The 72,089-nt window shown below is 41.4% G+C and overlaps 1 protein-coding gene across 1 annotated transcript; it reads right to left on the reverse strand.

The window, feature by feature from the left end:
- Positions 1 to 15,245: 15,245 nt before the first annotated feature.
- On the reverse strand, positions 15,246 to 51,995 carry LOC132210485 (erythropoietin-like). The gene is made up of 7 exons (XM_059650822.1): positions 51,984 to 51,995; positions 51,568 to 51,628; positions 43,803 to 43,844; positions 43,184 to 43,293; positions 33,456 to 33,536; positions 29,695 to 29,859; positions 15,246 to 15,631 (listed from the first exon to the last, which is right to left on the reverse strand). Exons 1-7 carry the CDS (start codon positions 51,993 to 51,995, stop codon positions 15,479 to 15,481), a joined length of 624 nt encoding a protein of 207 aa, XP_059506805.1. The 3' UTR covers positions 15,246 to 15,478.
- Positions 51,996 to 72,089: the final 20,094 nt, after the last annotated feature.

Genomic DNA, 72,089 nt, shown 5'->3' on the forward strand with positions numbered 1-72,089 from the left:
GTTCAGCACCATTTGTGACTCTTCAGATACCAAAGCAATCCAAGTCCAAATGCATTAAGATCTGGACAATACTGAGATGTGTGCTGAAAAGTAGCAAGGAAGATTTCTCTCACTCAACTGTAAGGACTGTCTCTTTTTATTGTGTTTTTTAAAAACTGTGAACTAACATTAAATATGTGGTTGAAGAATGTTTGAAAAGTGATTGAAAAAAGGTTTTTTAAAGCAAGTAACCTGATAGCCATGACAGACATGACTTGAGCCAAGGGTACGTATTGATGCAGCTCTAAATGACAGAAAAATATTTCTTATCAACAGCTGTGTGATTCTGGGGTGGCTGAGCAGCTTAGAGTTGGAAACAAATTAGAGCCACAGAGGGAAGAAGAGGAAAAGAAAGGAGCAGGTCTTCTTCTAGCCCCAAAGTTGCCTGTTCCCTGCAATCAAAAGACTTAGTTTAAAGGAAACCAGTTACCTTTACTGCAGTTGTAGCGAATAGTGAAAATTGTAAGGATGTATGGTGGTGCCTTTATTATAAATTAGAAAGTTTATTGCCTTTATTTGAACCTCAACAATCATTCCCATAAACAATCAGCCCCATAAACAAGCTCACCGTTCTTAAATATGGAATCATTCAATGCTATTGATTGATCTTTATTAGTAGGACATTTTGAACTTCTGTGTAATCGTGGAGTTGCAGATCATTGTAGTTTTGTCTTTAAAAAAAACTATTCTTAGAGGATATTAAGGATGATTCCCTCCACTTATTATCCATGCTTAGCATTAGTAGGCTCTTAGTTCAGGAAAATTGTTCTGACTATTTTCCAATATCAAAGCACTCCATTCAAAAGATACTGCCTGTGCAATATTGAATACCAGGCATTTCAGTAAGTGATGCATTACACATTCACTGATTTCAGGTTTTTGCACGTTTTTGATCCAATGTATGCATTTTTTTAAACTGAGACTGATGCATTGTGTGCATAACTTGAGTAATCAACACAGCTGGTAAGAAAACCTGTTTCTTTCAAATATTTGACTATACATAATGGCTATATATGTATGTTTTTTTGTATATTATCAGTTTTTTTAATGCATCTTCACCTATGTCTCTATGTAAACAAAGCTTTGATTTCTAATTCACTGTCCTTTCCGTTAGAATAGTATACCTTTTATGAGAATAGTATGCAGCCTTTCAAGCTTGACATAACACATGGTCTCACCAGGTTATAACTTAGCTCGAATTCCAAGACATTCTGTTAACTGGATGATCTCTCCTTGGGCTGCATATGGTGCGTTAAGACTAATGTGAACAGCTTTAAAGATGCCAGAACATTTAAACTGGATGGGGGAAGGGGGACAAAGCAGACAGGAAGAAGTGATGGGATGTGGGAGGGAATGTAGAGAGAGAAGGGGGCAGGGAAAAGTAGTGAAAGTGAGTTTGAAGGGTTGTCAGGATGGTGAATAAGAGAGAAAAGAGCTGAGGAGGAGGATGGAGACGGAAAAGAGAAGTGCAGTAAAGTTAAGCAAAATAGCAGAAAAACAGTGAACAAAGAAAAAGTGTAGACCCTGAAATGGTGTCCAAGATGGGGAGACAATTCAGGTGGGAGGGGGCAAGTAGAATGGAATCAGGTGAAGAACGAAAGGCGAGGAGAGGAGAGGAAGCTTATGGGTGTGGGAAAAATGGGAAAAGAACCAAAATGAGGAGGTAGGAAGAAGCTGAGGATTGGGATAAGATATGGATGTGACAAAATTGCCTTGGTAGGTGTGGTGTAGGTTATGCTTTTGATTTTTGTCTTCTGCATATTGCTTTTTTCTTGACTTAATTTAGCACCACACATAACTGTAACACAAATTAGAGCAGAAATCATGAAGCATGATGGGCTAATTTTATAGACCGTAGCTCAGATTCTGTGGTCAGTGGCAAAGCAATGGTGCTTGCCACTGAACTCAAAGAAAGCTGCCCACAAAGACTCAGTGATCATGGTGGTGTGGATTGCACTTTATCCAATGATAATTTGATTCTGATGCCAACTCCAAGGGATATCCTAGCATCACACAATAACAATGTTCGTCAATCAAAGAAAATATTCAACTACACTTAAGTATTCTCACAGACTGCAAACCAGGAAATTAACTGGATTTGTTGTGAATTTTTACGGTGAGCCCAGTAAATGATTGGGATGCATGATATAAATATAAATAGAAGCTGAAACTACTTAAAAGTTTCTACATTAAAAATACCCAAATCCTTTATCAGTAAGGGGATAGTTGTCATTGCATAAAACTAAAACTTTTTCTCCAAGGCCAGAGATGTTCTCCAGCCGGAAGTATAGCTTCCCACACGAGAGAAAAAAAAGTTACATCTAATTAATCATGCATAAACTTTTTGAAGATGGGTTTTAACATTGAGCATACAATATAAAAGGGCAAGTTCTAATCAGTTCAGTGATTTCAAATTCATTGAAGACAGTTGGGACTGAAACAGCATGCTGTGTAAAAAGATCTGCAAGAATCACTGAGAGCAGCCCAGGTCAATAGGAATCTTTTCAAAAATTCTTCTTAAACATACATAAGCACCAGAAATACCACCAGGTGGTGCTCTCTTCTAACTGAACTGCAACATTTTTTTCAAATTGTAATAATGATCGCTGAAACTTGAGATAATTTGGTTTGTTATTGTTCAATGGAATGTCCAATGCAATGGTGAAGGAAAATTTGGAAAAATCCAATCATTTCTTAATGTTCTGGCAGGGTTACCTTTTGGGAGTAAGATATATTATTCATGTTGAGTTATTATGGTCAGATAAATATACAATTTCCATGGCGAGTTCATTTAACAAAAAACCCCTAACAAACTGTGAATGCTGGAAGTCAGAAAGCTGCTAACTGGGACCAGTAAGTGGCTGACAATGGGTTGATGTAGCCAACATCTCTGTCTCAGGCTTGCTACACTGCTTCAGTGAAGCTCAGGTCAAGTTGGAAGAAAAACATCTCGTTTACTGCTTGGGAACTCTGTAAATTTCTGGATTCAATATCGAGTCCAATGCTTTTAGGGCCTGAGCACCTTTCCCCATCTCCTTACCCCAACCCAACACATCATGCCCTTTTATCACATACTTTTCTACTGCAAACAACCTATTGTCAGCGACTTCACAAGCTTCAAAATCACCCCTCACCCTATGGCATCCCAAAACCAGGCCAGCTTGTCCCACCTCCCTAATCTGTCCTTCCTCCCACCTATCACCTCCTCCCACATCAAGCCCCATCCTCATCTCCTACCTACTTACCTCATCCCACACCCCCCCCCCCGACCTGTCCGTCCTCTGGACTGACCTAACTCCCCAACTACACTCACCTTTACTGGCTCCATCCCCGCCTCTTTGACCGGTCTGTCTCCTCTCCACCTATCTTCTCCTATATTCATCTTCTATCTGCACCCCCCCTCCCTATTTATTTCAGAGCCCGCTTCCCCTCCCCCTTTTCTAAAGAAGGGTCTAGGCCCAAAACGTCAGCTTTCCTGCTCCATGATGCTGCTTGGCCTGCTGTGTTCATCCAGCTCCATACCTTGTAATGTGTCATTGTCAGCCACTGATCGTCTCCATTAGCAGTTGATCTTTATCCATTCCTTTGTGTGCCTAACTACTTTTCTCTCTGTATGGACTCCATTTTCACCTATCATTTCGTCCTTCCCTATCCCCCACCACCCCATTCAACAAATGTACCAACCTTTTCCTAGCTACAATGAATACTGAAGAAGGGTCACTGGTCCAGAAACATCGATTCTGCTTTGTCTCCACTGATGCTGCCTGACCTGCTGAGTTTTTCCAGTAATTTCTAATTCTGTGTTTGGCTAATTCTTTCCTTGTTTAGAATGATGAAAAACTCATAATTTCTCTAGTCTGTCTTGAATAAGCAGAGCTCACCAGCAATAAAACAAAATGAATATTTAAGTAAATTAATGTTGCACCACTTAAGACCTTAGTGTTCCTAATGCATTTTATAGTCAATTAAACACTTTTGTTATGTAAAATGAGCACTACAATTTTTGCACACTGCAAGCTTTCACAAATAGCAACATGATAATGATCAGATACTCCATTTTCATTAGTGTTGGTCAGACCATAAGAGAATAAAATGTAAGAGCAGAAGTAAGCCATTTCGCCCATACAGCTCACTCTGCTATTTCATGAGACTGTGACTAATCTGATAACTCTCAACTCCACTTTCCTGCCTTTTCCCCATAACGCTTGATTCCCTGTATTGATTAAAAATCTATTTCTCAGCTTTGAAGATTTTTAACGACCCAGTCTCTCCAGCTCCCTGTGGTAAAGAATTCCACAGATTTACCACCATCCCAGAGAAATGTTCCTTCTCATCTCAGTCTTAAATCGTCAGCTCCTTACCTTGAGGTAATGTGAAGGGTAGGTCATGCCTCACAAACCTTACTGAGTTCTTTGAGAAGGTGACTAAACAGGTGGCTGAAGGTAAACCGGTTGATGTGGTGTATATGGATTTCAGCAAAGCATTTGAAAAGGTTCCCCACAGTAGGCTATTGCATAAAATATGGAGTCATGGGATTGAGGGTGATTTAGCGGTTTGGATCAAAAATTGGCGAGTTGAAGGAAGACAGAGGGTGACGGAAAAGTGTGAGGTGATTCACTTTGGAAGGAGTAACAGGAATACAGAGTACTGGGCTAATGGTAAGATTCTTGGTAGTGTGGATTACCAGAGAGATCTCGGCATCCATGTACATAGATCCCTGAAAGATGCTGCTCAAGTTAATAGGGTTGTTAGGAAGGTGTACGGTGTGTTAGGTTTTATTGGTAGAGGGATTGAGTTTTGGAATCATAAGGTCATGTGGCAGCTGTACAAAACTCTGGTAATGCCACACTTGGAGTATTGCATATAAATCTGGACCCCGAAGTATAGGAAGGATGTGGAAGCATTGGAAAGGGTGCAGAAGAGATTTACCAGGATGTTACCTGGTATGGAGGGAAGGTCTTATGAGGAAAGGCTGAGGGACGTGAGGCTGTTTTCAGCAGAGAGAAGAAGGTTAAGAGGTGACCTAATAGAGATATACAAGATGATCAGAGGATTAGATAGGGTGGAGATGGCTAGCACGAGGGGACATCGCTTTAAACTGAGGGATGATAGATATAGGACAGATGTCAGAGGTAGTTCTTTACTCAGAGAGTAGTAAGGGTGTGGAATGCTCTGCCTGCAACAGTAGTAGACTCGCCAAGTTTAAGGGCATTTAAATGGTCATTGGATAAACATTTGGATAATAATGGACTGGTGTAGATGAGATGGGCTACACATTGGTTTCACAGGTCGGTGCAACATCAACAGCTGAAGGGCCTGTACTGTTCTGTAGTGTTCTATGTTCTATGTTCTACCCTGGACTAACCAGCCTCTCTGAATCTACACATTCAAGCAGCTCCTAAATATCTGAGAAAATGGGAACTGCAGATGCTGGAGAATCGAAGATAAGAAAGTGTGGAGCTGGATGAACACAGCAGGCCCAGCAGCATCTCAGGAGCACAAAAGCTGACGTTTCGGGCCTAGACCCTTCATCAGAGAGGGGGATGGGGAGAGAGTTCTGGAATAAATAGGGAGAGAGGGGGAGGCGGACCGAAGATGTAGAGAAAAGAAGATAGGTGGAGAGGAGAGTATAGGTGGGGAGGTAGGGAGGGGATAGGTCAGTCCAGGGAAGACGGACAGGTCAAGGAGGTGGGATGAGGTCAGTGGGGAAATGGAGGTGCGGCTTGAGATGGGAGGAAGGGATAGGTGAGAGGAAGAACAGGTTAGGGAGGCAGAGACAGACTGGGCTGGTTGTGTGATGCAGTGGGAGGAGGGGACGAACTGGGCTGGTTGTGGGATGTGGTGGGGGAAGGGGAGATTGTGAAGCTGGTGAAGTCCACATTGATATCATTGGGCTGCAGGGTTCCCAAGTGGAATATGAGTTGCTGTTCCTGCAACCTTCGGGTGGCATCCTTGTGGCACTGCAGGAGGCCCATGATGGACATGTCATCTGAAGAATGGGAGGGGGAATTAAAATGGTTCGCGACTGGGAGGTGCAGTTGTTTATTGCGAACAGAGTGGAGGCGTTCTGCAAAGCGGTCCCCAAGCCTCCGCTTGGTTCCCCCAATGTAGAAGAAGCCACATCGGATACAATGGATATAGTATACCACATTGGCGGATGTGCAGGTGAACCTCAACTTAATATGGAAAGTCATCTTGGGGCCTGGGATGAGGGTGAGGGAGGAGGTGTGGGGGCAAGTGTAGCACTTCCTGCGATTGCAGGGGAAGGTGCCGGGTGTGGTGGGGTTGGAGGGTAGTGTGGAGTGAACAAGGGAGTCACGGAGAGAATGGTCTCTCTGGAAAGCAGACAAGGGTGGGGATGGAAAAATGTCTTGGGTGGTGGGGTCGGATTGCAGATGGCAGAAGTGTCGGAGGATGATGCGTTGTATCCGGAGGTTGGTGGGGTGGTGTGTGAGAACAAGGGAGATCCTCTTTGGGCGGTTGTGGTGGGGGCAGGGTGTGAGGGATGTGTTGCAGGAAATGCAGGAGACGCGGTCAAGGGCGTTCTCGACCACTTCGGGGGGAAAGTTGCGGTCGTTGAAGAACTTGGACATCTGGTATGTGCGGGAGTGGAATGTCTCACCCTGGGAGCAGATGCGGCGGAGGTGGAGGAATTGGGAATAGGGGATGGAATTTTTGCAGGAGGGTGGGTGGGAGGAGGCGTATTGCTACCTAGAAAGCCATGGGCACCCGCATGGGCCCCAGCTATGCCTGCTTCTTTGTAGGTTATGTGGAACCGTCCCTCTTCCGCACCTACACAGGCCCCAAACCCCACCTTTTCCTCCGTTACATTGATGACTGTATCAGTGCCGCCTCTTGCTCCCCAGAGGAGTTCGAACAGTTCATCCGCTTCACCAGCACCGTCTGCCCCAACCTCAAGTTCACCTGAGCCATCTCCAACACATCCCTCACCTTCCTGGAGCTCTCAGTCTCCATCTCAGGCAACCAGCTAGTTACTGATGTCCATTTCAAGCCCACCGAATCCCACACCTACCTAAATTACACCTCCTCCCACCCACCCTCCTGCAAAAATTCTATCCCCTATTACCAATTCCTCCGCCTCCGCCGCATCTGCTCCTAGGATGAGGCATTCCACTCCCGCACATACCAGATGTCCAAGTTCTTCAACGACCGCAACTTTCCCCCCGCAGCGGTCGAGAACGCCCTTGACCGCGTCTCCTGCATTTTCCGCAACACATCCCACACACCCTGCCCCCGCCACAACCGCCCAAAGAGGATCCCCCTCATTCTCACACACCACCCCACCAACCTCCGGATACAACGCATCATCCTCCGATACTTCCGCCATCTACAATCTGACCCTGCCACCCAAGACATTTTTCCATCCCCACCCTTGTCTGCTTTCCAGAGAGACCATTCTCTCCGTGACTCCCTTGTTCACTCCACACTGCCCTCCAACCCCACCATACCCGGCACCTTCCCCTGCAACCGCAGGAAGTGCTACACTTGCCCCCACACCTCCTCCCTCACCCTCATCCCAGGCCCCAAGATGACTTTCCATATTAAGCAGAGGTTCACCTGCACATCCGCCAATGTGGTGTACTGTATCCATTGTACCCGATGTGGCTTCCTCTACATTGGGGAAACCAAGCAGAGGCTTGGGGACCGCTTTGCAGAACACCTCCACTTGGTTTGCAATAAACAACTGCACCTCCCAGTTGCAAACCATTTTAACTCCCCCACCCATTCTTCAGATGACATGTCCATCATGGGCCTCCTGCAGTGCCACAAGGATGCCACCCGAAGGTTGCAGGAACAGCAACTCATATTCCACTTGGGAACCCTGCAGCCCAATGATATCGATGTGGACTTCACTAGCTTCAAAATCTCCCCTTCCCCCACCGCATCCCACAACCAGCCCAGTTCGTCCCCTCCTCCCACTGCGTCACACCACCAGCCCAGCTCATCCCCTCCCCCCACTGCATCCCAAAACCAGTCCAGCCTGTCTCTGCCTCCCTAACCTGTTCTTCCTCTCACCCATCCCTTCCTCCCATCTCAAGCCGCACCTCCATTTCCTACCTACTATCCTCATCCCACCTTCTTGACCTGTCCGCTTTCCCTGAACTGACCTATCCCCTCCCTACCTCCCACCTATACTCTCCTCTCCACCTATCTTCTTTTCTCTCCATCTTCGGTCCGCCTCCCCCCTCTCCCTATTTATTCCAGAACCCTCTCCCCATCCCCCTCTCTGATGAAGGGTCGAGGCCCGAAACGCCAGCTTTTGTGCTCCTGAGATGCTGCTTGGCCTGCTGTGTTCATCCAGCTCCACACTTTGTTAGCTCCTAAATATCTTATGTGTTTCAATAGGATCTCTCCTCATTCTCTTAATCTGTAATGAATGTAAGCCTAACTTACTCAATCACTTCTCATAAGAAAATCCCTCAAATCCTGGGATCATCTCTGTGAACCTTCTCTGGATTGCTCCAATGCCAAGATCGTGTTCCTAAGGTAAGGGGCTCAAAGCCGTTCACAGAATTGCAGCTATGGCATGTCTAGTACCTTGTATAGTTCTAGTAAAACCTCCCTGTTTTATATTCCATAACTTCAGATCTTCTTTTCTTCCTGCCAAAGTATACAAACTCACACTTTCCCACATTATATTCAATCTGCTAAGTTTTTACCCACTCATTTAAAATATCTTTTTCCCTCCCTAGGCATATTGTGCCTTCCTAGCTATTTTTGTCTTCAGCAAACTTGGGGATAGTTCATTCACTTCTATCATCCGGGTCATTAAAATATATTGTAAATAATTATCTCCAGCATTGATTTCTGTGGCACTGTATTAGTTATAGGTTGCCATCCTGTAAATGCCCCCTTTATCCCAATTCTCTGTTTTCTCTTTTTGTTTTCTGTTGCCTCTATCTTCCTTTTTTCATGGACTCACACAGTCATATAGCACAGTAACAGACCTTTTAGTCCAACTTTATTTAAGGAGGCTCTTACTATCTGTTTTTATGTTACTTGCTTGTTTACCCTCATTGGTTGTTTTCTCCATCTTTGTTTATCATCTTTTGTTAGCTGTTAAAACATACCCAATCCTCTGATTTACCACTAACTTTTGCCAGATTTTTTTCTCTTTAAATTTGATACTGTCATTAACTTCCCTAGTTAAATGTGACCACTTTGTCCCTTCCTAAAATCCTTCTTCCTCACTGGGATACATTTTTGTTGAGTCATGAGCTTTGTTTGAGGTGAACAAACATTAATCAGGACACTGAGAATGACAAAACTGTTCCATCCATCTTACAAAAAGGGAGGCATAAGTCGGGCCGCTGTGAGTAAACATAGCCAAGTTTTTACTTGGATTAAGTGAGTGGAGTTGCAGGAAAAATTTTGAAATATGCAAACATGTTCAGACAAGCAGGGGTTGATGTTGTTGGATAGGCAATGGTTACATCTCCATTCAAGGGAAAAGTGGACCATCCCTATATTGTCCTGGTGGGGATGGAGGTGTAGATCGGTTGATTTTGAAATCCTTAGAATAACTGAAATTATAACGTAAATAGCTATATTTCAATAAAAAAGCTAAGCATATTTCCAGATGTGCCTAAATAGAATTCAAAATTGGGATACAGGTGAACAAGGCATTGAGAAACTTGATGCAGAACCCCCTGCATAGGGTTTAATCATGACAGAGGAACCAAATGCAAGAGATTCTAATGTTGTACATTGACAGAAAGTCATGGAAACCGTAAGTAAGTTTGACAAACAGATAGGAACATTCATAAAATGACTTGTCAAGCCTCCCTCCAAACACATAGTCTCTACCTCCTAGGAGGACAAAGGCAGCATAGAAACGTTAGGACCTACAAGCTCCTCTCCAAGTCATTCACTGCCTTGAGCTGCAGCTACATCACCTTTCTTTCACTGTCATGGGGTCAAACTCCTGGAATTTTCTCTTTCTACGAGTAATGGCTGTATCTACACAACATCAGTGCAAGGAGGGAGATCATCACTGCTTTATCAAGAGCAATTAGGAATGCCCATAATTGTACATCCCATGAACAAATAATTAAAACATAGGTACACATTTTAATAATGACTATAGCTAGTGGCTTTTTTATGATTTGATTCGGCAAATTGCAAAATTTTATGTGCTGCCTGTTTCTGAACTTGCCTAATGCTTTGGTCAGTCAACCTTACACTTTGTTTCATTCCAGTCTCTACGAAAAGTTTCTTGTTTTATTTTCTTGGCTGACTAGTGTAAAAACATAGAAAATTTGATAGTCTTCATAAGCAAATAATATGCTGTCCCTGATAGTCCAAAATCTCACATGAAGGATAAAGCAAAGAAAAGGTAGCTGTTCAGGCAAATGCATGTGCAGCCATGTTGATGTTCACAGGAGAGGAAAATTTGACAAATTGTTTTTATAACACATAATGATCCCTAATATTTTGATGATTTTATATAGTAAGTGCCAACCTATGATAATTGACAAATTTTTCCGGGTGAAATTTTAATTAATTTAAATAACATGCCACAATGTACAAATATTGCCAGGTTGTATATACTGTTTATATTAGGTATATAATATGTCTCAAAATGCACCAAAGAGCAACGGAAGTAAAAAAAAACTATAAATAAGGAAATAATAGTTAAAATATTATGGCAACTCTGATGTATTGTTTGAGCTTATTTTTAGATTCATTAGAGCATTGTATAAGGAAGCAGATGCAGAGAACAGAGTGAAACTTAGATGTAAGATGAATTATGCTGAACAATAGTTTGATTAATTATTCAAGCAACAGAAAAATAATTACAGCAGGATTACAATTCTTTTCTTATGCAGCTGTAGATCACAGAAATTGCTGGAAAAGCTCAGCAGGTTTGTCAGCATCTGTAGAGAGAAATCAGAGTTAATGTTTCAGGTTGAGTGACCCTTCCTCAGAACTGAGTTTAACAATTTTTAACAATGCACTACAAGAAAAATCTTTTCACTTAATTAAGAGCTCACTTTTCATTGCTGTGAGCTTGAAGTATTTTTATTGGTCAAGTCTCAGTTTTTACCCTTGAAGTATTTATAGTGCAAAAGGAACATTTGTGCCAAAAAGGCACCAAATCAAATAAAAATTACAAATTACAGTGAGCATATTTGAACTGAAATATAATTTTGCTGTAAGTATAATGCACGTTCTAGAAGGACAGGCAGGAACTGAATTTCAACAGTAATTTTCTTTTCTTTGGAGATTTTAATCTACAGAAAGATGGTCAGTTCAATGTAAGATTCTTTTCTAATCAGAGCCCAGCCAATGAACAGTAAGTTCACAGGACTAACTCCTGTGGCACGTGTAACAACACTTAATTAGTATTATCAATGGCTAAAAAGCTTTTTGTTTCTTCCAAAGTAGTGATGCCTATAGTATAACAAATTTGGTTTATTCTGAAACACTGAGGTCCTATCTTTGAAAGAACAGTTTAATTGGTTAAATTGAACCTTTTAGAAAATGATTAAAAAATTCTTGAAGAGTAGTGCATAATATATTTGATTGTAGAGACTTCTGTTTCTGCCTGTGAGTCACCTTATGTCTTTTCAGCAGGAGACTGGGAAAATCACGATAGCCTCAATTTTAAATTGGCACAGGAGTCAGGGGGAGGTGTAATCCAATCTGAGTTTAACAACATGAGCCTCAACTTCTGAGATTTATTTACATGCTGCCTGCCCAAAGCTAGCAGGAGGCTGAAATAGGCTAATGGGCTCATGGAAACATACAAGAGAGGAGGAGCAGGAGGCCGTTTGGCCCTTCAAGCCTGCTCCACCATTCTTCATGATCATGGCTGATTGTCCAACTCAATAGCCTAATCCTGCTTTCTCTCCATAACCTTTGATTCCATTCGCCCCGGTGCTATATCTAGTCGCCTCTTGAAAACATTCAATATTTTTGCATCAATTACTTCCTGTGGTAATGAATTCCACAGGCTCACCGTGTGGGTGAAGAAATGTCTCCTCATCTCTGTCCTAAATTGTCTACCCAGAATCCTCACACTGTGACCCTTGGTTCTGGACACATACACCAAAAGGAAAATCCTCCCTGTATCTACCCTGGCCAGTCCTGTTAGAACTTTATGTCTCTGTGAGACCCCCTTCATTCATCTGAACTCGAACGAAAACAATCCCAACCTAGTCAATCTCTCCTCATATGTCAGACCTCCATCCCCAGAGTCAGTCTGATAAACCCTCGCTGCACTCCCTCAAGAGCAAGAGCATCCTTCCTCAGAAAAGGAGAGCAAAATTGCACACAATACTCCAGGTGTGGTCTCACCAAACCCCTGTACAACTGCAACAACGCATTCCTGCTCCTGTACTCAAAAGAAGGGCACCATCTGTGTAATCCTTCACGTATGCCGGGACTCTCTGCGCCACCAAACGCTGCCCTTGAAGTGGCTGTGTGTGCGTACGTGTGTGTGTGCATGTGCAGGGTTGGGAGGGGGGAGGGGGATGCGAGGTGGTGGTAGAGACTGTCACACACTTCCTGCTGGAATGTGCCTTTGCAAAGTAAGTCTGGCGAGTGATGCAGAGGTTCATACCCAGTAGTTCTGTGGAGTAGGACTCTGTGTTCTACAGTCTTTTCCCTGGACAGACACCAAGGCAAACATCAATTGCACTGGAGGATCATCAAATTGGTGAAAGAAACTCTTTAGTCTGCCCGAAACATGTTGGTCTTCCAGAGCAAAGAGTTGACCTTGACCGACAGTTGCAGACTGACACATTCCAAGGTCCAGGAAGACATGCTGAGGAACACACTAAAGCTTGGGGCAGCTGCCATCAAGGCACAGTGGAGAAAAACCACTGTCTAACGTCTTTCAGCCAAAGTACAGTTAAGAGTTCAGTTAAGAGACCTTCCCAGAGCCTCAAATATATGTAAATAGTATCTTGTATGTAAGGAAGAAATGCTTTGGGTTTGTTGAACTGTTGGAAAAGTCAAACTCCAATGTTTGTTTGTTCTTCATAGACTAAGGCTGTATGGAACCGAACTTCTTAGTGACTGTGTATGTATATAAAATTGATTTTATGAATACAGTATCTTTTTGAAATAAAAAAACACGTTGGAAGCAAGAAAGACACTCTTAATTGCCTCTTCTGGGAACTATCCCCATAGGAAGTTCTTGCAGATGGCTTGTTTATGGTGCATGTAAATTGCAAGTGTTCTTGTAGTAGGTGGCACACCTCTGCATCTGCATCTCCTGATCAGAAATGCTTTTAGCCAGTCATAAATTGTGATTGCCTGATAGGTGGGCCTCTACCTATAAAGATCATTTGAAGTTTCCAGCAGGTCAATGCAGTCTGTTTAGATTCTTGATGCACCCAGGCCCACTTGTTCTTTCTCCATAATGGTAAGTACAACCCACTATTGTGTCTGCACCCCAGAACCACATAGCACAAAGCTTCTTTACTGATTTTGGTTGAAAAATAAAAGAGACAAGTCAAAAAAACCCCAAATATCCTCAAAATACTGTCAGATGTTTTATGCTGAAACAGTTTAAATGCAGTTCAGCTCAGGAATCCTGGTCAGCTCTTTAATATGAGGTGGTAACTGATTCAGCAAAACAACTGGAAATTATTCAGACCTTTAAATGACATTTTTGAGCCTCAAACTTTTTTAAAAATTAACTGGAAACTAGCAGCCGCATCCAGTGGCAGCACAAAACCTGCTTGAAAAATTGACATAAAAAGGTGTAGAGCTGGATGAACACAACAGGCCAAGCAGCATCAGAGGAGCAAGAAAGCTGCCGTTTCAGGCTTAGAGAGGGTCTAGGGCTGAAACATCAGCTTTCCTGCTCCTCTGATGCTGCTTGGCCTGCTGTGTTCATCCTGCTCTACACCTTGTTATTTCAGATTCTCCAGCATCTGCAGTTCCTACTATTTCTGCTTGAAAAATTGGTTTGGTGCTGAATATATACAAATCAAAACTTATGGATATCCATCCATTTTGGAACCAGTTCTACCCACTTTATGCTTATTGGTTGAGCATTTGTCAGTTTGTCAGTATGTATTTTTCATTCTGGTTGTAAGAAACATTGGGATCTTGATCAGATGGAGTTTAATTTAGATAAATGTGAGATGCCGAATTTCGGAAAGGCAATTCAGGGCAGTACTAATACACTTAAGGGTAAGGTTCTGGGGAATGTTGCTGAACAAAAACAACTTGGAGGTTGATAGTTCATAGTTCCTTGAAAGTGGAGTCACAGGTAGATAGGATAGTGAAGAAGGTATTTGGTATGCTTGCCTTTATTGGTCAGTGCCTTGAGTATAGAATTTGGGAAGTGTTCTTGCATGTGTACAGAATATTGGTTCAACTACTTTTTGGATTACTGCGTGCAAATCTTGTCTCCCAGCTATAGGAAGGATGTTGTGAAACTAGAAAGGGTTCAGAAAAGATTTATAAGTATGTTGCCAGAGTTAGAGGGTTTGAGCTGTAGAGAGAGGCTGAATAGGCTGGGGCTATTTTCCCTGGAACATTGGAGGCAGAGAGGTGACCATATAGAGGTTTATAAAATCATGAGAGGCATGGAGAGGGTAAATAGGCAAGGTCTTTTCCCTGGAGTGGGGGAGGCTGAAATTAGAGGCCATAGGTTTAAAGTGAGAGGGGAAAGCTTTAAAAGGGACCTTAGGTACAACATTTTTCACGCAGAGGGGTGCGCATGTATGGAATGAGCTGCCAGAGGGAGTGGTGGAGGCTGGTACACTTACAACATTTGAAGGGCATCTGGATGGAGATATGAATAGGAAGTGTTTAGAGGGATATGGGCCCAATGCTGGCAAATGGGACTAGAGTTATTCAGGATATCTGGTCAGCATGAACGAGTTGGACTGAAAGGCGTGTTTTCGTGCTGTATATCACTGTAACTGTATGTGCAAATGATTCCTCTTACATTACTTGGCAAACACCATAATGCTAATAAATTGTACCTTTATCATTACTAATAGTTCTGCCCAGCAACCATTAATAGTATGTTAGATATAGTATTGATAGAGCTGACTCAGCAACATTAAAGATTATTCCGAATGATAAATTGCAATAGTCTTATTTTCATCAAGGTTGAAGAAAGTTCATTTCTGTTGTTCAGGTTATACAAAGCATTAAACTATAACAAGATCACTGGGGCTAAAAAACTGTTAAAATAAATGGAAAGCTGCCAAGGTAAGTTGATTTGTAGCCAGTCATGTAGCTAGTATATTCTCCACTACTTGAAGTCATATCCTCTTGCACCCGAGTGATATCTTGGAATTTGTTGGCACAGTACCAAACAGCAACTGTATTTGGTATCTTGTTCTAAACATCACACTTGCATTTTCTTTTTCTTGCATTGCACATGATAGTTCAAAATTTCAGTGCTGAACTCCACAAAGTGCACGCACATGCAGGAATCCGGTTATTGTCACCTCTTTCTTTGCTTACAATATTCTTCAGCCATTTCCCGGTAAAAGATATTGATTTTCCCGTGCATCAAGCGAGTGTATGTGTATAATACGTTTTGGACAGTCCTCCCCATAAATGGCTTTGTACGTCCATACAGCTGGTTTGATGTGTCCTGCAAGGTACCACAGAGGTTTATGACATGTAAGAGGTTTGATGAAATTTCACCAGCATTCCCCATCAGGCCTTCTGGAACTTAGCAACATTCTACAAAACTGACAATGGTTCCCATGGAATGTGTTGAATTCTATTCTGCCTTTGCAGACTTAAATCACTGGCCTGAAATTGAATTGTTTCCATAGAAAATAGAAGAGAACAATTCCAACTCAAACAACAAAAGTACCAACAATTTAGCCACTTTTCTAGAATAAACAGAGTCAACCAGGACAAGGCTACTCGCAATTTAATATGATTTTAATCTATAACATCTGTTTCTATTCATTTTCCACCCTATATCTGAAACAAGATGTATAAGGAAATATTTTGACCTCATTTCATGAAGCAGGCCCAGAAAGCATAATTGATGTTGGATTGCCAATAATGCTTTATTTTGTTATGTTAAGACTAGATAAATGACATACAGAATAAACATAAGCAAGCTTCATAGATTTGATATTAATAGTAAAGCGAGATCTAGTGAATTTAATTAAGAATACTTCTGTTAATGCTAAAACTGTTGTTCCTTTTTCACTAGTCCAAAAATTCACATGCTAAAAACCAAGAACTGCTCGCCGAGCTAGCTGTTGTAGTTCATTTGCTCGGCGAGCAAATCAACAACATCACCCATAACCCAAGCTACAAATCTTTGCAAGAACCTTAAAAACCAAGAACATATTTCCCAGCATAGAAAACACTTTGATCACTGAAAGATCATTTGACTTTCAAGAATAAGCAAAATCTATTCTTTCACATCATACATCTGTTAAAATGTTTGTACATTTCCTTTATTACCCTTCTTCCTTTCCAGAAAGTAATGATTCACAGTGAAACACAACTGTATGAATGCCAACCGCATTATTTTTCCTGAACCAAATCGATGTTCCACAGTGAGCTTCGACAGGAATACCTTGGACCAAGTGTCTGATCCTATCCTTACTAAATGTTCACTCAAAATAAGGAGCCAGGGCACTGAGTGTGGATCCACAATGGAAACCTTAGTGAGGTTAGCTAACTCAAATCAAATGTGGGATCTGTATGATTCAATACACAACCAGCAACGCATTCATCAATGAAAAAAATACTGTGGAAATCTGATAATAAAATCAGCAAATATAGTAGACAGCAATACTCAGCAGGTCTAGCAGTATCTGTGGAGAGAGAAAAACAATGTTAACACTATTCTGTGACAACTCATCAAACTGGAAAAAGTTAGAAACATCATAAGATTTTGAACAAGCAACAGGGAGAATGGTTGTGAAGAAGAACAGCTCTGTGACAGGATGAAGGTCATGAGAGATGAAGGGCAGAACCTTATAGGGGCTTGAGTAACATGGGATGTGGTGAAACATGTATGATAATCACATGACAAGATAGTGAGATCTTTCTTGTCATTGGGAGGAAATGTTGCATTTTCAAACAGAATTCTGAGTGTTGACATGAGATTTTCACAAGAGGATGATGTGCCTAATAAAAAGGAGATTATTGCTGGTTAACAGCCTCATTAACAATGAGAAAATAAGAACTGCCAATGCTGGTGTCAGAGATAACACAGTGTGGAGCTGGAGCAACATAGCAGGCCAGGCAGCATCAGAGGAGCAGAAAAGTTGACGTTTTGGGTCAGGATCTATCATCAGAAATTTCTGAAGAAGCGTCCTGACCGGAAACGTTAACTTTCCTGCTCCTCAGATGCTGCCTGGCCTGCTGTGTCCCTCCAGCTCCACACTGTGTTATCTCACTAACAATGAATCTTCTCTCATTAACATGCAGATTCCTGTTGTATCATCCATCACGAGGAAACTAGAAGTTAATAATTCCTGACATGAAAGTCAGAATGGAGACCTGGCTGCTTTCAATAGATCTTGCTTTACTATTAATTTTAATTCTATGCAGTTTGCTTATGTTTATTCTGTACGTCATTTATCTGGTCTTAGGATAACGAAAAAAAGATTTTTGGCAATCCATCTAAGCCATCTGGCAACAACATTCCAGGGCACATTCCAGGCCACTCGCGTACTCACCTCATGCCCATGGACCTTGGTTTCTGACAACTGCCTCCTCTCAGAACCAACATTACACCTCTCCAATCTACTTGCACAATACTTCTGCATATTAAAGCTGCACTTCTGGGGGCCGGCGGCATCTATCATACTCCAAAGACACTGCGCACAGGGACATGCACCCAGCTCGGGCCCCAGACCAGATTGCATTTGAAAGCTGCTCATTCGCTTTCACTCATTTAGCACCTACCTGTATGCTCACGGCATCCTAACCTTGCCTCCTAGCACAGTCACAGAGACAGGCTGCGTGTCTTACTGGAGTGGACACCTTGCCGTCCAGTGCGTTGCTATGTCAATTTCTCGGGTGCACCATGGGCCAGCAGTTTAGATGATAAACACACTGCATGTGCTGCAAGCAAACAGTCATGTCCCAAAGTGTCAGTGGTACTCACCAAGGTCCATTCAGGTACCTGCCATTCAGATGCCCTGGCAAGTAAGTCTGGGGCAGTTGCTCAGATCAATTCCAGGGGCTTGGCCACATTCACACATCCGGTCAGAGTCCTCTCCATCCAGGAATTGTGCCTCTGCAGTCTGGAGATTGGATCATGATCAGCCCTGAGGCTTGGTAGTGGCACTAACACATTCAGGGAGAAGTAGATGCAGCAGTCAGGGTTATGGGCACTTTTTATGTGCGGCTGTCCCATTACAGGATGAGCTGTGGTTAGTCTCTAAGGTCTATCCAATGAAGGCAAGATGTAAATGGCTTGGGAGAGAAAAGGGGCTACTGCTGTGTGAATTTTGAGGAACATATTCTCAGAGGTTGGGAGCTGCAAGTTGGGAGGCAGGGGATGACAAGTGTTATGGCGGGGTAATAGTTTCTGTGAGGGGGTGGTGTCACGCAAAATCATGGATATGGAAATGGGGTCTGGTGGGGAACAGTTTAACACACACTTAGCCTCGTCACCTGAAATGTCAGGGGCTGGGGGTATGCAGGTGGAGGCTGAGGTACTGCAAAGCTAATGGGGTACACAGGAAGGACTATCAGGAAGGGGATTTGGATGTTCGGGGTCTCACCAACACATAAAAGCAGAAGCTAGAAATAGCTGTCTGAGGATTACTTACCATCGCCTTCCATCATTCTGAAGTTGTAACTACACAATGTGCGGGAAGTGCTATAAAATCCAGTAATGTGAGCTCTTCAGGGGGCAACAATATTACATATAGATCCATTTACTGCAGAGGGCACACATCTGTGGAGATCCTTATGTATTGACTCACTGTGTACTATAACCTAACAGGACAAAGCAACAGACTCAGGCCTTGTTAGGACTTGGGTCTCCTGTGGTGTCCCTATTTCTGAGCTGAAGATACAGATTCAAGTCTCACTTGCCTGAAATGTTTCAACAGTTTGATAGAAAATATCTGCTTTGTGGGAGCCAGAATGGCTTGCAAATAACAGCAAAATTGTGGTGTAAAGGAAAATAACAATCTAATAAAAATGATGTCCAATCATATTAATGTGCAGCACAAAAATATCCGAGGGTCAGACACCGTTGACCATTTCATGGAAGATCAGCACATTTGGCCACTGAAGCCAGTGATGCCATACCAACAGCTGTGCACCTGAGCACATGGTGCCTAGTTTCTGGATAGCCTTTTTTATGCAATGGTCACGTTATCTAAGCAGCAAGCAGCTACTTCTCAGGTCAGACATTTCTTCATGGATCATTATGCATGTGACCTGATATCCGATCTCACAGTGCGTTAGTTACACTAGAGGTTATGCAGAAACACAAGCAAACAGACATAGTGGCATTTTGAGATGTTTTATGTGATCGAGCCAGAGTGGAATGCCACTCTGAATGCACCCTGAAGAGGTTTTACTGTTTAATTTTCCTCCCACTACATCTAAGGGCAGTTCCACATTCTACATTTGGAGTGGAAGGAACCTGCCCTTCAATGGAGCACGTTGGCCTTGCAGTTTTGGTCTGGCAACCCAGTAGTATTTGTACCTACTGAGCCCAGCCATGCTGACTCTGCTCTTCCCAGAGGCAAGTGCATCCTCCTCAACTTGAAATCTCACAGTTGTGACAGTCGCAGGCAGGACTAGGCCCGGTGACCTCTGGTGTATCCTGAAAGGAGACATCAGAGAGGCTTGTGGTGGTTCCTGCTCTGTTTGGGCACCTACTGGCATTGCCCTGTTATCTTGGGAAAAGGGCTTAGTGTGAGATGAAGGTGGCCTATCTCTCTGTTGCTGTTGCTGCTGAGGACCAATGGCTAAAGTGATAGACAGCAGCTCTATGCACATATCCAGCAGACCCTGACACTGCTGGACCTAGCTCGCCATGGCAGCCGCCAACCTGTCCAGGGAGGCAGCTGGACAATCATATGCTGGAGGCACTTGGGTCCCCAGAATGTGACTGCCTGGTTCTCCTCTGACATTGTCCATAACCACAATGTTCTTAATTTCCAGCACCACAAGGTCTTCTCCTGCCTGGAGCTGAGCAGATGTCTGGTAGTCCTCCAATTGCCCACAACCTGGGGTATTTCTTCCTCATCCAGCTGCAGAAATGTGGCAGTGATGTACTCACCAGCTGGTGCTCCCAAATCTAATCTAGTTATATATGCCATCAAGGTGTCTGAGGGGTGCAGGAGGCAGCCTTGTTGAGAAACTCTTCTCCTCAGAAATGTTAATGGCCCATTCTTATAGGATGACTTGTTTGACCCCTGAAACAGTGGACAAACCATTTAAACCTGCAAGACACAAAAGAGATGCAGCAAGATTTACATGTAATGGGCAATGAATGACACTGGCAATGGGGTTAACATAAGAACTGTATTGCAATGAAGAATGGTACTTATTGGGTTGATGGGATGAGTTTGTTTCAGCATTCCCACTGAATGTTTTCTCTGTGAGATCCAAAATCCTTTCTTCCTGGGGGCCGGGTTGTTGACAATCTTAATGCCAGGCACCCTTCGGGGACTCCCTGCCCTACTGTGGGATGGTTTCTCCTGGAATGAGAGACAATATGTTACTGAATGAGATGAAAGTCAATAGCACATCTCTTAGCACTGGTGCAGTATGGGGCCAAGGTAATGAGGGCAACCGAGTGAGTGAATAGGCACCACTGGGGACAGGTAGGGTTAAAAGTGTGAGGTGTTGTCTGGAAAGAATGAGTGAGGGAAGATGTTGCATGCATCAATGAGAGGGCTAGAGCGTCAGCCTTTTTGGGAGGTGGTTACAGAGATAGAGTAAGTATTAAGTAGCAGAGAGAAGATGGTGGCACTTACCCTCATGGAAGGACGGTCATTGACCTTCTTCCAACATCGTGTACATTTGTCTGGACTGTGGATTTCTTACTGAATTTCCTCCGGGTGCTCTGGTTTCCTCCCACAGTCCAAAGATATGCAGGTTAGGTGGATTGGCCATGCTAAATTGCCCCAAAGTGTCTGGAGGCATGTAAATTAGGTGATTTAGACATGGGAAATGCAAGGTTACAGGGAAAGGTAGGAATCTGAGTGGGATGCTCTTTGGAGGAGCGGTGTGGACTTGTTGGGCTGAATGGCCTGTTTCCACTCTGTAGAATTCTATGATTCTATGATGCTGATGCTCATAGGCACCTTGGGCCAGGCTGCAGGGTCTAATGGGATGGTCTCCCCTGCCAGTCCTGAAGAAGAAGAAACACCTCCTACGCATCGCCCAGACAACAAAAACACCCAGGTCCTTGTCCACAAAATTGTATCAGTGATAATGGGAACTGCAGATGCTGGAGAATCCAAGATAATAAAGTGTGAGGCTGGATGAACACAGCAGGCCAAGCAGCATCTCAGGAGCACAAAAGCTGACGTTTTGGGCCTGGACCCTTCATCTCTGATCAGAAATGAGGGGTCCAGGCCCTTGTGCTCCTGAGATGCTGCTTGTTCATCCAGCTTCACACTTTGGCTCCCACTTTATAGACAAGGATAACAATGTTCCCTTGTCTGCCCTGTCTGGGTTAAAGGTGACAAACCATGCAGTGCAACTATGGGTGGCTAACGATCTGTCTTGAGTAACTACATTTTAAGGATGGTGCCAGGATGCCAGTTTATTCCAGAACATCCAGAGAGTGACATGTTCTTCCAGCTACTGCAAGTGGTAGAATTGGGCGAGCATTTGATAAGATGGACACCATAAGGGCTTGGTAGATACGTATTTGGGATGATGTAGCAAGAATAATCGCTAGGTCTCACGGAGAGAAACTCCTTGTGAAACACAATTAAATTGTCATGAAGTTATCAAAGATTCAGCTCAAAATTACAGGAAGTTCCACGCTGCAAAACCAAAGCCGTTAGTTATGGGCTTGTTTTATTTATTCGTGCTTAATCCACTGCCACTTTCTCTTCCTGGGAGGTCCCGTTTGAAGAAGCGCAGTTTTTGTCACTTCTGCCTTGTCCACCCTCACTGTATTCTGTTTCCCTTCTATTGCTCAATCACATAGCTACCAATTCAGACACTCAGAACTCCCCAAGATGCTGTTCTCATTACAGCCTGAGATTCACATTTCTTTGACTCCCCCTGTCAATTGAAGGCAAGATACTCAAGATACTGCCCCTCACCCCCTTGACTTGTCAAATCTGGCCTCAGTAAGATCCAGACTTACCCTGGAGTTCAGCTTCAGAGTGACACATTGCCCTCCGGGACGCACAACAGTCCTAGCAGTGCTCACTGCTTCTGGTGGTGTTGCTGGGACCAGAGAACCCAGCAGCTCTGAGAGGTGACACCGCCTCCTGAAAAGCCATTAAATGGCTACATGGCAAACCTGCGGAATGAGGAGTGGGCCCGCCTGACTTACCCCAGATGGGGTCCTCTCTCTGAGCAGAAAAGGTAGCCTAATGTTTCTCTCTGCAGCAATACTGCCTGACTTGCTGAGTATTTCCAGCAATTCTTTGTTTTATGTGCAAATCTAGGAAAAGTGACTTTTGATTCAAAGTGTATTTAAAGCATTGAGTGAAAAGTGACACTGCTACCAGGCCTATGACACAGATTTGTTGCTCAAAACTGGCCTGAGTATTCTTGTTGTACGGTGCTGAAGTGCTAGATTACGGGTGACTCAACTTTTCACGTGAGCAGCTATTCGTCTTCTTTTCTCACTTCTGGGGCTCGTGAGGAAATTATAAGAAAGATAAAGCATTAGGAACTCATTGGTGCTGACCAGTTTGGCAAACCCATTCTGAACCATTCTAACAAAGGGTGGGCCTCTGTTTAAAACTTTAAAGTGATTTGCTGACCATTTACTTTTACTTTTGCATCTTGATATATTTCTGTTCAAAGTGCATGTGTTCGCGATGATTGGCAGCTATGAATACATTTAATACATGAATTTAATTGATCAATACACACTTGCTGACCATGAAATTCCAAGCAAGATCCATTAAGGCTGCAAAGGTGACTGTAGAATTGTAGTGAGACTCTGCAAGGTTCACATCCAGCTTCCAGAAACAATTGAAAGTCTTTGGAAAGAGCCACGATGTAGTCAATTCTCACTGTCAAGCACATATGAATGACAGCTGTGTAAACCAATAGGAATGCACAGCTGCTGCTAGCCAGTCTGCAAGTTGGATAAAAATCTTTGGTGGACCAAACTGTGGCCAGTGGGCCATATGTTGGAAACCCTGGCCACTTTCCTGAGATCTGCACTTAGCATGCACTCAAGAACTTCAATGTAATATTTTAATTCTACTGCAAGGTAGCTTCAAATTCCACATCACACATCTTCATTAATTGTGCAAATTATAATGAAATCCAGCCAACTGCACTAGGAAACTTTCTCACCACCTCTCCTATGTCAGGGTTATGCTTAATATTGCACAGAACTGAAATAGCAGACCCCCGCAGTTGGGCCCCTTGAAAAGTCCCACTTGGTAATCAAGTTACACATTCCAGCCAAATGTTGAATGATTATTATCCTCCTACTTACTGGTGTGTACAACATCAAATCCTCTCAATTACAATATGTGGCATCAATAAATGTAACTTTAAAAATATCATCATATAAAACCTTACAATCATTTTTTTGATATTGCTATAGACAACGCTGTTTATCATGAGAGTTGCAACTTTAAAAGAAGGAAATTTTTTCCCATTTAATGGTTTAGCAAGTGGTGAATACTTTGACTTCCACATATATTGCTGTTTCTTCCAGTAACGCTTCAAAATGGCTGTGAAATACCTTGGCCTTGAAATTACTCTGCGGAATACCAGGATTTAAATGCTTATTTTATTTGTCTAAAAATCTTTTGTTGCTGTAAGAGCTGAGACCTTAACCCATTACAAAGATTGGTGACTGTGCAAATAGTGTATTCTTCTGAATTACAACCTCTTGCTCTTTGGTATCCTGGAATGTAATTTCAGAGTCTTTGTTTAAAGTTACTAAAGTTACACAGGACAAAAAATGTATCTAGTATCATGAAAATGGGAACTTCAGAAGAATGTGGTGATGGGACTCATATCCTATTAAACTGTAGTATAATTTTAATGCCAAAATATTTCTAACTTTGAAATGGTATTAGGAATTTAATTAATACATAAACATGTTAATGATTTTATCCTTTGAATCCTATACCTGAAAATATTCCCACTAACATTTATCAGGGTTTTCAACCAATTTCACCTATTTCCAATCATCTATGCTTTTGGGGAACAATGTAAAATACATCTTTTGGGTATTAAGAATGCAGTCCTCACTATTGCATTTATAATTTTCGTTCTTCATTAATCTCGGACATTTTGACAAATCTACCAACGGAAAATGCATCCTAACTTAAGATTAAAGAAATACATTTCATATATATTTTTACATTATGAGGTGGATAATGGAAACTCCGGAATATTGTGTAGAGATAGGCAGATTGTTCTGCTTCTCTTTATCTCTAAATTAGAGACAGGCCTTTGGAAGCAAAGTAAATGTTTCGATTGTAAATAGTAACATTTAAAAAAAACAGCCATGGTAACATTCGAGCGATTTTTCAGCCCAAAATTCCCTCAGATCTATAAGGAAAGCAAAACAGATAGCTGAAGGAAGTTTCAAAGAAAACGAAAGGGTTCCATTTTAGGTATGAAATTCTGCTCCAGCTTCATTTCATGTGGTTCTACAAATTCCACAATAGCATTGTTTCATGTTTTTACATGGCGATCAATTTATTTTTGCTATTCATTGTCAGACCTGGTAGGACCTCATAAAACTCAAACAAGTCCTGCTCTTGTGTGCTAAAATTGTTCACTACTTCAGGGACACCTGGGCACCAGAGGTAACCCTGGATTCTCTTCTTAATCACATACTTAAATACCATTCATATATCTCTTCTCTCCTCACCTTTAATAAATGTGAGGTGCTCAAGGACTGCTTGTCACTATGATAGAGATCTTCTGATCAGCTCCCTCTGCTATTCCATTCCATTACTAACTCAGTGCCAAATGTCATTTAAGCTTGTCCCTGGTTTAGCCCTGAATCAGTAACTTTTTATAATTTCTTGCCCATCTTCCTTCATGTCATCTCTGAGTTCACCTTTTCACTGTGCATTTCGAGGTTTCGGAACATTGGCTCAGACGAAGAATCATGAGACTCAAAATGGTAACTTTGTTTTTCTCTCCGCAGATGCTGCCAGATTTGCTGAGTTTCTGCAGCATCTTCTGTGTTATTTTGTCTATGGAACTCAGTTCCTGCTCTTTTGACTCTGTTCCCAATGAACTGCTGACTACTGACTCCCATTCCTGATTGTTTAACTCCAAAGGTGAATATGTTGCTTATGCAGAGACCATGCATTTACTTTTCTCGTCAGATTATTATTTCACCTTACACATCACAAAGCTACAACGCACTGACGATTTGCTCCAGTACACTCAGTCAAGTTCTCATGCAATTATTCCTTAATTAACATACAGTCCTCAGCTATTCCCTAGTTCCATTTGGTCACTAGCATCCCTGCCAGGCTCTACTAACAGTGATGCTTATGTTAGTTGATATTGTTAGAAATTCTCTCTCCTCAAGTAGCTTCCACTTCTCCTGAGGTGTGCTCATTATGAATAATATATGGGTTGTCATGAATAATGTAAGGCCAAAGGGTGATGAGTCTGAGGTCACAGTTGGCATAGATGCTATGAAAGGCCATGGGTGTGGGTAGGCGGCATGTGTCAACGTGTGTGACCTTGGGGAATGTAATGATTGTAATGAGGTCGGTGAGCATGACCTCTTAGAATATGAGTTCCCTGATTGTGGCTGTTAATCTGGTCGATCAGGGTGACCTGGCTGACATAAAAGGCTGAATGTCGGGGATATGAGCCCTTGAATGCCTGAGAGGCAGTTCTATTGTTAAAAGCTATATATTTGTGAATAAAGGGTGATTGGTGATAACATACTGGCCTCAGAAGAGTTATTTCAGTGGTGAAAAGAGTGGGATAGTGTCCAGAGAGTCAACTAAGACAAAAATTACCACCAGCGGCTTCCCCACATCCATTGAAATGGGCAGGTAAACCATGGACTGGGCTGCATGTTGACAAACAGGTTCTTTCATGGGTATAAATTTTCAGTTCTTGTACGTGCCCACTCAAAGTAGTAGGGTATACAGAGAGTCCATTCATCAATCACTGGACTAATAACAGAAAAATTACACACATCTTTTGCAACAGTCAGAGTGCCAGAGGTATCAGTCACAGAAAATGGCCGATGTTTACCAGCAAGGACTTCAGTTACTTCACAAAGTCGAATGGGATTAAATAGAGACAGAGTCATGGAGTCATAGAGTCATATAGCATGGAAACAGACCCTTTGTTCTAACTAGACTGTGTTCCCAAACTAAACTAGTCCCACTTGCCTGCATTTGGCCCATAATCTCTCCAAACCTTTCTCATTCATCTAGTTACCCAAATGTCTTTTAAATGTTGTAGCTGTACCTGCATCCCTTACTTCCTCTGGCAGTTCATTCCACACACAAACCACACTCTGTATAAATAAATTGACTTTCATATCCTTTATAAATCTTTCTCCTCTCACCTGAGAAATACACCCCCTAATTTTGAACTTTCTCACATAGAGAAAAATCCCTTTCTATTCATCTTACATATGCTCCATATGATTTTATAAACCACAATAATGTCACCCATCTTCCTCCTACTCTTTAATGAAGAAATTCCTAGACTATCCAGCATACTTTTATAACTCAAACCCTCAATTCCCAGCAATATCCTGGTAGATCCTTTCCAAACCCTCTCCAATTTAATAATATGCTGCCTGTAGCCGGGAGAGTGGAACAACACACAGTACTCTAGCAGAGGCCTCACTGATCATTGAAGGCAAACATAATATATGCCTTCATAACCACCCTGTCTCCCCATGATGTAAATTTCAAATTATTATATACCTGAACCCCTAGGTGTCTCTGTTTTACAACACTACCCAGGGCCCTATCATCAATTGTATAAGTGTTGCCCTTGTTTATTTTATCAGAATGCAATACCTCTCGTTTATCCGAACTTATCCTGCTGCTCCTCAGCCCAATGACCCAATTGATCAAGATCTGTTTATAATCTTAGATTACTTTCTTCATTGCCCATTATACCTCCAATTTTGGTGCCATCTGCAAACTTACTCAACATGTCTCCCATGTTCTCATCCAAATCATTTATATAAGTGACAAACAAAAAAGGACCCAGTTCTGACCTCTGTGGAAAATTGCTAGTCACAGGCTTCTGAAAAAAAACAACTCTTCACCACCATTCTCTGTCTCCTACCATCAAACCAGTTTTGTATCCAATTAACAAGCTCACCAAAAGGGCAATGTAATCGAACTATACTAAATAGTTGACCATGAGGAACCGTGTCAAAAGCTTTACTAAAGTCAAAGTACACAACATCTACCAGTTTTCTCTCATCAATCCTTTTGGTTATTTCTGCCATAAACTCAATCAAGTTTGTGAGATATGATTTCCCTCACACAAAACCATGCTGATTATCCCTAATCAGTCCCTGCCTTTCCAAACGCATGTAAATCCTGTCTTTCAGAGTCATCTCCAACAACTTGCCTACCACCGATATCAAGCTCACAAGTCTGTAGTTCCCAGGCTTCTTCTTAGCCTTTCTTAATAAAAAAAAGCTACCCTCCAGTCCTCTGGCATCTCACCTGTGGCAACAGAAGATACAAATATTTCTGCAAAGGGCCCTGCAAATTCTTCCCCAACTTCCCACAACATCCTGGGATAAACTTGATCAGGTCCCAGAGATTTTTCCACCTTAATGTTTTCTAAGACATTCAGCATTTCCTCTTCTATAATGTGAACAGTTTTCAAACATCAATATTATTTCCCTGAGTTCTCCAGCCTCCATTTCTTTCTTCGGAGTAAAAAGGATAGTTCCACACCACCCACCATCCAATGGCCTGGCAGTAAGAACAGTCCAAACTTTGAAGGCTGGACTGAAGAAATAGCCTATAGCCTCACCAGATACCAAGTTTTCATGGTTCTTGTTTAATAATGGGACCACCTGAGTGCAACTACAGCGATAATACCGACAGTGTTGCTAATAGGGACAAGACTCTGCACCACGTTAAGTCTGATCTTCCCAGACCTGGGGAAGAAGGGTGTAATGGCATTAAGAATGCCAATGACAAACTCAAAACTTTACTAAGTGAGAGACAGAGTTTGATACAGGGGACAAAGTTTGGCATGAAAATCATGGAAATGACCCTGCATGGGTTAAGACTGACATAAAATCAGAATCAGTGACTTACTAAGATTGGGTAGGTGTGATGGTCCTGAACAAGCACGTGGGCCATTTGAAAGCTGTAAATTTGCAGACTATGCAGAAGCAAAACATACCCTGCCCCATGAAGATTCCAGAAATACTTCTGTTTATTCACCGTCTGCATCAAACATTGTCCAGGCCTCTAAACCAGAGATGGACACGATGAAAGTAGCTCCCTCAATGTTTCTGCCTCTGGAAGAAGGGAATGAAAGTCTACTGAGACACTCCAGGTGCAAGAGGAAAGCACCTGTTTGTTAAATGCCTCCTGTGTTGGATTCCGAGTTGGATGATCCTGTCCTGGTATTAAAATGTCCCAGGAGGGTCTCAAAGGAATCCGACTGTCCTGTGTCTGTGGTCTCAGAGGGAAAGGGATGTAGTGATTGTAATGAAGTTGGCCAACTGGACCTCATAGAATATGAGTTCTCTGGTTGGCGGCTGTTAATCTAACCCAATCAGGGTGCCATGGTTGACATAGTAGGATGAATATCGGGGATACTGGGATCCTGATTGACTCAGTGAGAGGCAGTGCTCTTGTGAAGGGTTATACATTTGTGAATAAAGGGTGATTGGTGATGGAATGCCAGCCCTTAAAGAGTTATTTCAGGGAGTGTGTGCAAGTGTAAAAAGACAGGGCTGAGAGGGCCGACTATTTAGCAAACCAAATGGGACATAGCCTCAGAAAATCAAAGTGTGGAGCTGGATGAACACAGCAGGCCAAACAACATCTTAGGTGCTCTTAAGATGCTGCTGGGCCTGCTGTGTTCATCCGGCTCCACACTTTGTTATCTCGGATTCTCCAGCATCTGCAGTTCCCATTATCTCTGGCCTCAGAAAATCAAGCTGGGTCTTTTTCCCAGCCTGACCCAGCACTCAGCAGATCCTGTAGCAACCTTTGACCTGAGCCTGATGTTTGTGGGTCCAATCTCACTCTGCAACACTTACACCCAGGTAAGAAGATGCTGCCAATTTGGAGTACTATTTCATAAGGCTTTTTATAGCCTGATTCATCTTTTCTTCTACATAACCAAAGTTTTGCAGCCACTATTGACATGTTGACTAAGTTAACCAAATCCAGTCTGCATGCCTTAGCTACTGACTGCTCTGCTGAAGGAAAACAATAAATGCAGCTCTCGTAGCCTGATTTTTGATTCAAGTATGTATTGTAAGACCATAAGACGATAGGTTGTAAGTTGCCAATAAGTTACACATTATATTGGAAATGGCTGATGTCTTACTTAATTACTTACCGGCACATTCATCAGTTGTAGGAGATGAATAAAGGTCCTAGTATTCCTGTAAATCTTATCTAAGAGAGGCACTGTGGAATTATTAGTGATAAAATGTTTTGCTGTCTGTGTTGCATTAGAAAGCATAATAAGGCCTGCCTTAATTTCTTCATTTTTCATACGTTTCTGAAAAACAAAATAAGATGAAAATAGAAATCAATGTTGCAGTCACTGGCCTGAGCTGGACTTTTCACATTTGTTTGGAGTGGGACCAGAAGTGGCCAGGGTGGGGGTGGTCTTCAGAATCCAGAATCCCACTGCTGGTTGCTGTGCTGGCGAGGCATGGTTCTAACTTGGAATTGTTTTGAAAAAGGCCAGGTTCAGAACCAGATAGCTACCCTCAGTGGTCCATTTGGTCTATTTTCCTGCTTCAATTGGATTTTAACAGTTTGTAGGCAGACTTTATTCTGCAGCTAAAACATGGCCAGTTAAGCTGGCCACCTCCCAGTCTGAGGAGTGAGGGTCACCCTTCATTCTAACTGAGAATTCTCTGCATCCTTCATGGCCATTTGGCCATTCCCGCAATATCTGGCATTCAAGTGGCGAGGTTTCCCACTAACGGCTAGTCAACTGTGGATTTTTCTTTAATTTATTATTAACTGGTCTGAAGAGACAGTCGCCATTTTGAGGTGTCCTCTCCCTCTCACAGTGTAGCACTTGCTGGCTTCCATCTCAGTGGGTAGACTACTGATATGTCATTGCTGCGTGACCTCCCAGTGGTACTTCCAGCTTTGGGAGGTCAGACAACCATCCTTGAGTGGGCAGCAAGTGTGACCTCTGCCAATTAACATTGTTGTGTGATGACCAATCATAACATGGTGGAGAGTCAAGATTTGAATTTGGACTTGAACCCAAACAGAAAATCCAGCCTCAGGTGTCAGGTCTCGGGTTAACCTTACAGTTTATAGGTACACAGTGTAATTACCTTGGTTCATAAGTACATGATGCTCTATTTACAGGTTTAGCTTGAGCTAATTTGGCAGTGATCAGGCTGCCATTAAATGCAGATTAATTGCATTATTGATTCAAGGCTTTTATTCCTATGAAAGGATATTTTATATGATATAAGGTTTTTCAGTGATAGCCTAAAATTTAAACATGATACCAAATGTGAATGTACAATGCCAGTATCTAGTTGTTTCCATGTGGTAGAATGATATTCAGGCTTACTTCCCCTCTAATTAATTTCCTCTTGAAATATATCATGTATTTGCCAGTGAGGATCCAGGAAAAGAGCCAAGGAAGCATCTTGAATGTAACATAACTTTATGAAGCAATTAGCTGCTTTGCTTTTGCCACATCAATCATTTTAGAGGCAACATTCTACTTGTGAAGAATTACTGGTGATACAGTAAAAGTCATTTGGGAACAAAAACAGAAGTTGATGGAAAAGCTCAGCATGTCTGGCAACATCTGTGAAGGAAAAAAACAGAGTTAATGTTTCGGGTCTGGTGGTCCTTTCTCAGAACTTTTTCTTTACAGATGTTGCCAGACCTGCTGAGCTTTTCCAGCAACTTCCGTTCTTGTTCTTGATTTACAGGACTTAGAGTTCTTACAGATTTTACAAAGTTATTTGAGAACCGAAAACACACTTTGATTTGGGAAACTGAATAAGAACTTTTTTGTGATGTACTAAATTGCATTTTTAATGTTGGAACGCATTGTTTATGCCCTATAAGTCTTCAACATGAATTCTTCAATTTTTAATTGTGTTTTGCCAGGAATGCCAGTCTTGCATTCAGTTTTTTTTAAAGGCGCAGTACTAATTACACAAGTTATTACCAGAACATATTTTCAATCCTAGGGAATGATAGCAATATGGTAATATTACTGCATTAGTAATCTAGTAGCCCAGACTAATGTTATAGAGACCCAAGTTCAAATCCCAAATTGCAAAATGTTCGTCTCATAAATAATCATGAAACTAGTGAATTTCTGAATCCATCTGGTTCACTAATTCCCTTCAGGGGTAAACTTTGTAATCAATACCCATTTGAGTCCAGATGCACTGCAATATGTTTGAGTCTTAACTGTCTTCTGAATTAGCCTAGTATGTGTTTAGTTACATCTAATCAAGAGGAGTGAGATAAAAATAAGGCCAGATGGACTAAAATTGAACTTGATGGGAATCAGTCAAAGGGCCATTGGCTGAAGTCCTACTAGCACAAAGGAAGCCAATCATCTGGTACCTTGGCTCACTGAGATTCCTTTGAGTAGTGTCTTTAGCCGATGCATGTTCAGTTGCTTCAATAATGGTCTTCTCTCCGACACAAGGTCAGAAGACAGAATGTTAAATATCACTCAAAACTCTTTAAATATTTAAGGTACTCTTATTCACTCATGGGATGTGTGCATTGCTGAATGGGCCAGCATTTATTGCCTATTTCTTGTTGGCCTTGAGAAGGTGGTGGTGACCTGCTTTCTTCAACCACTGCAGTCCATGTGCTTTAAGTAAACAAGCTAGGCCTTTAGGGATGAAATTCCAGGATTTTGACCCAACAACACTGAAAGAACAGCAAAATCCTTCTGAGTCTGGATGGTGAGTGTCTTGGAGGGGAACTTTCGGGTGGTGGTGTATCCATGTATCCACTGCCCATGTCCTTCTGGATGGTGGTGGTCATGGGTTTGGAAGGCACTGTCTAAGGATCTTTGGTAAATTTCTGCAATGTGTTTTGTAGATATACACACTGATGCTACTTAGCATCGACATTGGAGAGTAAATGTTTGTGGATGTGGTGCCAATCAAACAGGGTGCTTTTTCCTGGATGGTGTCAAGTTTCTTGAATGTTGTTGGAGCTGCACTCATCCAGGTAAGTGATCTGAAGTAATCTGCATCCATATGTAGCAAGACCTGGGCAACATTCAGATTTGGGCTAATAAATGGCAAGTGACAGATATTCCACGCAAGTTTCAGACAATAACATCCCTCAAAAAATGGCACCTTACCATCTTCTCTTGACATTCAACAGCTTTACAACTTCTATGTACCATTAACATCAACAACCTACCATCAACATCCAGGAGATTACCATTGGCCAGAAACTGAACTGGAGGACCCACGTTACATTGTGTTTACAAGAATAAGTCAGAGACTGGAATTCTGTGGTATACAACTCATCTCCCAATTCCCTAAAACATGTCCACTATCTACAAGACGTAAGGCCAGAGAATGATGAAATACTTTCCTCTCGCCCGGATAAATGCAGCTCCAAAATAACTCAAGAAACTTGACACCATTTAGGACAGCCCTCTTGACTGACATCCCATCCATCACATTCACACTCCCCCCCACTCCACCACCAATGCATAGTGACAATAGTAAGTGCTCATCAATAAGATGCATAGCAGCCACTCACCCGAGCTGCTTGACAATAACTTCCAAACCCATAAGCTCTACCATCTGGAAAAAGGAGAAAGGCAGGGATGCAAGAGAATACCACAGTTTGCAAGTTCTCCTCCAAGTCACTCATTAACCTGTCTTGGAACAATATTTCCATTCTATCACCATTGCTGGATCAAAAACTTACAACCTCCTCCCATACCCTCCCCATTCTCCATTTCCGGGTTGTTTCTAGACCACACAGATTTTAGTGGTTCAAGCGTGCAGCTCACTACTACCTTTACAATAGGAGTTAGAAATGGACAGCAAATATTGGACATTCTAGTGATGCTCACATCCCAAGACCAAATTTTAAAAACACTTTAATTATGACCGTACTTACACTTTTGGACCTCCATGTTCGTAGATTCAGACCAGTATTTGGAAGAGGAATTGCATTGGGAAATTGAAATATCCGGTTACACTGCATGTAAATACAAAATCGAAAAATCTATTGGTAAAATTTTGTAAGAACAGTTAGAATCACATATGCTCAGCATGAAATTTTACCTCTGCCAGTGCAAATTTTTAAAATTGACATTTTTATGTGAACATTTTTCATTTTACATTTTCTCCTATTCTCTTCTCCCCTATCTGTATTGTCTCCCAGACAGAAGAATGGTTCAAATAATCTTCCATTGATATTCTACTCAAATGACCTAAATTCATATCGGAACATTAAAAATAACTCCCTTCACCCCCTTTTAGTGTCACCCTCACATATTTATGGTTTTTCCAAGGATACAGATGATGAAGATTCAAGTATTTGGAGGCTGTGCTAATAAGATAGGTATGATTCCATACTGCCTGAAAACTTGACCACATCTTCCCTTGTCAGAATTTCAACAAAGGGTCTGAGTATTGATACTCAGAATCCTTCAGATTTGAGTTGCTAACAGGGCTAGGCAGCTATAAAAATTAAACCCCACTTTTTTTTCAACAGGAAAACTCAAGGCTGCAGGTTTTTTGCATGTGGCCTGTACATAGGGCCTAGGGCCTATTATTGCTGCATGCAGAATTGTTAGATATCGAAATTTGGGCTGTCATTTTTTATTTGATGGATATGTATTCATCAACTCTTTCTGTCATTAATTCGGAAACCCAGCTCTGTACCTTTGCTGTTAAAAAGGCATTAAATTTTTGTGGAGTATGGTTTCACTGGTGCTGGATGCTTTCAGGTGTTTCACTCGAGAAGCAATTACTCATGTGTAACCTGACAGTGATGATTGTCAAGTTAATCATTCAGGAGTATAACACAACAATGAACCCTATTCTTACCTGATGTTTGCATTTATACTTCCAGCAAGGATTGCTGTGCAGCAATCAGCAGTAGGCATTTGATGTATGATATAGCTGAACTTTCTTAACTTAATGACACTAAGGTCAGTTGTGGTGCCTTTGTCATCAAATTGCAATCTCTCACGATTCAAATACCAATAGAAAGGAATTTGCCGTATAGTAGCCATGCACCCTAAAAGGCACAGGGTGATTCCTATTCAAACAATAGATACACAATAGTATTGCAGTTTACTTAGGTGGCTTAGGGGGTACAAATTACAAATTGTGACTAAGTACAGCTTGAAGAAAAGATTGAAAAATTAAATTTAAAGACATTATCTTATTATTAGAACTTTGGATTCAATCCAAATTACACTAATCTTAGGATTTAGTCATTTCAGGACAGATTTTGACTCAGATGGCAAACAGGCAGGCAGTAGGGAGCAGACTGGCCCAGGTTCAATGTAGCAATTTTGTGACCTCTGTGTCGCATCGATATAGCAGCAGTGAGCTATAAGCAACAAACATGGGCCTCTACATCTCATATGTGGGTGGATGGGAAATCACCTGGCTCCCATCATGAGCCAGCTGGCGGTCAGAGTCATGGGGAAGCTAACACATTGCTGATCTAGAGTCAAGGGGACGGTAGGGACTGTAGATGCTGGAAGCTAGATCAATAAATGTGGAGCCGAAACATTGATTTTCCTGCTTCCCGGATGCTGCCTGATCAGTTGTGCTTTTCCAGCTCCATGTTTATTCACCTTCATCTGGGTCTTATGGGACTTCCTAGGAACTTCCTAAAGTGAATTGGAATTATAAGAAATAGCAATCCGATCTTTTTGACCACATCAAAAGAAATTTAATAGTGAATAATGTTTCTTAATAGTTATTTTTAATATAAGAGGAGCAGAAGCATGTTTTTATCCTGAGAACAATAAAATCTTTACCATACCCATCTGCAGGTTACTAACTAGCTATGTCCATGCATCATTTGTACTTATAATTCTGCAGGTTCTTTATGGTTTCCACTCGGGGACAATCCCAAGTCAACACATATGCAGAAGGCATTAATTCAGCTGTGTAACATATGATATCCTGAGTTTAGATTTTCAGTTGAAATCTGAAGGTGATTTATTTCAGATGGTTCCACCAGCTTCATGTGAATTTCTTGAATTCCTGCTTTGGAAAGCTCTGAGGGAACATATGGGTTTTTTTTCATTCTAAGATCTAGTTGGAGTAAGTCATTCCCATCTTACATTGCGAGTTGAAATCCTACAGTCTAACAAATTTGCTGGAAATATGCAGTGCAAATACTACTATGCTGTGAAGCAAGTTTGAAAATTGTGATTGAAATTGTGTTAAAGATCTGCACTTTTTAACCAATCTATTCAGTCATGTTATGACACAGCTTCAGAGCAGGTGGCATTTCAGCTGAGGCCTCCTGGTTGAGAGGTGGGGTCAGAACTACCTATCATAAGAAACTTGTTTATTATTTGGAAGTGCTAGGCTTGCCCCCACACCTCTTCCCTCACGTCCATCCCAGGCCCCAAGATGACTTTCCACATCAAGCAGATGTTCACCTGTACATCCGCCAATGTGGTATACCGCATCCATTGTACACAGTGTGGCTTCCTCTACATTGGGGAAACCAAGCGGAGGCTTGGGGACTGCTTTGCAGAACACTTACGCTTGGTTCGCAATAAACAACTGCACCTCCCAGTCGCGAACCATTTCAACTCCCCCTCCCATTCCTCAGACAACATGTCCATCCTGGGCCTCCTACAGTGCCATAATGATGCCACCCGTAGGTTGCAGGAACAGCAACTCATATTCCACTTGGGAACCCTGCAGCCCAATGGTATCAATGTGGATTTCACCAGTATCAAAATCTCCCCTCCCCCCACTGCATCCCAAAACCAGCCCAGCTCATCCCCACCTCCCTAACCTGTTCTTCCTCTCACCTATCCTCTCCTCCCACCTCAAGCCGCACCTCCATTTCCGACCTAATAACCTCATCCCACCCCCTTGACCTGTCCGTCCTCCCCAGACTGACCTATCCCCTCCCTACCTCCACACCTATACTCTCCTCTCCACCTATCTTCTCCTCTATCTATTTTCGATCCCCCTCGCCCTCTCTCCCTATTTATTTCAGAACCCTCTCCCCATCCCCCTTTTCTGATGAAGGGTCTAGGCCCGAAACATCAGCTTTTGTGCTCCTAAGATGCTGCTTGGCCTGCTGTGTTCATCCAGCTCCACACTTTGTTGTCTCGGATTCTCCAGAATCATCAGTTCCCATTATCTCTGTTATTTGAATCAACTTGTTCAGATATGTGCTACACATGTCTGGGGCAGGTAGGACTTGAATTGAAGCATATGTATCAGAAGTAGTGACACTACCACTGCACCACAAGGCCTTAGAAGTCGTTGGACTTGAACCTAGGCCTCTTGACTCAATGATAAGGACATGATCATAGTGCCACAAGACCCCCTTGTTGTTGTTTATACACTTGTTACTCATACTATTTAAGTCAGGGCCAGTTAGTTCAATTGGCGAGGTAATGCCAATAGCATGGGTGTGCTTTCTGTTTCAGTTTAGGTCAACTAGATTCCTGTCTCTTTGCCTTGCCTCTGAGATTGGGAGGTAAAGACAAAACATCACTGACAAAATTGTCAAGAAAATGGTTCAGAATGAAGCATCAGCTGATAATGAGCTGAGGACTTGTCTTCAGGCGAAGTAAACATGACCTATATAATGTTCAAGTTTGTTATTTATGAGCTCTTGCATGTATGCCTTGTGCAATTTTGAACCTAAATTACTTTAGCATATTTATCCATGTACCAGTGCCCTGATGATAAGCCCTGATGAAGGTTGTAAGCTCAGTGTGGCTTTGTAACAGGAGAATATTAATTCCTCCAGGAACTAATTTTCATAAAGCTTATTGAATTTCCAGTCAATATTATACCAACCATTTGGCATGGTTCTGCCACCTAAATACTGCTTATGACTCATTTTACTGGCAACACAGAATGAGAATTAGCTGATAAAACATCTGCTGTCTATTCAAGAGTTTAAAATTTCAAATAGTGACGATTGATGCTCAGGCTTCTAATCTTTAAATTTGATGTTATAATGACATTAACTGACATTGATGTGAAGTGGAGCAACACTCTCTCTTGCAGGAAAACTCACCTCACTTTGTGCCAATATAAAGTCAGGCCCTGATTTTGAACTCTGGTTGTATTTAGATTTAAATTGCAACATAATTGGTGGAGAATTAAATTGCTGTCCTAACACTGCAGCAGCATCGTGAATGCATGCACAAATGATTAAAATAACGGGTAAGTAGTAGAGAAATAGTTTGTTGGAGTTGCTTTATGGAATAATTGAGCTTCAGTTTATGTTCATGGTTCCTAGTGTGTTCTGTAATTAATTTCAGATGTACCATCATTCTAAGTAGTAAGTCTGAACAGTGACAATTTTGTACAGAGGAAAATCATAAAAAAGCCTTAGCTCAGATGCTCTCATCCTTGATGCTGGAAGTGTGTGATTGTCGGAACTGTCTGCCTGTTGGCTACATATTGTGAGTAGATTTGAGCCAAGATGAGGAATCCACACTGAATTAAATTCTTATCTTTCATACTGGCTTGAACGCAATTTGTAAAAGTTTTCACTGGTAACAAACAGGAGTGTGACAACTTGCTGATTTTTTCCTCCCTGGTTTGGGACACTGAAGCAAATTAGAGTGTCTACACCTCTAGAGATAATGGGAACTGCAGATGCTGGAGGATCCGAGATAACAAAGTGTGGAGCCGGATGAACACAGCAGGCCAAGCAGCATCTTAGGAGCACAAAAGCTGACGTTTCAGGCCTAGACCCGAAATGTCAGCTTTTGTGCTCCTAAGATGCCGCTTGGCCTGCTGTGTTCATCCAGCTCCACACTTTGTTGTCTATAACTCTACACTGGCTGTGACCAAGTAAATGTAAAGATCAGTGCCTCATTTTAAATCATAAAGACTGTTTTCAGGCAGCAAGTGCTGGTAATCATTTTATTACAACCATTTGTACCGACTTTATAACAAAGAGTGGAGCTGGATGAACACAGCAGGCCAAGCAGCATCTCAGGAGCACAAAAGCTGACGTTTCAGGCCTAGACCCTTCATCAGAAAAGGGGGATTGGGAGACGATTCTGAAATAAATAGGGAGAGAGGGGGAGGCGGACTGAAGATGGATAGAGGAGATGATAGGTGGAGAGGAGAGTATGGGTGGGGAGGTGGGGAGGGGATAGGTCAGTCTGGGGAAGATGGACAGGTCACGGGGGTGGGATGAGGTTAGTAGGTAGGAAATGGAGGTGCAGCTTGAGGTGGGAGGAGGGGATAGATGAGAGGAAGAACAGGTTAGGGAGGTGTGGTCGAGCTGGGCTGGTTTTGGGATGCAGTGGGGGGAGGGGAGATTTTGAAGCTGGTGAAATCCACATTGATGCCATTGGGCTGTAGGGTTCCCAAGTGGAATATAAGTTGCTGTTCCTGCAACCTACGGGTGGCATCATTATGGCACTGCAGGAGGCCCACGATGGACATGCCGTCTAAGGAATTGGAGGCGGAGTTGAAATGGTTCGCGACTGGGAGGTGCAGTTGTTTATTGCGAACCGAGTGTAGGTGTTCTGCAAAGCAGTCCCCAAGCCTCTGCTTGGTTTCCCCAATGTAGAGAAAGCCACACTGGGTACAGTGGATGCAGTATACCACATTGGTGGATGTGCAGGTGAACATCTGCTTGATGTGGAAAGTCATCTTGGGGCCTGGGATGTGGGTGAGGGAGGAGGTGTGGGGGCAAGTGTAGCACTTCCTGCGGTTGCAGGGGATGGTGCCGGGTGTGGTGGGGTTGCAGGGGATGTCGAGCCGACAAGGGAGTTGCGGAGAGAGTGGTCTCTCCGGAAGGCAGACAAGGGTGGGGTAGGAAAAATTTCTTTAGTGGTGGGTTCGGATTGTAGATGGCAGAAATGTTGGAGGATGATGCTTTGTATCCGGAGGTTGGTGGGGTGGTATGTGAGGAGGAGGGGGCTTCTCTTTTGGCGGTTATTGTGGGGGCGGGGTGTGGGTGTTGAGGTGTAGGAAATGCGGGAGACACGGTCAAGGGCATTCTCAACCACTGTGGGGGTGAAGTTGCGGTCCTTGAGGACATCTGAGATGTTTGGGAGTGGAATGCCTCATCCTGGGAGCAGATGCGGCAGAGGCGAAGGAATTGGGAATAGGGGATGGAATTTTTGCAGGAAGGTGGGTGGGAGCAGGTGTATTCCAGGTAGCTGTGGGAGTCGGTGGGCTTGAAATGGACATTGGTTTGTAGGTGGGTGCCTGAGGTGGAGACAGAAAGGTGCAGGAAGGTGAGGGATGTGTTGGAGGTGGTCCAGGTAACAGCAACTCATATTCCGCTTGGGAACCCTGCAGCCCAATGGTATCAATGTGGATTTCACCAGCTTCAAAATCTTCCCACCCCCACTCATCCCAAAAGCGGCCCAGCTCATCCCTGCCTGCCTAACCTGTTTTTCCTCTCATCTATCCCCTCCTCCCACCTCAAGCCGCTTCTCCATTTCCTACCTACTAACCTCACCTCACCCCCTTGACCTGTCCGTCCTCCCCGGACTGACCTATCCCCTCCCCACTCCCTACCGAAACTCTCCTCTTCACCTATCTTCCCCTCTATCCATCTTCGGTCCGCCTCCCCCTCTCTCTCTGTTTATTTCAGAATCCTCTCCCCATCCCCCTTTTCTGATGAGGGGTTTAGGCCCGAAACATCAGGTTTTGTGCTCCCAAGATGCTGCTTGGCCTGGTGTGTTCATCCAGCTCCACACTTTGTTATCTCGGATTCTCCAGCATCTGCCGTTCCCATTATCTCTGCACCTACTTTATGTCTTTTTTTAAATGATCCCACATCACCTTGCACCATTAGCTTTTTTTTAACCATTTCATCATTTCTGCCTTTCATCCCATCACAGACATTAGTTTCTTTCTGCTCCCCATTCAACTTCATACTTGCTTAAAAATATAAATCAATACCATCTTCCTGTCTTGATGAAAAATCAATATGAAACTATAACTGTTTCTCCTCACGTAAATTGAGAGCTCCCAGCACATTCTTTTATAGAATTTAGCTGATTTAAATACTTTTGCAGTGTAGCTACTATGGTAAAGAAAGACCAAGCACATATTACTGTGGGTGCTGGAATTCTAAGATAAAATCAGAAAATATGAGGTGCAAATGCGAGGTGATGCATATTGGAAGAGCGAATTCAAGGGCGAACTATACAGTAAATGGAAATGTCCTAGGGAAAATTGACGAACAGAGAGATCTGGGTGTTTAGGTCCATTGTACCCTGAAGGTGGCAACACAGGTCAATAGGGTGGTCAAGAAGGCATACGGCATGCTTTCCTTCATTGGATGGGGTATTGAGTATAAGAGTTGGCATGTCATGCTACAGTTGTATAAGACTTTGGTTCGGCCACATTTAGAGTACTGCGTACAGTTCTGGTCGCCACATTACCAAAAGGATGTGGATGCTTTAGAGAGGGTGCAGAGGAGGTTCACCAGGATGTTGCCTGGTATGGAGGGTGCTAGCTATGAAGAGAGGTTGAGTAGATTAGGATTATTTTCATTAGAAAGACGGAGATTGAGGGGGGATCTGATTGAGGTCTACAAAATCATGAGGGGTATAGACAGGGTGGATAGCAAGAAGCTTTTCCCCAGAGTGGGGGACTCAATTACTAGGGGTCATGAGTTCAAAGTGAGAGGAGGAAAGTTTAAGGGAGATAGGTGTGGAAAGTTCTTTACACAGAGGGTGGTGGGTGCCTGGAACGCGTTGCCAGCAGAGGTGGTAGACGCAGACACAATAGTGTCTTTTCAGATATATCTGGATAGGTACATGGATAGGTGGGGAGCAAATGGACACAGACCCTGAGAAAATAGATGACAGGTTAGACAGAGGATTTCGATCGGCGCAGGCTTGGAGGGCCGAAGGGCCTGTTCCTGTGCTGTAATTTTCTTTGTTCTTCTTTGTTCTTTAATACTGTGTATACTAAGCTAGTTTGGCAGCATCTGTGAAGAGAAATGTTTCAAATCAAGGGCCTTCTAACCTGAAATGTTAAGTTTCTTTTTCCAGAGATGTTGCCAGACCCCTTGTATTTCCAGTACTTTATAGCTGCATTAATAATGTTCATAATCTCAGCATTTCATAAAGTATTTTTGAATTGTAGTCACTGTTAAATTGTAGGGAAGATGACAATCAGCAAGCTCCCTTAAGCGACAATGTGACGAGGACTAGAGATTTTTGTTTTACCTCTATTTAGTTGAGAGATAAGTATTGACCAATAACTCTGTCACTTCTCCAAAATAGCACCATGGGTTTTTTGGGGTACTGTTGAATGAGCGGACCGGTCGTCCGTTTCATGTTTCATAGGAACTTAGTAACGAAGGTACTTCCAACAGTGCAGCACTTCCTCTACACAGCACTGGGGAGTCAAGCAGAGATTTCTGCGTTCGTTGGACCTGTACAGCGTCCAGCTCGGTACAGAAATTTGCGAGAATCTTTACCGGCGCTTTCAGGAGATCCTTGGCTTCTCTGCTATCTCTGTCCGTTACACGGCTGTCACACAGAGGGCGTAACGGTATCATCTTTGCAAGCCTGGTCTGGCTGAAATAGGATTGCATATCGCATTCTGCTACTTGGGAGGCCGGAATAGCAGCCAAAAGCAGCAAATGAAGCTCCCAGTAACAGCAATCTGTTGGAATGATGTTGGTTGAGGGATAAGTTGGAGTGTTGACAGGACAGGAGATCCCAAGATACTTCGGCCCAATACTGGCAGGTTCCTCTCCAGGGAAACGAATATTTCGAAATCAGGAAAGATTTCTTTAGATCAAGATAGCAAAACTATAATACAGGAAACAGTTTAAGTGGAAATAGGAAACCCGCTGGAACCAGCAATCATTGAGTTAATTGAATAAATATTGCTGAACTAGCAGATTCGCCTGGCTCAGCACTGACTGATGTTTCGCGGGGACATTTGACTGAACGCTTTGAAACATTGCAAATTGGAGCACGCGTGTATAGTCAGGCGCACGAACGCCGGGATATCTACTTTTAAAGGGCCGGATCACTCTGACCGGCCACACGAGTAGAAGTGATTCCCTTTGTGTCCCCCCTCGAGCACATCTTGAAATCACTGAAATCTGAGGACGTGTCCGATCCGACCGCATATTTTGCTTCCTTCACCTGGTTCGTATTTTACCAGCTGGCCGTTTCTAACATTTCATACTCTTTACAGACACTAAAAATCATATTTATTTTGGCAATTACGTCTGAGCAAAGGAATGTCGAACCCCTGGGCACTTCCATCAATCTCATCGTTTGGGTTTATTTATCAGGACTGCTATGTAGAGATCCTGGAATCTGTACTGTCCCGATCATTTACTCAGGTCCCCATGACTCCTCCCGCTCCTATTGCTGTCCGCAGCCCACATTTCAAACCGGTTGGCAACTTAACCTCAAACCATGAAATCTAACCGCAGCCAAGCAGTACAAGGAACAGTCTCAATACAACATGTAGCACACACACACACACACACACACACAAACTACTCCACTTTACATCTTTCCTTTTTGACCCCAACATCGTTGTGTGCAAGTTTAACTCAGTTTTTTTGCAGAATACGAAAGGGGGAACTCGAAAAGTGGCGCCGATACAATTAAATTGTTGGACCTGTACAGCGTCTAGCTCGGTACAGAAACTTGCGAGAATCCTTACCGGCGCTTTCAGGAGATCCTTGGCTTCTCTGATATATCTGTCCATTACACGGCTGTCACACAGAGGGCGTAACGGTATCATCTTTGCAAGCCTGGTCTGGACAAGGCATACTATCAGGAGCAAAAGTCCTACAAAGCAGTGTATTCAGTTACAGGAGGCAATTAGCAACCCTTGATGCCACGCAGACTACATTTTAAACTGGTAGCTATTTCCAACCTAAAAATAATGCATTAATTCTTTACAATATCTCTACATAGCCAAATGTGATGTTAACGATCTGAATTAAAACCATGTGCTTCCTCTACTTGTGATGACAACGTATACCATCCAAGTTATTAATTAGCAAAATCTAATTTTCTGAATGCTGCGCAACCTAGTAACATGAGCAGACAATGGAATACGTCATGTCAATTGTTAAAACATTCTCCAGGTACTTACTATTTAAATCCATAACCAGCGGGTTCTCCACTCTTCTTTTACATGCCTTGATCCCACATGTCTGAATCTGTTTTCCATTTATATATTGGGAGTGATAGGAAGAGTACCAAATTTCGCAGGATTTTGCTTTAGTTTCACGTTGACAATTGGAAAGGCGACTTTTGAAAATCTTATCACTTACAATAAGTCGTTAGACTTCCGGTTATTAAATTGTTCTGCATATCTGAAACCGAGGAACATCTCAACAGACTCTGTGATCTCACCAACTTTCCGCAACGTCAGGAGAGGAGCAGGGATGAAAGACGGTTCTCATTTATATGGTGCAAGTACATCCCGTAGCCGAATGGACAAAGTTTTATATTTTACAGGCTGGAGCAGCTCTCCTAAGAAAACTGCAGTTCGTTTCAGCAGTGCAGTGTGCTGCACGCCAATCTGCTCAGGATTTAATAGCACAGTAAAGCTCATTACAACATTTGTTCCGCGCAATAACGCACAGATTTAATATACTGGGGAATATTGCACCGTGTTAAAGGATGAGGTATTTATGCTAATTGTGTTCTTCCAAAAGTAGATCTGTAGCTAGCGATTCCTGCCTCAATGAGCCTTTGAACAAGTCACAGAAACTGCAGCAGAAACTCGGCAGGTCTGACAGCAATTGTGGAGAGAAAGCAGAGTAAGCATTTCGGGCCCGTGACCCTTCTTCAAAACGGCCGTTTGTTGTCACAGGGACAGTTCAGTTCGCGGCAGGTCATTAAGCTATGTGCTTGTCATTTCATCCTGCAAATGGAAACTTCATCCCAAGAACGGATAATATGACTTCAATAATAGTTGTTTGGGTGGAAGAAGCAAAATATCCAAACCATAGCTCCAAATGTTGTACTTGTATCTTGTTTACTGACAATCACATAAATAATGTTAAAGCAATAAACACTCTTTCTGACATGTCAGAATCCTGCAAGGTTCTGCCACCGTGCAAGATAAACTTTTTTTTATACAGGATTGCAAAACTGGAAATGCCCATCCAGGAGGGTACATAAGATTAGGTTTCATGCTCAACAAGAATTGGCTGGGTAATGCTTTCAAAACTGGTTTTCAAAGACCCTGATGCTTAGCCACCTGAGATTAGCGAAAAAAAGGGGTACTGAAACCTCATCTGATGATGATCACTAACCTGCACGCTATTGCCAAGGGTCAGCAGTTTGAGTTCAAAACCTCGTCAACTGGGAGATCCACTTTCCCATTTCTGACATCTTTCTTATACTCCATACCTTAGTGTTAAAGAAGTTGCTTCACAGCAAATCTGAATTTGGTATAAATTACATTTTAAGCTGGGTGGTGTGTAGGGCAAATGATTTATTGTGTTTCCCATCACTCAGGTCTGCAAATAAACCATTATTTTAATTATCTCCAGGACTTTTCTATAAAATTACAGTTATTGAGCTGCAAATCAACCTTACATGTGGTTAGTGCATAAATTTCAGGAATTTATTGCTAAATGTTGTGAAATGTCAAATTGCTTGCATTACTCAGAAAATATACAGGTTGGGACTGATTCTCTCCTTTGGCAATATTCACAATCTTTTGTCTTCGTTTGAATAGACTCTACTGTTACAATGTATATCTGTGAATTGACCTTTCCTTAAAGGCTAGATGGAAGGGTATATTATGTTTATAAACATGCTAATACACACAGTAACCTAATTGACATGTGAACTACCATTACTTGTGGAATGACCAAGTGAGTTTAGTGCAAGAGTAAACACATGTTTTGAACAAAATCAAATTTTCCCTGAATTTTGTCCTTTTTTTACGTTTGATCACTGACTTCTTTTGCAAGACGGCACTGCTGCGTCTAATTAAGCGCATTTTAGAAGCAACAGACAGTATTAGGGCAGGTGTGGCGCAATGTTAGTTGTCTCCATATCTGTAAAACCACTTTTACTACATGTGTAGATAACAAAGTGTGGAGCTGGATGAACATAGCAGGCCAAGCAGCATCTCAGGAGCACAAAAGCTGACGTTTCGTGCCTAGACCTTTTATCAGAGAGGGTCTAGGCCTGAAACGTCAGCTTTTGAGCTCCTGAGATGCTGCTTGTCCTGCTGTGTTCAACCAGCTTCACACTTCGTTATCTCGAATTCTCCAGCATCTACAGTTCCTATTATCTCTTTATTACACGTGTGATTGTTTCAGGTTCTACCTTTTCCTCCCACATTTTGCAAATCAGTCTTCACTAATGGAAGTTGATAATTTGCATCAAATGTCGAAGCATCTTTGTTCTTCATTCCTTACCCCACTCAGGATTGTATGTGTTGAAGCAGAGTTTGAGCAGTAGCAGATTAGAGATGTATTAACCAACAGAATTGGACATTTATTTTGCCTGAAAATTATTTTCATTTATTATTTGAAAAATGACTAATTATTATGAAAAACAATTATTTTTCGGCACCTCATCGTCACTGGCATGTCCGTTAAAACAATTGCCTTTATGGAGAGTTCCTGCTAGAGATGGGTTGTTTCTAATCTTCTCCCTCGTTCTGACCATTTATGATACCAGTCCCATTTTTTTAAGGATAATTCTCAGGATCCAGGATCCCGAGAGAGCCATCACTAAAGTTCTTTAGGTGCGTCATAAATGTCCAGCCCAGAGTTCCAACTGCACATTTTCCTCTTCTTCCAGCTATCTTGTGGAACAGTGGTAGTGTCCTTACCTCTGATTTAGGAGACCTAGGAAACACTTTGATTCCATTGTGTACCGTGGGTTCTGAGCCCCTTTCTATGGTGTTCACCTCCTCTCTGACAGGGTCCATTCCATCCTTGGCGATGCCGTAACTTAAGTACATTACCAAGTTCACCTGGCACATACATGTTTCCCTTTTTAACTGATGCCAGCCTCAGACAATGACAGAAGAATCCCTCCAAATGTTCCTTTGTAGCAGCTCCTGAGATTAAAACGTCATCCAGAAAGACTGTCATTATGGGCATCCCTTTGGAGATGTTCACTATTGCCCTTTGAAGATAATGCAAGCCAAAGTTGCCCCAAAGGGTAATGAGTGTGCTCATTCAGTGCTTCATGAGTATTTATAGTAATGTACTTCCTGGATGACCCCTCAAGTTCCAGCTGAAGGTAGGCATGGCTCATATTCAATTTTGAAAATGTAACTCCCAGTCAACCTACATACAACTCTATATGTGGTATTGTGTATCTGTGTAAGTAGGAACCTCTGCTGACTGTCAAATCATAATCCCTGCAGAGATGGATGAAGTTGTCAGGTTTTACAACTGGGAGTATTATCATGGCCCATTCAACAAACTGTGCTGGGTACATGATGTCAAGTTCCTTGAGACATTCCAATGCAGCACATAGCGCACTCGAGACTTGTGCCTGGGTCTGCATAGAACTTGACACTGGCATCTTTTATCTTCCCAAAGCCCTTTTGAAACATCTCAGGATACTTCCCAATGGCTTCATATAGAGCTTCGGTAACCATTTTAAAAATCAGATGCCAATCCAGGCAGATTTTCTGTAGCCAGTCCCTTTCCAAAGGATTGCAACCTTGTCCTTCCACCATCATTAATGGGCATCAGACTGTCTGTTGTCCCCGTATAACTAGGGTTACAGTGGTCCCAATAATTTGTAAGGGCTCTCCAGTGTGTGTGGCAATATAGTCTTTGTGTCTTGCAGGCTTAAAGACAAGATGCTCCATCAGAGTTTCCTCAAAGTTTTCTCCCCAACAATACATGCAGTGGTACCCGTGTCTCCTTCCGTGTCTAATGGATAATCATTTAACTAGAGTTTCACCTTAACTGGGGCCACTTTCAGAGCAGTAATGCAATTTTGCTGTATCAATTCCTCATCCTTGGGCTGAGTTATTTGTAAATCCCTGTATTGAGGTGACATTGCCTGTCAGCCTGGGTGGTATGCAATTTGACTGTTTCGATAGCCTTGTCCAGGGTAGATGCTATGACTACAAGTAGAGCATGGATATTCCTATTCCTCATTATATTGTGGAGAAACTTCCTATTCAGTTCTGAAACCTTGTGGCATCAAATTTCAACTGCCTTTCTTTGGCAACAGATGGGAGCCATGAGTATTATCTGCTGGGGTCTTGACTTTGCAGTATTGGAGTCACCTAAGGGTGAGGACAATACTGTTTATGGACCCCTTAAGCTCCTGAGCCCTGTTTTGCATGTTTCTGTGGGAGAGGGTCAATTCTTTCTTGAGGGAGATTTGGCTCAATTACAATGTTAGTATTCTTTTGGTGAACTGGAACCATACCTACCTACATACCTATATCATAAGCCCCAGTTTCCCAAACAATGGCATTTCCAATATTTCCCCATTACGGTTTTACTGAGTTTGTTGAAAGACAAGGCTATCCAAGGCTTTACTCTTGTCACCAATATAATAACCCAGGAAGCCCAAATGGACATCACCCATCTCTGGGTCTGCTTTGTAGATAATTTTCAAGTCAAACAGTTTAGAGATGTTATTACACACATCCATAGTTGGTGGGATTTGGATCAGAGGTAGGAACACAATGACTGTGCTACAAGAGCCTGAGAATAAGCGGAAAAATGTGCAGTTGGAATGCCAGGGTATACATTCACTGAAATGGTGGGTCTGCTGTTTTTTTAAAAATTATTTTTCAATCAATGTGTTCAGAGTTGTTATCACATATCTTTGGAGCTGTTAGGACTTGAACCCAGGCCTTCTGGTTCAGAAGTGGACACCCTATCAGAGCACCACAAAAGTCCTGTACCCGCTTTTTTTTGTTTTTCTCATGTCCAAAAGTGTTATCACACTAGAACTGACTGACTTACCCATCACAAAATCACTGTGACCTCTTTTTTTTGTTTTTAGCTATGAACTAACATCAGAAATTACTCACACAGACAGTTGAAAGTTTACATGCAAAGCCCAGTATGGTCAATGCAAAACATTAAAAGTGAGAGGAGGTTAGGGAGAGCAGGAAGAGACTAAATCAAAATGATTTTGGAAAGGGAAATAAAGCAGTTTATCCCTTATGGTGGCCACCTCTTTCTAAAGGCATCAACAGCATTGATGGACTCCATGTGCTCCCATGCACACCCAAATACCCAGTGCACAAATGTAACCACAGAATGGGGGCTGACAGCTGGCAGATATGATTCTCTCTACAGCCCGCTGCCTGGACTGGGTCTGTTTTATAAAGGGCGCAGGCAATGAGCTTTGGCTGGACAACCCATTGCCTTTAACCAAGGGAACTCATACTAAATGAGATCCACAAAGAGATGAATTAATGATTCTCCATGGACCTTGTAAGTGTTATCACACAGTCCAAGATTCCTCAATCCCTCTGAACTTCCCTGGTGTCCTGCCACCCTTGTCTCATTATTCCTTCCAAAGTGTATACCTCACTCTTTTCAGAGTTCCATCTTCTACTAATCTGTATATCTGACCAACCTGTCTATATCTTTCTGTAACCTTCTTCCTCACCTGGCCAATCTTCATATCATCCATAAACCTACTTTTCATTGCTCCCGTATTCTCATCTACATTATTTATATATATTACAGACAGTAAGGCAACCAGTATTCATCTCTGTGGTATGACACTGGGCAGCGGCCTTCACTTACAACAACACTATTCCCTGTCTCCTACATTAAGCCAGTTTTGGATTCATCATGCCAAGTTACTCTGATCCTATCTCCTTTTATCTTCTTTATCAGTCTCCCATGTGGGAACTTGTCAAAGGCTTTGTCGAAATCCTTATGGATTGCATCAATTGCACTATCCTCATCAACACACCAGGTCACCTTCTCAAAAAGTTCAATCAAATTTGCTAAGCATGGCCTTCCTCTGACAAAGCCACGCTGACCATTCGTAACGAAATCCTACCTCTCCAAGTAGAGATTAATTCTATCTTTAAGACTTTTTCCAGTCGTTTCCCCACCACTTATGTGAGACTCCTTCAAATAAGTCTAATACTTTAGGCTAAACATGATCTCCCTTTTATGAGACTATACGCACTCTTCCTGATTATTTTGAGACTTTTTCAGTGTGCAGCTATAATCTCTTTATGGATCAATTCTAATACATTTCCCATGACAGACATCAAATTAACCGGAACAGTTTCCCAGTTCCCTTCTTGAATAGACAGATTACATTTGCTACCTTTCAGATGGAGCCTTTCCTGCAAGGGAGGTTTGGTAAAATTAACCCCAATGCAACATTATTTTTGACTGTTCTTTGAAACTTCTATTTCAGCATCAATGAACTAATAACTTCTTTCACGATTTTAGGATTAAGTCCATGTGGACCGTGAGACTTGTCAGCCTATAGTTTCATCAGTTGCTTAGTATTGCTCCACAGGTGATTGTAATTTGACAATTTCCTTCTGTCCCACTTCTTGATATTTAGCTATCACCACAATGTCCTTTTTTGTATTCTCTATAGTAAACAGAGAAGCAATATGTTAGTTAATTTATTTTGCCATTTCCTTATTGTCTACCATCAACTCCTCATTCTCACTGAAGAGGGTCAACATTCACTTTACCTTCTTTCTTTCTCTTAAGTATCTTAGAAACTCCTACTATCTGTTTTTACATGCACACAACGTGATGACACACATTAAAACAGGAACATCTTATAGAGATGAATCTGCAGCTACAGGAAAACAAGTTGCAGGTGTTGTCTTCAGCCCATAAAGAAATGTTCGCAGGACTCATTCAAAGTCATGCACTTGTTAGGTATCAACATTTACTTTCCCAGCCTATTTTCCTGTCCTATACAATCTGTTTTCTCATACAGCTGTTGAATATCATCATTAACTTTTAGCCCTTCAGCTCATCCTATACAATCCACTCCTGATAATATTTGACAGCACACGTTACAATTGCAGATGCAGTCACAAATCAGTGACAACCATTCAAGAATGTATAATAACAGTACGTAACCTACACTAGAAGATTGAAATTACAACGAAAATAACTAGCATCAATACAATAATAGGGTGTTTCATCAAAATAACAATTGCAATGGTCTTTGGGGGCTGACCCTTAAATATATATCCCACCCCTGATGTAAGGTCAAGGTCATGATGGGACCAGCAAGTAATACCATCTGTCTGAGGCAACAGTACATCATCTACGTCTTTTTCAGTTAATCTAGTTTGCTCTAAAATTCAGTATATATCAGATTCAGGTTCCTTAATTTGTGTTTTTTAAATCCTTCACTTTTCTCTCCACAGGTCACCTTGCCCAATAACAGTAAAATAACATCACACGTGGTCTCAGAATTTCTCCAGCTCTCTTCGTCTGTATCTGTCTTGAGGACACTTATTCAACATGTTTCTTTCCTTGCCAATTTTATGAATGATTGTATCATTGAGTGGCAACTACTTCCAAATGCAGGTACCCACTTTGAATTACAATATACATAATATTAAACAATATAGCTCTAACATTCTTCAGGCTTAATGTTCAGCTTATGCTTCCTGCCTTTTATTTTCCCAGGGTTCGCTTACCACAGACCCCTACGCCACCCAAGTCTTTGCTCAGCCTTCTTTCACATACACTGACTGTCCCAACATATTACAATTTTATCTATTTGTTTAAACACTGGATTACAGGCATCATACGGATGCTCAAGATGGGGTATCTGAATGTCATCCAATGGTCCCTTTCACTCCATTTACTTTTGTTGTTTTAAAGTCAGTTTCTCTCTGGATTTTTTGGAAGCATCTTATTTTAAACTATGTTTTCATGTTCTCCCAAGCCACTCTAATCCTTTTGTCAAGTGGGTGTACATGTCTGAGACCTAGTCTTCACTGTGTGCTTTTAATCATTGCCTTTTTGTTACCTCCAAGGTAACATTCACTTTTGCACACTTACATCAGTATCCCAAGACCATGCCACACATTCTTGACTCCTACACGACCTTATCAAATGATCTATGTGGTTTTACTTATTGCTCCATGTTTGGTCCCGATGCCATGGGTAGTTGCTTCATCACCAATTCGAACTTTCTTAAAAAGAAAAACAAGGGCACAAACATCACCAGGAGAAAGCTATCAGTTTTGTGGTCTCATCTAAACCTCCTTTTCGTTAGTGTAACATTTAACCTGATTTGCCACTTCAACTCATTATTCTAATTTTTTGTCTTCTGCTACCAGTCTCCACCTCTAATTACTTCAACTCATTCAATTTTGCAACTTTACTGTTACCACCACATCCAATCCCAGAGATCTATAAAGATTTGTAGTCCATGGAACGTAATCTTATAATATTTTAAAACACAAATCAAACATTTCTATTTGATTTAGGCACAATATACTTTGCTTGTTCTTTCTCTAAGACAACCCACATTTAAAAAAAACTTACCTGATGACTCATTCTATATATTTGATATATCTCCACATAAATTTGTCCAAATTCAATACTCTGTTTACTCTGTTAAAATTGTTAACCATTTTTATGTATTGAACGATTGAGACAGTATGCACACATTTTATCATTTCTCAGAATCCCTTTAAATTTTCAGGTAACAATCTCATTTAAATGCTTTAGAGTACCAAGACATATGGATCTTAATATAGTCTTTGTCATGAAGTGCTTAAGTGTACCCAAGCTCAGTGGTTTAGAGATTCCTAACCTTACTACAGCACCTCCCCAACACTGAAATGTGTTATTGATGAATGGCTTGATGAGTTCAGGGTGCCTCATCCAACACTGTACTGCAACGTTGAAATTCCGCAAATGGGTTTAACCTTCAGGGTCTCCAATTTCTAAAAGAAACTAAGATTCGTCCATTCTATGTTTAGCAGAATGGGTTAATTAGTATTAATCTACTATGTATTCAGAAAAAGAGGGTGGTACATAAATCCCTGCATGTAATTATGTCATCTGTCTCTCCTCCTCCTTGAATGAAAGAAAAGCCCACCCCTTTGTTAAATTTGCCTTTCATAAACTCCTCATCTACAGAGAGGTGCATTTTCAACATTCCAATGTCCCTATCACTTGGATATTAACAAAGAGTCAATCTTGTCATTGGGAATTAAAGATTTGCTTAAGTTAAAACTGTATTTGAAATTTCAATCTGACCAGAAATGAAATTCCAACCATAGTACTTTCTGGAATTAGAATTTACTCAAGTCCAAGCATAACATGAAGCTAATTCCAAAAAGTAAATTCTTACCAAGCTTTACAAACTTTACGGCCTTTTTTTGTCAGTCTTATTTCTCAGTCTTCAGCTCATAAAGGAATGCTCGCAGGACTCATTCAAGGTCATGTAGCTTGTCAAATGTCATTATTAACTTTCCCAGCCTACTTTACCATCCTAAACAATTTGTTTTCTCATGCAGCTGTTGAACATCATCATTAATGGATAGCCCTTCGGCCCATCCTGTATAATAATGCAATATTGATTTGCAGTCAAATGCTGCTCAAGTCTTGGATGGTTAATAAAAGGATTGGGATTATAGGTGATTTCTACTGGAACTTTTCAGGAAGTGTTTATTTGGTTCATAACACATTGGGGTGTTTGTTGAAATTTAATGAATTAATAGACGGAGCACAGCTAAGTGTTGTAAATCAGTTATCTTGTTGAGAATATTTCATAAATGTTCACATGAAGCGGACATTTCTGGCAAGGTCATCATTTACTGCACATTCTTAGTCGGTTTTAGAAGGTGTTGGGAGTTGCCTTTTTGACAAGTGAATGGCTTGCTAGGTGGTTTCAGAAGTCAGCTAGGAGCCAACCACAGTGTCTGGACTGAATTAGGTACCAGACTTGTTAAGACCAGACTCCTAAAAGGCATCAGTGAAACAGATGGAGTTTTATAACTACATGGCATTATGCTAATCATCGTTACTGGTGCTAACATTTTAATTTCAGATTTGCTTAAATCACTGAATTTAAACTTCACAGATGGGATTTGAATCTGGGTTATTAGGTGCCTGGATTATTGATGATTATGCTTGTTAAATAACTCGTCCATTAGCAAGGTTGGCTGTGTTGATCAGAAAATTCCAAACTGCAACTGGAATTCATCGTAAAATGTTGTTCAAGATACAACACATCCATCATTGTTGAAGAGGAGGGCAGTGATGGCTGACTGAGGGTCACACACGCACACACACACACACACACACACACACACACACACACACACAAAATCCACAAACAAGAAAATAATTCTGGATGGTATTATTGTTGTTTCCATCATAGATTGTATCAAGAGGTAAGAAAAATATCCCATGATGTAAAGTAAAACAGTCAAAATAGGAATGGTCTTCAGCTATCAAACAATAACAATGTAATGATATAGAGGCAAAAATGTCCATTGTTTTCTAGTATAAAAGCATCAATTATTATCTCAAAGTTTTCAAAGTTAATTTTGCCTTCAGCATAATTATACTGTGGCAACTGCACATGTTTGGTCTGAGCTTTCCTGTACTCACCTTATGACTGTATATTTGTCTTGGCTTCTCCATCACCAATGCTTCCACTGTTGTCACAATTACTCAGATGGATATCAATGATAGATTTCCAGTAAAAGTCACCCTGAGGAAATTACATTACCTTCGAAGAGGCAAACACTCTGTATTTATTTTTTATTTCCATGAACAGTTTCACAATTTTGGACAAAGCTTAGCGTTCACAATATTAATGTTGAAAATTACTATCCTTCAAGATGCAGTTAGTAAGTCATTTGTTGTAATTGGCTGTTTCTTGTTTCAAGCTTGGCACCTATTTTTGCTGTGGATCTTCATGCTACAAAACAGGGCAATTCCTGTCTCAGCAATCTTCGAGTAAGTGAGGCAGAACATCCCGTGAAGTAGTGGAAACCAGAACACAAGATTTGCTTCCTTTTCTTCTCATCACTATCACTGCTCTAGCTCGTCATTCAGATTTCAGGTAACATGCTGGCTGAACATTAATAAACTAGAGGCAGTGATGGCCTAGTGGTATTATCACTGGGTTGTTAATCCAGAGATCCAGGTAATGCCTTTGCAACTCATGTTCAAATCCTGTCATGGCAAATGGTGGAATTTGAATTCATTAAAAATCTGGAATTAAGAGCCTAGTGATGACATGAATCCATAGTCGATTATCAGGAAAAACATATCTGGTTCGCCACAGCCCTTTAGGGAGGGGAACTGCCATCCTTACCCGGTCTGGTCTACATGCGACTTTAGACCCACAGCAATGTGGCTGATACTTAACTGCTCTCTTGGCAGTTAGGGATGGGCACTAAATTCTGTGAATGAATAATAAAAAAAAGCTCAAAGCATAACACAACATGATGGACAGGTTGACACCATTTTGAATGATTGGTACCAAGGTCATCCCAGGCACTAATATCAGTGGGAGGAGCTTGCTGCCACTTCATTGCCAAGATTACCTAATCTAAGGAGCTAACACATTTTGGTGGCAGATAATGAATGTGTACATGCAATCCTAGAGAGTCTACGTGGTGAAAGAATATCAGTGTCAACCAATGAAAACTGTAATAATAAGCATATTGTCTGAATGAACCTGCATTTGAGCTCCTTAACATCATTCACACCATATGGATTTAAGACTGCAAATTTCTGTTGCGTTATCAGCTTCATTATGAGGGCTGCAAACGGCCAAGTCATCAGAAAATGTTTGATCTCAAAATGGGCCAAACTCATCAAGCATGAGAAATGCCTTGCTATTTTTGTTGCAGTACACCACATGCATTTTATGTACTTTATTGTGTGAGATGGCAGAACAGACTTTACTATTTAAAGGCTGATCCACCAGATGGCATAAGACACAAGTATTAGCCTTTGTCCTTGGTCAAACTCTGACGATAACTACAGTAAAATCTTTCCCTGGCATTTCAGATTAAACAGTATGGCAAACTTTCTAGGTATTAAATTGTAATACAACATGGTAGGTTATAACCTTTTGAATATTATTGAGTAACTGCTGAAGTTGAAGTAAAGGCCTTACAGGGTGTAGCAAGAAGTGACGATGTGGGAAATCAGCTTGAAAGCATAGCCAGATTCAGTTTATGCAAGGATCCACATCTGGATGCATGCTCAGGCTAAATATTTCTGCTTTACAGTCGGCCTGTTTCAAAGTCTTGGATTGATTAAATTCTGGCAGCTCTTCTTGTGAGCTCAGCCAGGAGCCTTGAGCCTTGAGGAGATTTCCAGAGGCGAAGTCCTCAAAAGATATGAGTGACACATTATTATCTGAAATCATGTAGCAAGCAGGCTAATGGCTAGACCCATGCACGAAAAATGTCTGGTTTAAACCAAGGCGCTGTCAGTGCTGTTGCATGGGTGGGGGAGCGGGTTTGACAACTTATGAATTTTTTCACAAAGTCTGAAATGAAAATCATTATGCAGTTTTACTCAAGGCTATGTAAAAAGGCACTTGAAGTTCTGTTTCTTATGCAATATTACTTTTTGGATATTGTTATGGTTAAATTTTAAAACAAAAAAGCAAACCTAGAATCATAAAATGGTCACCGTGCAGAAGGAGGCTATTTGGCCTGGCATAATACTGCTGGGTCTCTGCAAGAACAACTCAGCATGTCCCACCTTTTCCCTGCTGCCTTCCGGGGAAAACATTTCTTTAAATAATTTTACAGCACTCTTTTGAAAGCCACTATTGAACCTGCATCCACCACGCTGTCAGGCTTCACATTTCAGATGCTAACTACTCACTGTGTGAGTAGATTTTTTTCATGTTGCCTTTCTGTCTTTTGCAATTCCACCACTTTCAATCAGTGTCACATTCAATCACTGTCCTCTGGTACTTGCCTTTTCTGCAAATTTCTCCGTTACATCAGTTTTTTTTGCGTGTCAACTCTGTCTAGACCTCTCGTGATTCTGAAAACTTCTATCAAATTTCTTCTCAACTTCTTCTGTTCTCTAAAGCTTCTCCAATCTATCCTCATACTTTTTTTAATCCTTTGTGGGAAAGAGGTTGGGATGCTAGGTGGGCCAGCATTTATTGCCCATTTTTACTGCCTTTGAGAAGGTGTTGGTGAGCTGCTTTCTTTAACTGGTGCAGACCATTTGGCATAGGAACATCCGCAATGCTGTTCCAGGATATGACCCAGAAACGCTGAGGGAATGGCAATCATTTTCAAGTCAGGATGATGAGTATCTTAAAAGGGAGCCTGCAAGTAGTGGTGCTCCAAAATATCTGTTGCCTTTGTTCTTTTAGATGCTAGTGGGTTTGAAAGGTGCTGTCTAAGGAGTCTTGGTGAGTTTCTGCAGTCTGTCTTGTACGTGGTACAGACCTGAGCACGAGTGGTGTTAGGAATGGATGTTGATTGGACTGCTTTATCCTGGATGTTGTCAACCTTCTTGAGTGTGGTTGGAACTGCATTCATCCACACAAGTAGGTAGTATTCTATCACATTTCTTACTTGTGCCTTGTGGCGGACAGGTCTTGCGGAGACAGGACGTGAGTTCCCACTGCAGGATTCCTAGACTCTGACCTTGTTTGTTGCCACAGTATTTATACAGCCATTTAAGTTCAGTTTCTGCTGAATGATGTCCCCCCAAATATTTTGATAATGAGGGATTCAGCAATAGTGATGCCATTGAGTGTCAAGAAGCATAAGTTAGATTACCTACTGTTGAAGATAGGCATTATCTGTCCTTTTGTGGCATGAATGTTACATGTCGTTCTAAGCCCAAAGCTAGATATTGTCCAACGCTTACTTCACTTGAACATGGACAGTATCTGATGAGTTGTGAATGGTTTTGAACATTGCGCAATCATGAAATCATATACTGAAATGTATCACCCTTAGATCTCTTCTCACAACTCATTTATGCACTCCTCTATCCAAGCTAATAAATTACCCCTAAATCCTCATATTCTTACGTTGTGTATTAACCTTTTGTGTGGCACCTTATAAAATGCTTCCAGTTATACTACATCTACAAATCACAAACCACAGGCTCTTCAACTATATCAAGTGATGCAACGATATCTGAAGCTACCCATTGCTGACAAAAATTGCACTTGCAACAAATTTTGAAGTCTATCAACCCAGACTTGAAACCTTGACCAACCGACCCCTCCCTAAACTGAGGCCAACGTTATTGAATCCTCTTCTTTTTTTGCACCATCTGAATTACCTAGAATAAACATCAAGAAATAAGAGCAATTAATACTAAATCTACTCTTACCAATGTTATTTATGACATCTTGTGTAAGAGTGATGGTGGTAAACCATTGTTCATTATCCTCTTGACCTCACTGCAATCTTGGCACATTTGACAAAATTGTTCTCTTCCAGGGCCATTCCTCTAATGTCCCATTGAGTGAGACTGCAATATTTTTATCTATCTGGTTGTAGCCAGAAGACCATAGCTTTTCTTGATGATCCTGCACCATTTCCTCTGGTGTTCCCCAAGGATCTACTCTTTCTGTCCTACTTATTTTATACATTCTTTCCTCAACAACATCTCTAAAAGTACAAAGTAAAAACTGAAAGAACTGCGGTTGCTGTTAATCATCATCAAAAACAGAAGTGGCTATAAAAACTCTGCAGGTATGGAGGCATCTATGAAGAGAAGTCAGAGTTGACACTCCAGAAGTTTCAGTTTCCACATCTGTGCAAACCGTGTCCACAGCCAAATTATTACTTGCATTGGTTTGTCTTCCTGTTCCTATCTAACTGCCTCTGGCATGATTTCTCATCTACAAACTGCCCTTGACATTATCGAAAATATGTGTACTGATATCACTGAACTCTCTCTCATCACCACTTGGCTCAGTTTCTCCACTGACTGTAGATCAGCACTTCCCAAACTATTTTCCAATGTGTCCCCATTTTAACACTTGGCAATTAATGTTACTTCCGCATGTCAGCAATAACAAAACAGCAATAAAGCAGTGTATTAGCCATATAATTATTAAAGTTTGCATCCTATGGATTAAATTATAACAATGTGCCATATAAATATGAAAATTAATATTGTCGAAAAAGAGAAATGTGTTGCTGGAGCTTTTAATCTTGTGCTAATCAGGGTAAAGGTAAGAAATCCAAATTTCAGTGCCCCTTTCTTGTTATGTCTTTCTTTTGAGCAATTTTTGGATTTGGGCCATGATTTTTCCTTATATAGACTACATGTGGTGGTGTGAGTGAGTTAAACTATCTATACTCACCACCCCTGCCACTAAGAAGTTCACCTAATCACTTCCTAAATAGATTGTTTAGAGCTGGCCAGTGACCTCTTGGCCTATCACAGACTTTGACAGTGGGGTGGGATCGGTGGTAGAGACAATCGGGGGTGTGGGGGTGGTGGGAGTGAGGGTCAGAGAAAGAGACCATCTCCCAGCACCCAATTCATGCCTCTGATTGAACCCCAGATTGGGGCATATGGAGGCTCTTACACCCCAACCTGTTTATCAGGCCAAGATAACAAAGTGTGGAGCTGGATGAACACAGCAGGCTAAGCAGCATCTCAGGAGCACAAAAGCTCGGTCCCAAAGCGTCAGCTTTTGTGCTCCTGAGATGCTGCTTGGCCTACTGTGTTCATCCAGCTCCACACTTTGTTATCTTGGATTCTCCAGCATCTGCAGTTCCCATTATCACTGTTATCACTGGTTATCCAGTTGGGAATTCAGGTACCTCTGCCACCTGCCAGGATGGTAGGTAATTGGCTGATTGAGGCCTTTTTGTGGCCATTAATTAACCACTTAAGGGCCTTAATTGCCAGCAAGTCAAGGAAGCCCCCAGTGGATCTTCTCATGCAGCATTTAATTGGTGAAGTGGCGACATAGGGACGAATATACCAGGGCCAGCACGCGAAATCATCATCTTGTTGTTTCTGTTACCATCTCAGCAGCTGGTGGGGAAGGATTTGCACTCACGAAAATCTGCATTTTTAAAGTACTGTATAGAAGTCATGTTGGTTTCACCCAAGCTTTCTCTATTCCCCAGCGGCAAAAGAAAGCCCTTACTCCTGTTCCCCACAACACTGTAATCAGCCCATCACCCATGCCCCACAGCCTCTGAGTAATCAGCCCAACTCCTGCACCGTAACCAGTCTACATCTCCTACTTACTAACCTCATCCCACCTCCTTGACCTGTCCGTCCTCCCTGGACTGACCTATCTCCTCCCTACCTCCCCACCTACACTCACCTTTGCTGGCTCCATCCCCGCCTCTTTGACCTGACTGTCTCCTCTCCACCAATTTTCTCCTCCACCCATCTTCTATCTGCCTCCCCCTCTCTCCCTATTTATTTCAGAACCGTCTTCCCCTCCCCCATTTCTGAAGAAGTGTCTAGGCCCGAAACATCAGCTTTCCTGCTCCTCTGATGCTGCTTGTTCTGCCGTGTTCATCCAGCTCGACACCTTGTTATCTCAGATTCTCTAGCATCAGCAGTTCCTACAATCCCTAAAATTCTCCTCTCCACATAACATGCAGATCCTCTCCTTCATTTATCCCACCCCCAGCACAAGATGATAATCATCCCCTCTCCCCTCATCTCCCAAACACAATAATCTATCCCTCTTCTGTGACCGCTGGCCTGCTGTACTTTTGATCTCATTTCCTGAACCTGCAAAGCAGAGTTGCCAACTTGTGCATCTGGCATAGACAGTGGCAAGGTGCTGGACAAGGGATGATGGCACAAGTGGCATAATGCTCATGAGGCAGCTCAGAACTCATGGTGGAGGTAGCGGCATGAAGATTGACTCTTTCAGTTATATCTTTTTACTCTTTTTTATTCTTAAGCTGTCCAAAATGGCTCTGGATAATAATTATCAATATTTCACTGCTTTTGCATGTACATGCTTGCATTTATAATGCTTAGGATCCATAAGTTTTTTAAATTGCTTTCTCAACGTGCCCTGCCATCTTCAATGATTTATGAACATATACTCCGAAGGCTTTCCTGCTTCTGCACCTCTTTTAGTATTATATCCTATAATTCAGATTGCCTTTTTCTCTTCTTCTTCCCAAAATAAATCATTTCAAACTCAGAATGAAGTTTGATCTGCTACCAATGCACTTATTCCATCAGTCTGTCCATGTTCTTTTGAAGTCATTCCTCATAGTTCACATTACTTCTAAGTTTTGTGTCATTTGCAAATATTTTAATTATGTTTTGCAAACTCAAGCCTAGGTAATAAATACAAATAGAGAAAAGCTGTGGTCCTAATACTGATTCCTGAGTAACCCCACATTCTACCTTCTTCTTGTCTGAATTTAGTGTTTGTCTCTTCAAATTGGTAGGATTAAAGGTTGAGTTAGATTTTGCGTAGATTTATGTAATTTTTTTAGAATAGTTATAGAAATTATTATTGAATCATACAATATACAGTACAAAAGGATACCATTCAGCCCATCTTGCCTTTGCTGATTTTTTTTGGAAGGGGCTTTTAATTGGTTCATTCCCATACCCTTTCCCTACATCCCTGGAAATATCCCCCTTTCAAGTCTTTATCCAATTCCCTTTTGAAAGTTGTTTATGAATCTGCTTCTAACTCCCTTTTGAGTCGTTGATTCCAAATCATTATGGCTCAATGTGAAAAAGACTTGCTAAATTGACTGATTTTTTTTAACAATTCCTCAAATTAGTGTTCTTTCTTTATTAACCTGTCTGCTACAGAAATGGGTTCCCTGTGTTCACACAATCAAAACCATTCATGATTTTGAACTCCTCAACCAAATTTCCCCTTCTGCTCTCAAATCTTCATTCCTGATGCTAAACTACTAAGCATTGCTCAGGCCTTGGCTTTCTTTCTAAAGATTTGTACTTAGAATTGGGCGTAATACTTCACTGACCATCACCAATGGAAGTTTAGTACAGCTGATTTGGTTTTGCATTAAATGTCACTCTTTATAAAATCCAGGATCTTGGTGCCTTATCTACTCGTCCCACCATCTTCAAAGGTTTGTGAGCTCATAACCAGGTTTTTCTGTTTCTGCATGCATTCAAAATTGTACTGTTTCATTCATGTCTTGCTACATTCTTTCTTGCATAATGTTTTACATCATACTTCTCTGCATTAAGTTGCTTCAGCCATCACACCACTCTAAAACTTGCTGTAACTTCACAAGTTGTAATAGTTTGTTCATATAGCATAACTACTTTATTATACCTCTCTGCAACATTGCTTCTTTTGTCCTACTTCAGTTCTCTACAACTGAAATTGCTTTATCCATGACATTGTTAGCTCCATACTTACTATTCAAAATATATCTTGTCAATTACGTCCTTCTTATCATCTGTAAACTTCAACTTATCTAAAACTAACAATATCGATATTGATTCTAACTCACAGCAGGTTCTGTTGACCAATTATTCCTGTGATTCCTTACTTACATTGGCTCCTAGTCTGGCAATGCTTAAAATTCTCTTCCCTGTGTTCAAAGACTTGCCTGATTTAATCCTCCCCTATATCTGTAATTTGTTGCAGCTTTCAAATCTAATAGGCTTTCTGCAGTCTTCTAATTCTGACATCTTACACCTACATGAATTTCATTGTTTTGCTATTGTCATGAATTCCTTCAATTGTTGAAGCTCTAAGTTCTGAGATATCCTGTCTAAATTTCATCAGTTCTTTACCTCTCTTTACAACCTCAAGTTGCTTCTTTAAACCTGTGCCTTTGAATAAGTTCTTGTTATATTTCTTTTAATGGCTTGATATTGAATTCTGTTTGATAGTGTTGTTGTGAAGGGACTTGGCAATGGAAGTACATGTATAAGTGAAGCTACACTGACATATCGAGAAACACCATTACATGATGTTACTTGTTAAACAGATTATTGAATGTATGTATTATAGAAGACTCCAAAGATGGTTTGTGGCCAACGGGGTGATTTATAATATATGAGCTTCCAAAAAAGAGTTGGCACAAGTATACCTTCCATGGCAAGATTCATGGCTTTTCAAGGAGAACATATTCCAACACTTGAAGCATTTGATATTGATCTGCTGTTTCATTGAGACACTTGGGATATGAGCACTAGCACCGTAACATATTGCAAGGCTATGTGTGAATACAAAAGTCAGGTTGAAAATGACAGTGTTATTCTCACTTCCATTCTCTAGAGCTACAAAACCTATTTCAGACAGTGTGGCCTGCTGCAATATCATGGTATGTTTTTCTCTGTCCAAAGAAGCATGCAGTACTGAGATAAGTTTTGCTAGTTTACAGTGAAATGTAGTAAATTATTCTTGTTTGATTTGCAAGATCATCTCATCTTGCTATTCATAATTTGTTTGCAAAATGGAAAGGTTTGGTCTTAAGGTCAGAAATCTCCTTGCTGCTGATTTCATGTGATTTTCCCACCCATTTTTATTTAGTGGCCGGGAAGATTCTGCCTACACTCTTTGGAGAGATACATCTCCTCATTATCAGGAGCTTTCTGACACGATTGTACTAATATTTGAAAGTGTTGCTTATTAAACGAATAATCATAGTGTTTGTACTAAACTGTTCAGTAAGAAAGAAGAAAATGAGTAACAATTCTTTATTTTTATTTCTTTCTCTTTTAGTATTTTCATTCATTTAATAGATATGAAGAGGTTGTGTCTTAAATGATAATATCATAATTTGTTCAATATACTCCTCTGCTTTTTTCACAGTTTGACATTCACTTTTCCAGCGCTGATTATTTAATTGTCTTTAATGGAATGTATACACATTCCTTCTGCTAAGACTCATTTTTAATGAATTAACTGGTGAACCTACTTATTTTTGTGAGGCCTTCTGTCTTTCATCCTGAGCACTTGGTTCCGGTTTTAATTATATAAAAACTGTGCCATTGATGTGGTTTTACTTAAATGTGGCTGGCAAATGTTTTCTGAACAGATAAGACATACTGTAAAACTAACCAAAATGCTTTCTTTTTAAACATCCCTATTTAGATTGAATCAATTTTCTTGGATAGGCATTGCTGTCCTATCGAATCTTAAAGGAGTTTAGAACTGGAATTGGAACTGCAATTATCTTTGTTACAGCAGTGTACTTTCTTTTATCTAGAAAGAGATGGTTTGAGATAACATTTGGATTTTTCTACCAGATGTTCAGGTAGGAAATTTGGATTAAAAAAAGAATAAATTACACATGGCTGTTAAATGACTACTATTACAATAAATGCTAAAAAAATCATTATTTTTGCCAAATTTCTGTGATGTGCAGAAATTCTTCAAAGATGTTTTGATCCAGTTCCCGATATTTGGCCACATTGTTAGATTCAGGGCTTTTAAAAAAACTTCTTTTATTTTACTTTCAACTCACTGATTTTTTGAGTTGATGTCTCCTGCTAGAGTAAAGCTCCCTAAGATATTGATCATAGCCTATATTATGGAAAGAATACTTGGAATTTATTTTCGAAAGCAATACATTTGATTCTAATTTCAATTAATGCAAATAATCTATTACTATAAAATAGGGATAGGTCCTTTTCAAGTCTTTCTTGCAAACAATTAGATTATGATGTACCTAAGAACATGAGAAATGTGAGTAGGATTAGATCTTGGCTAATTGTCTATCTCAAGTCCATTTTCCTGACTTATCACTACGTATGTCAAATCTGTTTGCCGACATTTTGTTTTTTATTGCATAATATCTTTAACCAAGAAAAATCCATCCATCTTTGTCTTAAAAACTTCAATTGACACAACCACTCAGGAAGACAAGTTTCAGGTTCCATCAACCTTTCTGTGAGGAATTTCTTCTTCTTTACACTCCTAAATAGCTTACTTCGATTTTTGACGATAATACCATCTTTTTCTCTGGCTTCCCTTAACTGGGGAAGTAGTGTCTCGGTATCCCATCATAAGCCAAGCACTGGCCTGCTCCTAAGTAAAAATATTAGCCATAAAATTTGATAGTGCCCAGAACTATGGACAGGAATTGCAATGGGCTTTTACACAGTGCCGCTTATTACCGATACAAGCAGCATGCAAACATTGCGCTGTCTGCTAATTTATATTTGTATAATAGTAACATGCAGCTAGCACCAAGTGTGATGTTAAGTGTAAGGTTATAAGAAACCAGCACAAGTTAAGGCTAGCTTGCTATCTTAAAGCCAGTCTGCTTCTCTGAAAGAGACTTGCAACTAAACCTGGTGCTGAAAGTTAACAGAGAACAAAGAAAATTACAGCACAGGAACAGGCCCTTCGGCCCTCCAAGTTTGTGCCGATCAAGATCCTCTGTCTAACCTGTCATCTATTTTCTAAGGGTCTGTGTCCATTTGCTCCCCGCCCATCCATGTACCTGTCCAGATATATCTTAAAAGATGCTAACGTGTCTGCGTCTACCACCTCTGCTGGCAACGCGTTCCAGGCACCCACCACCCTCTGCGTAAAGACCTTTCCACGCATATCTCCCTTAAACTTTCCTCCTCTCATGACCCCTAGTAATTGAGTCCCCCACTCTGGGAAAAAGCTTCTTGCTATCCACCCTATCTATACCCCTCATGATTTTGTAGAAAATAAGTTGTTTTAAAAGTGATTTTGACATGCAGTACCCTCAATAATGGCATAATGTAGCAGCAAGCTAGAGTCAAGGGCAGGAATTTTTGTGTTGGAATCGGGATCCCAATGTCAGTATCACAGGTGAATCGTGATCCTACATTACATCCGTAACAATCATGCAACAGTGGATTTTTCACGATTGATGGCTAGAGCCAAAGTTGCCATTTAAAAGAATCAATAAATCAATCAGTAGGTATACTGGGACAACAGGAGACCTTCTAGGGATGATAGAGCTGCAAACTATCATTGCAGGTGAGGGAAAAATGAGATACTTTCATCTATTCTAAAACTGAAGAAACGTGGCCACAGTTTCCAGGTATCATAATTCCAGGGCCAATAATTTCTATAACTACTGTTGATGCATTTTAATCAATGGTGTACAATCCTTAACATTGAAGAAAGATGAACATGCTTTACTTATTATTAAAAAGAAAATTGTACCAACCTTTCATCTGTTTAGTAACATTATTAGAAATAATAGATGCATTTATATAATAAAAACATTCTTGGTTGATTCTATGTCTAGATCTTGCAAATGCTTTCAGATATGACAGAAAACAGAATGAGAAACTTTGGTTCAAAGTTGTGAAAGGGAGCTTAGGACATATGGATCTCCAGTTTATTTTGCTACAGCAGTTCGCTGCTCAAATATGGGATTGTCACATTCTCTTGTGAGTGGAGCACTACAGCTGAGCACTATTGCTATCTGATAACCATTTAAAAATGATAGAACGGCTATTAGCTTCATCCATGAATCGCAAATTTCATGTTACTTTTAGGAAACTGGTATTTTATTTTCTGTCCAAAGACTGAGTGGCAGGCTATGTGATAAATTGGTGAAGAATTTCCATTCCTATGCAAGTGGTTATGTCTTTGATAGGCATATTTTTCAATATATGCCTGGTTATTCTAGCTGTCCATTGTTACTCTGGGCCTTTTGATTGTTAAGTAAGTGGGGTCTCAAATATTTTCATTCAACCAGGTATGATAATCCTGCAGGACAGGTCTGAATTGAATCGAGAGCTTCTGGGTCTGAGGGAGGGATGCTGCACCACAAGACAAGGCAGAGTTGTTTACATAGGGGAAACAGCATATTGGTGAGTACAGGAATTGAAACCATGACCTTGGTATTATTAGTATCATGCTATAACTACCTGAAATAACCAGCTGCTGTAAGTGAGTAGATGGAAAGTTAGTCGGCCAGTTGCAGAGGATACAGACCAGCTAGTTGTAGTTAACCTTGGTTTCCTGCATCAGTGTCTGAGATCATCTTTGCCAAATTTGCCAATGACTTCTGTTTTGATAAGTGGGAGCCACTGTTTTCTTGTGCTGGGCTATGTCATGCTGTACACTGGTTACTGAATTGAATACTTTTGCTCCTTCACATATGGCAATGCTGGACAGAATTCTTCTGCTAATTAGATCTACTGCCGCTGGCGTTCATGTCATCTCTGATTGTCTTCTTCAAAGTTGAAGGTAACAGCCCTCCAAGCGAGGTGAAACTGCATCGTTGGTTTTCAGTACCAAAATCTCCAAAGCAGTAGTAAGAGTATTCTATAGAAATGCTAATAACCAACAACATTGGTAATATATAATAACTTCGGAAAGAATTTTTTGAAAACAATCAAGATCCTTTGAGTAATTTACCTTGGAAAGTAGACACTTTTCAGATTCAATCAACCTCATTCCTCTACCACCTGGCCCAAGATGCACTCCCATCATTACCTGTTTCAATGCTTCCTTGGTTACATCAATATTTAAGCTGGGCTGTGTCTATATCTACACCTAATGTTTGCTTCAAACATTGGTCATCATGGTTGGTGCTGTGGTGAATTCTGCTTTCTCTGCACATTTAGCAGGTTATTTGAGTTCTTCTTTCTCCTTAAGGGAGCATACAGAATATTTCAGGAATATGGGTAAATTTTCACTTGGGATGTCATCCTTATAAGCACCCTTATCTTTTACTGCTACTATAAACTTTGTGAATTTCTTGCTACACATGCCCAGACTTTTGTTTTATTCACTTCGCTTGCTTTTACAGTAAAGACCACAATTTTTTTTTTAACATTCTGTATTCTTGATTTAAACCAAAATGGGAAAAGGACTGTTTTATGACCTGAGCGTATGGAAGGGATTGTAGCACTTCTAAAAACAAGCTCTGGATTTCGTCATGAGTAGTGTTTACGTTGTTTCTTTACAAACGGTGAAGGAAAGAAAAGACACCAGAGGGTGTGTGAGCAACATGAGATTCACCCAGCACCAAATTGCATATTAGTTTTGTGCAATTGTGATCAGTTGTGTCTCTCAGAAGTCATCAGGTTGACAACAGGTTGAGTGTTTATGACTGGGGGAGAAACATTCATGAAGGAATGGGTTCTGTGGTCACTATCTGTCAACAGGAACTGAAGCCTGAAGAAAGCCATTCCTTTTTGCCCACCAATAGCTGTAAGCTGTTGCATTTAACCAGTAATGAAGGGACTTACAATTAGTGTGTCTCCTGTGACTTACAATCAAGTTGTGTCTCCTGTGAAGAAGTGAATGAATCTAGAAATGGGATGAGAGAACAGGAAGTTTTAGGAAGCAAATGAAACAGTTCATCAACCCTGCAGTCAGGCATTATTAAATGTTCCCCCAGTGCTTTTTTTTCCCCCCTCCACTCGTAATGCCAATATTACTTTGTCTGTGTCTGCCTGCCCAACTATATATGTTCATTAGAGTTTTTAAAAGTAGAGTAGAATATAAACTAATGGAATCACATGTTGATATATCACAGTTTTGGTTACCTGCTATTGAAAGGAAATTGAATTTGGTTTGGAATATGTTACAAATGCTACATCTAATTGGGGTCAAAAATTCAGGGTTTTAATCCTATCACAGCAGCCAGCAGCTGGAAAATTGTCTACTGGAAAGTCCAGCTTACAGGGTAATTTAATTGCGTTTCACTTTGAGACAGTGAAGTCAAGAAAATGGACAATGCTGCAAGTATGAAATAGACACTAAAGGGTCCAACATTGCAATTGTGTGCTTTGATTATAATTAAAATTCATTCATGAGATGTGGTCATCACTGCCCAGACTAGAATTTATTCCACATCCTGAATTGCTGTTGAGAAAGTGGTGGTGATCTGATGTCTTGAATCACTGCATTTCTTCAGTGTGGACAATAACCATAGTGCTGTTAGGAAGGCCAGTATGGCAGTATGGTCAACATGGCTGAAACATTTGCAACAATCTTCAGCCAAAAGTGTCAAGTGGCTGGTTCCATCATGGCTTCCTCTGCAGATCCCATCATCATTATCCCATCTTCAGCCAATTTGATTCACTCCATATGATGTCAAGAAATTATTGAGAGTATTGCAAATGTTCTGGGCCATGAAAACATTCCAGAAACAGTACTCATTTAATGTGCTTCAGAAGTAGCAGCATAAGTAGACAAGCTGTTCAAGTGCAACCACAATACTTCCATTTGTCTTACAATGTAGAAAATTGCCCCGCTATGTACTGTACACAAAAAGCAAGACAAGTCCAACTCAGCCAATTATTGCCCCATTAGTCTACTCTTGATCGTCAGTAAAGTGATGAAAGGTGTTATCAACAGTGCAAAACTCTGTTTAGTAATGCCCAGTTTGGGTTCTACCAGGGCCATTCAGCTCCTGACTTCATTACAGCCTTGGTTCAAACGTGGAAAAAAGAGCTGAATTCCATGGGTGAGGTGAGAGTGACAGCCCTTGACATCAAAGATGTAATCAATTGAGTGTAGGAGCCCTGGCAAAATTAGACTCAATGGGAATAAGGAGGAAAACTCTCCGGTGGTTGGAATCATACCTGGCATTTAGGAAGCTGTGATGGTAGGAGGTCAGCCATCTCAGCTCCAGGACATCTCTGCAGGAGTTCCAGAGGGTAGTTTCCAAGGCCCAAACATCTTCAGTTGCTTCATCAATAAGCCTTCACTCCATATTAAGGTCAGAAGTGAGGGATGTCCACTGTACTGAAGCTTGAACATATGCACCAACAGGTTCAAAAACAGGTTTTTCCCTGACATTATTAGACTGATGAATAGATTCACCAACTTCAAATAACATTGATCTTGTTAATATTGATCTTGCTTCGCACACCTCCTGTGCAGTGTAACACGTATGCCTCACTGTAAGAATCTTATGATTTCTATATCTTTGCTTACTAAGATCTGCCTGTATTGGTTGCAAACAAAGCTTTTCACTGTACTTAGATACACCTGACAAATCAAAGGACTGCGCAATGTTCAGTGCCATTTGCAATTCCTCAGATACTGAAGCAGTCCCTGTTCAAAAGTAGTAAGACCCGAACAATGCCTAGGCTTTGACTAACAGGTGGTGAATAACATATGCAATACACAAGTGACAGGTAATGACCATCCCCAACAAGAGATAATACAACCATCAACACCTCATGTTCAATAGCGTTACCATAGCTGAATCTCCTGGGGGTTACCATTGAATAGAAACTTAACTGGACTAGCCAGGTAAATACTGTAGTTACTAGAATAGTTTGGAAGCTAAGAATCCTGACTCCCCAAAGCCATCTACCATCTACCACAGTCAGGAATGTGATGGAAAATGCCTCCCCAGCCTGGATGATGTAGCAACACTCAAGGAAATTTTCACTATTTAGGACAAAGCAGCCCACTTGATTGGCAGCAGTGTGTACCTTCTACAAGATGCATAGTCGACATTCACATTGGCTCCCGAGACAGCACATTCCAAACCCATGACTGCCATCATCTAAAGGATAAGGGCAGCAGATACGTGGGAACACCAACAACTGCAAGTACCCCTCTAAGTCACTCAACATTTTGACTCAGAAATATAGAATATATAGAACACTACAGCACAGTACGGGCCCTTCGGCCCTCGATGTTGTGCCGACCTGTCATACAGATCTCAAGCCCATCTAACCGACACTATTCCATGTACATCCATATGCTTATCCAATGACGCCTTAAATGTACCTAAAGTTGGCGAATCTACTACTGTTGCAGGCAAAGCGTTCCATTCCCTTACTACTCTCTGAGTAAAGAAACTACCTCTCACATCTGCCCTATATCTTTCACCCCTCAATTTAAACCTATGCCCCCTCGTGCTCGCTGTCACCATCCATGGAAAAAGGGTCTCCCTATCCACCCTACCTAACCCTCTGATTATTTTATGTGTTTCAATTAAGTCAACTCTCAACCTTCTTCTCTCTAATGAAACCAGCCTCAAGTCTCTCAGCCTTTCCTCGTAAGGCCTTCCCTCCATACCACGCAACATCCTAGTAAATCTCCTCTGCACCCTTTCCAAAGCTTCCACATCCTTCTTATAATGCGGTGACCAGAACTGTACACAATACTCCAAGTGCGGCTGCGCCAGAGTTTTGTACAGCTTCACCATAACCTCTTGGTTCCGGAACTCGATCCCTCTATTAATAAAAGCTAAAACGCCGTATGCCTTCTTAACAGCCCTGCCAACCTGGGTAGCAACTTTCAAGGATCTGTGTACATGGACACCGAGATCTCTCTCCTCATCTACACTACCAAGAATCTTACCATTAGCCCTGTACTTTGCCTTCTGGTTACTCCTACCAAAGTGCATCACCTCACACTTGTTTGCATTAAACTCCATTTGCCACCTCTCAGCCCAGCTCTGTAGCTTATCTATGTCTCTCTGCAACCTACAGCATCCTTCATCACTATCCACAACTCCACCGACCCTAGTGTCGTCTGCAAATTTACTAAATCTATCACTATACCTTCAGTGTTGCTGGATCAAGAACCTGGCACTCCTTCTGTAACAGCATTGAGTGTCAACCTACATCAAATGGATTGCAGTAGTTCAAGAAGGTCACACACCATCACCTTCTCAGTGCTAACTAGGAATGGGCAATTAATGCTGCCCCTGGCAACAATACTCACATCCCCTGAATGAATCAAAAATAAAAACTGGCAGAATAGTGTAGGTCAAGTTGGTCAGTGTTGTTTTGGTATCGTAGGCACTCTCTGATGAAGGGTCTAGGCCCGAAATGTCAGCTTTTGTGCTCCTGAGATGCTGCTGGGCCTGCTGTGTTCATCCAGCCTCACATTTTATTATCTTGTTTTGTTATGGGTCTTTTACTGTTCAAATAAGCCCAGATTCAAGGTATTTGTTTAAACAATGTTTCATTAACATTGTATACATAATAATCTTGTTGTAGACATCTCTGTCCCAAGCTACTCTAGTTCCAGACTTCCAGTAAAATCTCTGTTGAATGGCTCTAATGTCACTTTTACATCATAGCAAACCTTCAAAGGCTGATCTACATATTCCTTAAACCATGCTTCTAAAGTCCTCTCTAAAGGCAGTCATATCTGTTATGAATCGTTTGCATTTACAATTTGGAGGATTAAAACCTGCATCATACCTTCTAAATACTTTAAATACCTTATAATTACAAAGAAGAAGGGCCTTTGTGGTACAGTGGTATTGTCCTCAATGCTGAGACAGGCCTAGTCCAAGTCCTACCAACCTACTCCAGAGGTATGTAATGGCATCTGAGCATCTTGTTTAGAAGATACCGATCATTTTTACTAACAGTATATTATGTGCATGCTGTGGTCATTTTCCAAGGCACTTACCAACCAAACCCAAGAAGCTAGAATCTTGACTGCAGCTTCACATTAAGTCCAAGGGCTACTGCTGGCATTGCTCACTTTTTTTCTGATTTGCAGTTCAGGTTTCTCTGAGTACGTGCATTTTCTTCCACCATAGACCATGGTGCTGCGCCAAAGACTAACTTTGTTTAAAATTTTAATTCTCCTACCCAACACACTATTTCACAAAAATTGTGTAAATAATTGGTATGAGTCACCACTTGCCATTGTATTTATGAAAGATATTGATGCTCTTTGGTGTCGGCAAGCACAGTCTTTCCTTAAACAGGTTTCCAGGCCTAGAAGGCAGATTGATTGACAGTTTTGGTTTCTTGTTAGCCGGG

Source organism: Stegostoma tigrinum, chromosome 14, assembly GCF_030684315.1.
Source record: "Stegostoma tigrinum isolate sSteTig4 chromosome 14, sSteTig4.hap1, whole genome shotgun sequence".
Taxonomy (NCBI): domain Eukaryota; kingdom Metazoa; phylum Chordata; class Chondrichthyes; order Orectolobiformes; family Stegostomatidae; genus Stegostoma; species Stegostoma tigrinum.

Bases quoted from the DNA above. Each gene is read 5' to 3' on its own strand.
- LOC132210485 (XM_059650822.1), bottom strand. The intron at 43,845-51,567 runs GTAAAACCACAT...CCTCGGTTTCAG, and splicing joins GACCAAACATGGAGCAATAA to ATATGCAGAACAATTTAATA. The intron at 15,632-29,694 runs GTAAGTAATTAA...GGTACCTTGCAG, and splicing joins TACAACTGATGAATGTGCCG to GACACATCAAACCAGCTGTA.